The following is a 70893-nucleotide window of genomic DNA, read 5'->3' as shown; positions in this document are numbered from 1 at the left end:
TTACAAACCTCTTAATCACTCCAAAATCACTCTCTAATCACTCTAAAATTCCCAGCTTTGAGCAGAAGGTTTAGGTCATTCAAAGTGAGTTCTAGCTCACTTCTTCAACTCTTTTCTTCTTGTTTCTTCTTCTAAAACACTTGGATAACCTCTAGGAAGGTTTTCACATGTTTGCTTGGGCAAACTAAGATGAAACCTCACCATTTTTGAGGTCCAAAGTGCATATAAAATTCTGCTCATTTTTATTTCTTTTTAAGTTTATATTTTGATAGAAAACTTGGTGGAATCTTGTTCCCACCAAGCTCACAACTTAGTCTATGGTTGTGAGTTTGTGTTTAGGGGATTTCCATCAAAGTTTTGGATTCAAAAACCCCTTTTATTTCTGTTTATACATAACAAATCAATGATGAAAACAAGCACAAGACATCATCTTTTATATGATGAACTTGTGACTTGTGAAGTGTGAACAAATGGAAGCTTTGGCTTTCCAAACTAAGTTCCACTCCTTCATTTGAACATTTTATAACTTGTTAGATTAGATTTACTTTATTGTTATTCATGACCCTCCCACCATATTCATGATGGTGTGTGTAGTGGTGAATCTTATAATGAGGTTTTCTAGCCTCCATGCTTGACATACATGATGTTATATGACAATACTTGATTGGACTTAGTTTTAGGATGTATTATTACTATATAAACTATACATAATTATATAAAAACATGGTTGAGTTTGTGGTGTTAATCAAACCATGATTAGCCATCAAAAACCTAAGTTATCATATCAAAGATTCTAGAGTTCTTGTTATGATTCCAATGGGCAATTTGGGACCCATGAAACCACTAATTTTGGTGTCATAAGCAAACTCTTAGGGCTTAGATATTACTTTCATGTATACATACTTTTACTACTTTAGTTTCTAAATTCCGAATCTTACCACTCCCTACACATCATGTAACCCTACCATCAAATCCTCACTCACAAGCAAACTCGTCACTCTTGGATAATCGGAAAGCATGTGCAAATTTGTGAGTATACTCGTACTTTTCCCCTTTTACTTTTACCACTTTTGGGGTGTAACATGTTTACCTATTGAAACTTACACATGAACTTTTGTCTAAACACACGAACATTCCTATAACAATGCTTGTATATGTGATGGCTTGATACTTTAAATTTGGGTGATTCTTATGTGTTGAACTTATCATTAACTTCGTACGAGCCAAACCTTGACATATGTAGCGCTATAGGATTAACGACCCGCCTCTACTGAAACTTTGGTTATGTCATGAGCAAGTTGCGTTTTCTTGGTTTGATATGTTAGACACATGCCATATTTAATGTTTATCTTGAATCGCATGCTTGCTATGAGGAATTGTTCACACTTTTATCTTATGCTATGTATGTACCAAACTTGTATACTCGCCTTTGCTTTTGCATTGAACTTTATTTTAAACATGTTACAGGTTGAGGATGATGATGCTATGAAAAGAAGTAGCGTTGATGCCTAGATACACATATAGACGTTTAGGTTTAATATGTTGTATCAATTTTGATTATGTTGTTATGTATTTCCTTTGAACTTGTTGTTATTTGTATTTCTTGTATTGTTGACAATTTACTTATGAAATGAAACCGGTTTATTAAATATTGTCACAAATAGCGTTATGAAGTCTCTTGCAATCTTCACACTTCGTCTCATCCCGATGTTTCCGCCATTGGTTGGGGTGTGACAGATTGGTATCAGAGCCATAACTATAGGGAATTAGGAAAAGTAGGAATGCTTTCACCTAGTCTATAGTTTTAGAGCCTTATTCGTATGCTTTGCTTGGACTACTACATGATACCTTATTTGTTACTTATTTATGCTCTTTTAAGCATGTATGTTACTCATGTGTAATATTTGACATGTTATTCGTACGCATTAAAGCTTGTTCTATTATGTGATAACACTTGTTTTATCATTTCATTATTTAAGTACCATTCTTGATATGCTTTCTTATGTGTTTATACTTGCTTGTGTATTTCCTTCAACACACACTTCCCTCATACATTTTACTTGATTATTCTAAATCCGACAACACTCATATTGTACAAATGAGACGAATTCACCAAAATAGGCGTGAAACCCACAATTTAGTGAACGACTCTCAATCTATCTATTCTTCTTTTTACACGAGATATCGCCATTGAGCTAGGAGTGAAATCCACATCTAAATGGTAAATCTCAAATTTCAAATTCTAGTGGACCCTCGTCAACATGTCGAAATTTAAATTTTCACCCGACGAGTACCAACCACACTTAGGATACGAAATCGTCAAGATAGGGGTGAAACCCGCACCTTGTCGACTAGTTCCACTCCTTGATTTTTTCATAAATCCCGCCAAGTCTCGAAATTTCGATTTATTTGGGACATGTAGTAACCGGAAGGGTAAATACCGTTAACCGACTTGTCGGCGAGAGTATTTTACCTATTAGGCCAAAGCATGCTCCTCAAATTCAAAAGACTTTTCGACCACTTTGGTTAGTCAAAGTTCCGTTTGGAACACTCCAAACTTTGGTCAAACATGTTTTTCTATTGTTCATTTTATACGATGCAACCTTTCAACCTCGAGTTTACCTTTGATTTCTCTTTTCACACGCACAACATATCGAACCTTTTGATACACTTATATATGCATGATTTTCATATAATTTACATTCATATTCCTTGTAACAACTAGTGGAGATGTATCATCGAGATTGGAGTGACTTCCCTACCTTGACGATTGACTCCACCCCTCTTCCCTTAAAACGACCTCACCAACGAGTTAGGGGTGATTCCCTTACTTAGGTGACCGTTACCAAAACTCCTCTTTCAAAATATTTTATTATGCAAACCCGATCATGTTTTATACCTAAATCATTTATCATTATTCAAAATACCTACTTATACCGATTTCAAAATACATTGTTTTATCAAACGTACTCCTTATCCTACAACCTGTTTTCACTTAACTCTTATACACGATACTCTTAATCATGTCTTAAACGTTTTACTACACGAATTTCCAAAGCTTACGAAATGCTACCTATCAATTTAACCGGTCCAATGAATCTCTTGCCCACGAACTTCATATTCGACCTAATCACTAAAACGCACTCACGTTATATCATCATACTAGAGACTTCCATTCTTAATCGAAATCGAACCAACCTTCCTCAACTACTTATAAGAACTTATAGATGTTATATGATCGTTTTACCAAATACTCTTTTCAAACATCGACACATCATTTGTTAGAACTTTTAACAATCACTAAGTTCTTTGTAAAAAAAAATTCTTTTCGAAGGATCCTCGTTTTTCACAAGAACCTCTTAAATTCATGATTTCTCGTTTGATGAAATGAACTTACTTTTGATTGAAAACCTTTTTCCTACCCCAAGTTACAAAACACGTGGGCAAGAAGACTTCTTGGAGACCGACCATCCTTGGATTATGTAAACTATTTTAAAACAAAAGTAGCATTTCCATTCTTTACAAAATGCTTTCTGCTTAACCAATGAGTACCTTATATCCTTTTACATATGATGGAGAGGGTGAAACCCAAGCTATAAAGTGTCTATTTTGTGTGTTTCGTTCGGTTTTAAGTGATTAAACGTGTCGAATAAGATAACTATGAGAAATTGTGGTTTGTACAGGTTAATTGCTTAATTCGGGGAAGTTAACACGTTTAGAGTTGATGTGGAATGTCCGATGTTGGCGAATGTAGCGAACAGAAGGGTTCGGATGCGTTTTGGGTTGAATTGATGGTTTGGATATGCAAGCAATACGAAGAACTGAAGTTGAGGGGCCTTTGTGTCATTATCTGGAAGTTGAGTGTAGTGGAAATACAAAAGAAATGAAGAAGATTAAAAGTGAGGGGGTTGAAATGGCATTAGTTGAAAGTTGTAAAAGATGGAGAAATGGAGGCTTTGATTTGCGCTGGAGCTTACGGTTTTCGAACCGTGACTTACGGTTGTTGTGCATGGGTTCCACAAAAAGACACAGCAGGTAGCACTTAAAGCTTACGGAATGAACATGCAACTTACGGTTTCAGCAAGGTTGCACGTGAGTGTTTATGGGATGGATTTAAAGGATTATATTAAAAACCTAAGTGGAGAAGAGATCATATCCATCGACTTGTTTTTTGGCAGCCATCATCTCGACAAGAGGAGCAGCCATTTACAACAATTTTGGGCTTCTTGGACTCTCGATTATTGAAAGCCTTTAATTCATCATGAACTTCTCTATCATCGATCTTGGCAGCAGGAATACATAATTTTTGGAGGGCATTTAATTTGATATCATCATCATTACAAGAGAATGCTAATCATAAGCCAATATTCACGTGAAGAGGCAAAGTCAACAACATCATCATGGGGTGGACTTTATGTGCAGACTTGGGGGATTTCTTTTTAGCATGCATTAATTTATTAAAAAAAAATAATAAAAGAATAAAAGAGGTTGCACACTTGGGCCGATATATGGGAATTAATTTTGGGCTTCATCATCTCGACATGGGCAGCATCAAAAGACTATTTTTGGTGGGCTCTAATCACTCACGAAGAGGAAAAATATAACACAACTTTTAGCAGCCGGCCATACATCAGACTTTTGGGGGGGGGGGGGATCGATTGGAAGCACACAACAGAACTTTGGCTCTCAAAAACTCATCTCGATAACACATCATTCATCATCAAGTTCCGCGCGTACCAGTTCGATCATGTTTTCAACTTTCTACAAAGCTTTTGAAGATTGTATAAACATCATGAGTGGCTAGTCGTCCTGTGACCGTCTCCGGGAATAGGGTTAATGTTTGAATATTGGTTTGCTTATTGTTACGACTTTTCGGATTAGGATTCGATTAAACTTTCGGTTAGTCGTTCCTATTGTTTTTGTTTCGATTAAACACTATTTGATTATCGTAATCATTCTTGTTCATCAATTATTTGGTTTGTTCATCAACAATCGGGATTAAATTCTAGGATGTCATTGTTTTAAACCTTTAATCATTGAACTTGACTATGTTTATGAAATCTAAAATTGGTAATTAATTGGACTACTATTCATTTGCATCAATCTTTCGGTTTCGATCGTGGATCATTGCAATCAAATATATTGTCCGTTAATTATTTATCAAAACAAGTTTACAAATCATGTCTATGTGATTTCCAACTGGTCGTAACTAAGTAACCTGATCTTTTGCATAACCTGAAAACCTGGAGATTGGTCCACTTTCTCACAATTGTTTACAACTCTAATTTATATTTGTTTTCGCAATCATTCTCAAAACTGCAAAAAGCAATTAATTTAGACGTAGATGGTAATTAAAGCAACGAACTTTCATACTTTCCACTGATTCCCCGTGGATTCGACACCCTACTTGCCCTTTACTAGTAAAAGGTGAATAGGACACTTTTAACTTATATTTTTGACCGACCTTACGACATCGATCAAAATGGCGCCGTTGCCGGGGAATCGGTGCGCTTAGTTTAGTTAGTTGCTTTTTCTTAAAAAAAATCAAAAATATAAAAATTAGAAAAAAAAAACCAAAAAATCCAAAAATATTTCCTTTTGTTTGTTTCTCTTGTTTCGTTCCATATTACGCTTGGTTTCTTGTTTGTCTGTGTGCAGGTGATCCTCGTGTTGCATGCATACCAGGTTTTCAAAGAAATCATCACCGCTTTTGTTTGATTTAGAGATAGAAAAGACTGCTCGACAGAATCGCGTTCTTCTACGTTCAGCAGTGAAAGATAAAGCTCAGTCGTCAACAGTTGCTCAAGACCTTGAACAAGCAGCTAACGAGATGGCTGATCAAGAGCCACAAAACCAAGCCCAAAACGAACCAATTCCACCTATTCCAGATCCACCAATCCCTCAAAACCAAAACCAGCCCAATAACCAAAACCAGAATCAACCACCACCACAACCATTTCCACAATTCAACCCAGGCCCACAGAACCAACCAGGAAATCTGAATCTCCGACATGGGGAAATTATTCGTCTCAACCAACCACAGCATCAACACGGGTATGATGAGGGTTTTCAACACAGAGAAGGCAGTGTGCATACTTGGGAATCTGGTTGGGAAGAAGATGATTATCAGAATCAGTATGATGGGAGATATGCTGATTACAGATACGATGAGGGATACAATGTGAATCAAGGCTACCCAGTACAACAGGTCAATCAAAGAAATTACATCCCCCGCCCGATTCCACAAAATCTAGTTCAACATCGAGTCCCACGATTCAATGCGGGGAATCAACGAGCTATTAATCGGGTTGGGGGCGATCAGATACAGTTTGTGGATGGTGTCCCACAAGTCGTTCAAGGGGCACCCATTCAAGGCGTTGAAGGTCATTGTCGACCAGTTGTAGTACCGAACTCGTCAGCTATAGTTACACCAGTGGGAAATAATAACCGACCTTTTGAGGTGAGGCCTCAATACTTAGGCCATTTGCCAGAGTTTTATGGAAAACGGACCGAAGAACCATACTTGCACATTGCAAGTTTTGATTCAATTTGCCAAACAATTGGGGTTTCGGGGTTTACAAAGGATGAAGTTAAGTTGATGCTGTTTCAGTTCACCTTGAAAGACAAAGCTCGCCACTGGTTCGCCACATTACCTCCAGGTAGTATATACACTTGGCAAGAGATGCAGCTGGTGTTTTTGGAGGAATACTACACCATGAATAGAACCAGTGAAGCTCGGGATGCAATCAGAGCATTCCAGCAACATTCAGGGGAAGCGTTCCATGAGGCGTTCACAAGGTTTAAGGAGTTGCTTAGTAAATGCCCCCATCATAGCATTCAGACATGGGAATTGATTAAAGCGTTCTACGATGGGCTACTTCCTGATGATGTAAGAGATCTCATAGCCATCAGTAATGGGACGTTTCTCACGAATACAGAAGCTGCAGATTGGGCATATTTGGAGAGGCAGAGTGCTACTTCTAAGAGACAGGCACAGTCTAGCAGGAGAGCAAGATCAGCATCAGCGAGGTCAGTTGATTATGAAGCTGAAGAACGGGTTGAGAAATTAAAACAACAGAATTTGCTATTAGAGCGACAGGTAGCTCAGATGAAGTTGGGAAAGGGAGCTGAAGTTAGGGCAACTAATGCATTCGCCGTATGTACAGATTGTGGTGAGTTAGGACACCAGGTTGGAGAGTGTCTCGCAAGGATGGGTCCGAATGAAGAAGTGAACCAAGTATTCGGTGAACGAAAGCACTATGATATGAAATCGAATACATATCATCCAGGTTTGCGAAACCATCCCAATTTTAGTTACGGTAATTCTACTAATCAAATGAACCCTAATTTTCAGGTACCCATGCAAGGAGGCCAGCAGTATCAGAGTCGTCAAGGTAACTACTCGCAAGGTAATTACCAAACTCAGGGCCAATATAATCAGGGTAATCAGCAGGGGAACTCCTCAAGTGCTAGTGGTGGAACAAGTGATGACAAGTTGGATGCTATTATGAAGTTTATGAAGGACATCCAAAAGGATAATGAAGTTCGAGACAAAACTTCGGAAGCAATGGAGAAACAGTTGGGGCAGCTAGCAGAAGATCTAGCTCAGCTGAGAAGAGATCCAGGTAAGTTGCCAAGCACTACCACAGTTAATCCAGCACATCAGTCATCTAGCTCAAAGAATGGAAGAAATGTGCACATCAATGCGGTAAGTGTTCGTCCAACTTTTGAAACTGGCAACGTTGAGGTAGCTCCACCATCACAAGTAGTTGAGGAGGTGGTGGAGGATGTTGATACTGAATCAGATTCTCAACATGATCAGGAAAGCACTAAGTTGAAAAAATCTTTTTGTGAAAAGGAAATGTTTAGGGAAGTTGATGGTAAGAAAGTGAAGGTTCCATATCCTATGGCTTTATTAGAACCATCTGAAACATTTGTTTTGAGTAAACGGGGCCCACCAAGGGATAAAAGGTGGGAGAATTTTAAACAAGTTAAAATTAATCTACCCTTACTCGATGCGATTAAAGAGAATCCTGATCAGGTTGAGTGTTTGAAAGAGTTAAGTACCCAAAAACGACTTCACAAGTTTCCTAAAAAACTTGATTTGACTGCAAATGTGAATGCCGTTTTGTTGGGTACCCTTCCCCCAAAACTCCAAGATCCAGGAGCACCCATCATTTCAGTACAAGTGGGTGAATTTAAAATAGACAGGGCACTGTTGGATCTTGGAGCGTGTGTTAGTATCTTACCAGGGAGTCTGTATGACCAATATGATTTTGGTCCGCTACAAAAAGTCAACACCACCGTGGTGTTGGCTGATCAGACTCCCATGTGTCCGAGGGGGATTGTAAGGGACGTAATTGTGAAAATAGAAGAGTGTTACTACCCAGTTGACTTCTTAGTTCTTGATTGTGCCACAAGTTCAAAGAACACGCACCCTCCAGTCATTCTGGGTAGACCGTTCTTAGCGACTGCTCATGCAATTATAAACTGTGTTGATGGAACGGTAAGTATGAGGTTTGGTGACCGCGATTTGCGGTTAAATGTGTTTTCAAATGCTACTGATCCTCTTATTACAGGTGAACACTCAAAAGCTGAAAGTGGTGATAAGCAAGTCTCTCCTGCAAAGGAGATTCAAACCAAACATGAGTGTTTTATGATTGACAGGTTTGAAGTGGCAGGGAGCAAGGCAGTAAGGAAAAAGGAAAGTGTGGCTCATGAGGAGTTTAAAACGGACAAAGGGAAGCCACGAGGGAAGAAGAAGAAAAAGAAACCGCCTGAAGTTGATAATGCAAAACGGAGGTTAAATTTATTCGGTCCAATGTGGAATACAGTGGATGACTTACTAGAGCATTGGCGGGGTACCTACATAGAGACCATGGGATGCAAGCATCCCACTCGACCACCATGAGGGTATGTCAGGTACGGTCTGGCTGAAGACCTATAAACTTAGCGCTCTCGGGAGGCAGCCCGAGGATGTAGAGTAGTGTGTATTTGTTTTGTTTTTGTGTGAGTATGTTTTGCAGGTTACCAGGTTATGAATCTCTACGGATGCAATGGTCCAAGTGTGGGGATGTTTGGTGAAGTCCCGATACGTTCTAGTTGCAGTTGCGGACAATGCGCGGATTAGAGTTTAGTCAAAAACTGTCCATACTCAATCTCCATTTGGATGGGGATGATCTGAACACTAACTGTAGAGATTGACCTGAGTACTTGTTGGACACGACTGCGAATGAAATGCTATACGGTCGTGGTGGAACAGGGCACATGAGGATTCTACGCTTTAAACCAGGGGAGTCTGTTCCACTTTTATTATTGTATTTTTATTCGTGTCTTGGTGGTGTTAAACTATGTGGTGTTTAGGGAATGTGTTTTTGCTTATTGTGTTAGGGATTGGTCGCTCATGATGTTTGTTAGTTGGTATTCCCGGGTTTATTTTAAAAGCACGATACATTGGGGACAATGTCGCCCAAGTGTGGGGATATGGAAACCCGGGAAGGGAAGGTTTGGGACAAGAGTTTGAAAGAGGTTGAAAGTGATTGAAAATGATGAAAAGCGAAAAAATTGAAAATTTTAAAAAATTTTAAAGAATTTCATCGCCTTAAGTGAACTAAATGGATATGAAAACCGAACGTTTCAATCACTAATGGGTTCCTTGCCAGTTGTAATCTAGCATAGTCCATTGTCATGGTCGTTCCTTTAAGTTTCATGAAAGTAGGTCCGACAGGTGTTTTTAGTTAAAAGAATTGAAAAGAGATGTCTATTTAGGGGTAACATGCTTTAGATTGCATATGCTACGTGTCGGCAGCCTTTTATCCTTTTCTTCGGTGAGAATTTTGAGCCTGTAGACTGATAGAATGATTTACATATTGAATTCATTTGTTGAGAGCAGGCCGCGTGTTGTTCTGTGTTAGAACTTGTATGATTCGATACATGCTGAGATTGTGATTTGACATGTGCACGTAAATGATAAAGGCATTAGGATATACCCTACACCTGTTTATTTGTTTTGTGTTTACCAAACCATCACCCTTAGTAGCCCTGTTGAGCCTATTTACCCTTTCGTTTGTCCACCCAATGTGAATTGTTTGATACCGACCGTGAACGACAAATTATGAATAATTGAAAAAAAAAGAAAAAATAGAAAAAGGTAAAAGAAAAAAAAAGTTTCATGGATAATGTTATATTGTTTTGGGTAGAAACCAACCCAAAAGTGCTAGTCGTTATGTGTTTTGCAAATAAAGTTGTCACGGTTTGGTCGTTTGTTTGTTCGCCATGAAAAAGAAAAAAAATATAAGCCAAAAATTTTCCTACCTTTAGCCTAAGCCCAAAACCGAAAGTCCTTTTGATATGTGTCGTGTTATATGATACAGTGGAGGTGTGATTGTCATACAAGCCTATGATTACAGGATTTCATGTTTGGTTATGAGTGTTTTAAATGCTAGCACATTACACGCTAGTTCAGTTGTTAAACCGAGATGAGAGTTGATTGTGAGGGGCGTGTAGCATGTGTTATAATCCTAAGCATGTTAGTTCTAAATAAACAAGTCTTAAGTTTTATAAAGTGCATCAACTGCTTGTCGGACTGTCAATCTTGATTGTGTTAGTCTATGAAACGGGTATGACTTGGGACTTAAACTGTTGCATTGGTTTAGGGGTTCAGAGGTATTGTTACTATGGTGAGTAGTTCCATATTAGTTTGCTTGAGGACAATCAAAGGTAAGTGTGGGGATGTGATGGAGAGGGTGAAACCCAAGCTATAAAGTGTCTATTTTGTGTGTTTCGTTCGGTTTTAAGTGATTAAACGTGTCGAATAAGATAACTATGAGAAATTGTGGTTTGTACAGGTTAATTGCTTAATTCGGGGAAGTTAACACGTTTAGAGTTGATGTGGAATGTCCGATGTTGGCGAATGTAGCGAACAGAAGGGTTCGGATGCGTTTTGGGTTGAATTGATGGTTTGGATATGCAAGCAATACGAAGAACTGAAGTTGAGGGGCCTTTGTGTCATTATCTGGAAGTTGAGTGTAGTGGACATACAAAAGAAATGAAGAAGATTAAAAGTGAGGGGGTTGAAATGGCATTAGTTGAAAGTTGTAAAAGATGGAGAAATGGAGGCTTTGATTTGCGCTGGAGCTTACGGTTTTCGAACCGTGACTTACGGTTGTTGTGCATGGGTTCCACAAAAAGACACAGCAGGTAGCACTTAAAGCTTACGGAATGAACATGCAACTTACGGTTTCAGCAAGGTTGCACGTGAGTGTTTATGGGATGGATTTAAAGGATTATATTAAAAACCTAAGTGGAGAAGAGATCATATCCATCGACTTGTTTTTTGGCAGCCATCATCTCGACAAGAGGAGCAGCCATTTACAACAATTTTGGGCTTCTTGGACTCTCGATTATTGAAAGCCTTTAATTCATCATGAACTTCTCTATCATCGATCTTGGCAGCAAGAATACATAATTTTTGGAGGGCATTTAATTTGATATCATCATCATTACAAGAGAATGCTAATCATCAGCCAATATTCACGTGAAGAGGCAAAGTCAACAACATCATCATGGGGTGGACTTTATGTGCAGACTTGGGGGATTTCTTTTTAGCATGCATTAATTTATTAAAAAAAAATAATAAAAGAATAAAAGAGGTTGCACACTTGGGCCGATATATGGGAATTAATTTTGGGCTTCATCATCTCGACATGGGCAGCATCAAAAGACTATTTTTGGTGGGCTCTAATCACTCACGAAGAGGAAAAATATAACACAACTTTTAGCAGCCGGCCATACATCAGACTTTTGGGGGGGGATCGATTGGAAACACACAACAGAACTTTGGCTCTCAAAAACTCATCTCGATAACACATCATTCATCATCAAGTTCCGCGCGTACCAGTTCGATCATGTTTTCAACTTTCTACAAAGCTTTTGAAGATTGTATAAACATCATGAGCGGCTAGTCGTCCTGTGACCGTCTCCGGGAATAGGGTTAATGTTTGAATATTGGTTTGCTTATTGTTACGACTTTTCGGATTAGGATTCGATTAAACTTTCGGTTAGTCGTTCCTATTGTTTTTGTTTCGATTAAACACTATTTGATTATCGTAATCATTCTTGTTCATCAATTATTTGGTTTGTTCATCAACAATCGGGATTAAATTCTAGGATGTCATTGTTTTAAACCTTTAATCATTGAACTTGACTATGTTTATGAAATCTAAAATTGGTAATTAATTGGACTACTATTCATTTGCATCAATCTTTCGGTTTCGATCGTGGATCATTGCAATCAAATATATTGTCCGTTAATTATTTATCAAAACAAGTTTACAAATCATGTCTATGTGATTTCCAACTGGTCGTAACTAAGTAACCTGATCTTTTGCATAACCTGAAAACCTGGAGATTGGTCCACTTTCTCACAATTGTTTACAACTCTAATTTATATTTGTTTTACCAATCATTCTCAAAACTGCAAAAAGCAATTAATTTAGACGTAGATGGTAATTAAAGCAACGAACTTTCATACTTTCCACTGATTCCCCGTGGATTCGACACCCTACTTGCCCTTTACTAGTAAAAGGTGAATAGGACACTTTTAACTTATATTTTTGACCGACCTTACGACATCGATCAACTCAACGTTTCAAACCAAGCTCCATCTAACTTTGATATGATAAACTCAACGTTTCGTTTAAACAACTATACATGCATATCATCATACACATTTTAGTCGATATCCCGCGATAACATCATTTATATCGTTCGTATTTACATACTTAACCCTTTTAACGCTTTCATACACTTAAATCCGTGATGCTCCAACATACACTATATACGTAAATTTTATTATTCGTATCTACACTTATACGCATACGTTTAAGCTTATACTTATACCCATACTACTCGTACGTTTTATGCTTGTACTTATACGCATACTACTAATACGTTTTACGCTTCTACTTGTACATATACTACTTACACGTTTTATGTTTATGCTCATACATACATGCGTATTCATACTTAAACTTATGCTAATACTTTCATCCTTACTAATGATTCATACATTCGTACCTATACACGAGCGCAACCCGAGGGATTCGCTTGCGTGGGTCCCATACATACTTAAGCATGGACTTGCTTGTATACTATACTCTTATACGTACACATTCTTATTTTTAAATTATGTATACCCTGATTCATACTCAACTAGTACAAGCTATGCGGATCATGCGACAATCAATATAATCGCGGGTGCACACGGGATTATAGTGATAGGCGTATGAAAACCATAGAGCGTACTACTGCGTATGGTAAAAAAAAAACACGGAACGTAACATGACACCGAATACGAGACGGATGTAATATGGTCAAAACATGGTGGATACGCCGCTGGTACATCCTATATATAAGTGATTTCACCATGTTACCAAAATTTCGTAAAACGTGCCATGAGAAATTCGGTGTTTTGCAGACCTTTTAGACCTAATACAAACTTCAAACAACTCACAAACGCATTATATCCGATTATCCACGACGAGACTTCATTCTTAGCACGCTACTTTCATCTATCCAATACTTATGCCATTCTTATACTTGCATTCATTAAGAGTCACTCGTTCACTTCCATACTCTCATTATCCTCTATTATTCTTTTCTTCAATACGAACCTCAAGCCTGTTTAAACGTTCGAATCCTAACTTGACGCCTTAACTTTAAAATCGTCTTTCTATTCTTAACTCCTGTGTAAACGTACTAGTAGACCGTTATCACTTTATTTAAAGTACCAAACCTTCTCGTCCCTCTTAATAAAGAAAATTTTTACAAATATGCGATTTACTACTAGTCTTAAAATTTTCATACAAACTACCTCCCTATTCATTAAATACAACCGTCTCGTACAAAGATCTTTCTGAAAACGACACATTTTATATATACCTATCCGATTTGATTCAAAACTGTTTAGACTCACACATGTACTCGCTTTTTACCTCGATTCGCTTGGCCAAAACGCCCTTTTCTCCAAGGTTTTCCTCTTGAATAAATTTCGGGACGAAATTTCCTAAAGGAGTGGAGACTGTAACGCCCCGCTTTTCGTATCTTTTCTTATTTAGAAAGCTTGTAATATATTTCTATTTTCGAAAAAACTTATATTTCTTGTAATCATATTTTTTTTTTCATCCGAGACTTCGATCGTAGTAAAAAAAAAAATTAATTATTCCATACGAATTATGCTTCGTTTATCTTTTTCTTACATGCCTGAACATTTGATCCTTATACACATTTGATACATACTTGTACCCTCGTAACACATGCGTAACTTGCAACCAATATACGATTCTAGATATCCTATACGTACCAACGCTTGATTATACCTTTACAATACATGACCTATACTTTATTTTTCGCAAACTTACTTAATTCCATATTTTGCATAAATTAATTATTTATATATATACATATATATATATATGATTAATAAATTGGCTAATTATATTGATATACCATAACATATCTATACATATAATAAAGTAAACCTGTTTTGAACAGGTGTCACTCATTGAGAGGGTTCTTAGACTTTTTTCCCGCTCAATGCCTCCCTCTAATTGATCCCCGTGAGTTTTTTTTTTTTTTTTTTTTTGTGCCCGATTCCGATTAAAGAGATAGATCCGACCCGGTTTTCCCCTCTTGCCTTAACTGGATCCTCGCAAACCCTAACCAGTTTCTCTGCCTCTCTACCCTTATTCTCTTTCAAATCTCTGATAATCTCGTGGAAGATGAATCCGATAATCTCAACCGTCTTTCAAATCTCTGATAACATCTGCAGGTAAGTAAATCTCCACGATTTGTTTTATATACAGATTGTTTTTTTTTTAATATTCGTAATCAAATCGAGAGGTCAGGTTTAGGGTTTAAAGTAGTGATTTCATATGTGTTGTTGAGGAAGATGATGTCCTATTTAATTGTTGTATTGGTTCTAGCATTAAAATGACAATTAGTATTGCCAAGTGGACTTTCAAATGTTTAAGGATATAGTTTTCTAGCAAAGTGTTTGTTTCCTCCGGTAATATGTTAAATACCCTACTTTTATTATCATGTTTTGAAGGGGCTTTTTTTCTATGGTGCTCTAATGATATGAATACCAGAACCAGAGGCCCTTTTGGTACCATGAGGTAAAAAGCTGATATGAGCCACGGTGCCAACAATAGCCTTGAACATTGTTGCAAGGCTACTGGATCTTCTTAAAGAGCAGCCGTCCATCCGATCATTGCAAGGATTACGCGGATAAATCGATCAGATCCTTCTGTTGTTTGATTTATTTGGATCTTGTACTCACCCAAAATCCTAATCCTCATTGTAAACCATCATGATTTTGGTAGCCAACATCGCCATAGATTTTGTTGTTGAAATGATCTCTATCTCATCTCTTTCAAAATTTTCCTCCCAGAACATGATCATAGCATCATCAGCAACATAATCATGGTGGATGATCTCGAATCTCTGAAGACCGTAAGTTAATTGATTTAAAAGGTATGGTTTCTCGGCCGGTACCGGTAAGTCGCCGATATAAGGATTTCTTTTAATGTCATGCAAAATTTTCCACAAGGATGATCTACGAGAAGCAAATGACAAGTAGAATCGTTCAAATAGTGGACCAGGCATTTTGCTATTTGTAGCCATGATTTAAGGTTATAGGAACTTTTTAACCTGTATATGGTTTTTTAATGCAAATTAAAGTTCATACTTGTAAAAATGCAGAAGAAAAGTTTAAAACTTTGACAAATTGTAAATATATAAACATGGCATACTAAATTAAGTAAAAATAAATGATATTATAAAATCAAGAAATCCTTTTCATAGTCAACTAATACAAAATTGATGTTTTTTGGTATCAGTCAAAGCCAAGATTTTATTATTCGATGAAGGCGACTAGAGGGAGTTTAACATCCATTCTCTGGAATTTCAGATATGATTGAAGTAGGCTTTCTTTACTACAAGATTGTAAGTTTTTTATTCATTTTAGGATAAGTAAAATGCTAATCACTTGGCATTATGTGTATGATACTGTAACTTCAATAATTACTGATATGCTTCAACGAATCGATCATTTATTTATATGTGAAGTCAAACTTGAAGACTACTTTGGACTGGATGTGGGGTGCTTTATATTTACATTCATCAAGGAAGATGATACGGGCTACTTTTTTTCTAAATAGTGACAAGGTTTTCATATTCTAGAGCTAATTTTTTTTTTGCTTCACCGTCTTCATGTTCCCCTGTGTATATGTGTGGTTAAGGTTGGCAAAAAGGGGTGGCTCGAAATAGGTTTTTGGGTCAATACGGGTCTAAGCAAAATGGGTTCTTCATGTTAAAGTGTGGTTTTGTGTGCAGGCATGTTCAATAAGCTCGCAAGTCGAGGAATATGCCTTTTTACTAATGCAACTATACTTTAAAAAGTCATCACTTGCTTGAACCATCGTACAAGGTTTTTGTTTCAAATAAAGTATGAACATGCAAACAACTTCATTTTAAAAGAATCAGTGAATTTGACAGTTTTATTCATTTAAACTTTAACAACCACTTTACAAAAATGAGAATAGGTGTTCAAAATATTCAACTGTTACATTTAGCATGTTGTCATGAACTAAAGATTTCTTTTGCTATTGTTTTGGAAAGACTTCATGGTTTTGAGTGGATGCAGCAATACAGGAAGCTAAACTTTGGTCCTTGTGATAATTATAAAGTTAATGCGAAAAAATATCCATTCTAATAAGACACTATAAGTATACATTGGCTTACTTAGAATTAAGACATCCGTTTGTAATTCTATTATTGGTTCTTTAACAAAAAATGGATGAGTAGCTAAAGTTACGGTATGAATGAGTTAATTTGATTTTGTGTTCAATTTAATCATATAACAGCCAGCTTGAAAAGGAACAAGTCAAATGGAGAGTGGAGAGTCCGAACTATTCTAAACCCCGAAGTACAAAGGTCCATGGAAGCGAATGTTTATGGGTTATAATTTAAAGCTTTTTAGTATTTTCATTTGTTAAACCAATTTCAATTAATTGCAATTTAAAGCTTTATAATATTTTTATTTGTTAAACCGCGTGTACACGCGGGCTCTAACCTAGTATTATAATAATGATAATCAAACACAAATTTGCCAAAGTTAGAAAGACAATTTGCTGGCCACTTTCGGCCGATCACATCACAGCCTACATGGCTGAATTAACTTATTTTTTTTAATCATTATTACACTATTATTATTATGTTAAGAAAAAAAAAACAAGGATTCTTATATCATTATATCTAAAATAAAGAAATAAAAAAATGGACAAGGATTGGCCAATTTTTGTAGCTGGTCTCGCACTACACATTGGCTTAATGTTGGCCATTTCCTTTCCACTAATATTATTTCATTTTAATATACATTAATATGAAACATTGATGGCCAATTAAATAAAGCACATCAGCTGGTTATGTTCAAGAATTTCGGCCAGGTCTCGAGACATCAACCGTATTTAGATTTTTTTTCTTTTTTTATTGTTTTGAACCACACCTACTTGTATTAATTGCAATCAACTTAAACCCTAACCTTTCCCCTATATATACCCACTAATATCCAGCCCCTTTTTCACTTTACAAACCTCTTAATCACTCCAAAATCACTCTCTAATCACTCTAAAATTCCCAGCTTTGAGCAGAAGGTTTAGGTCATTCAAAGTGAGTTCTAGCTCACTTCTTCAACTCTTTTCTTCTTGTTTCTTCTTCTAAAACACTTGGATAACCTCTAGGAAGGTTTTCACATGTTTGCTTGGGCAAACTAAGATGAAACCTCACCATTTTTGAGGTCCAAAGTGCATATAAAATTCTGCTCATTTTTATTTCTTTTTAAGTTTATATTTTGATAGAAAACTTGGTGGAATCTTGTTCCCACCAAGCTCACAACTTAGTCTATGGTTGTGAGTTTGTGTTTAGGGGATTTCCATCAAAGTTTTGGATTCAAAAACCCCTTTTATTTCTGTTTATACATAACAAATCAATGATGAAAACAAGCACAAGACATCATCTTTTATATGATGAACTTGTGACTTGTGAAGTGTGAACAAATGGAAGCTTTGGCTTTCCAAACTAAGTTCCACTCCTTCATTTGAACATTTTATAACTTGTTAGATTAGATTTACTTTATTGTTATTCATGACCCTCCCACCATATTCATGATGGTGTGTGTAGCGGTGAATCTTATAATGAGGTTTTCTAGCCTCCATGCTTGACATACATGATGTTATATGACAATACTTGATTGGACTTAGTTTTAGGATGTATTATTACTATATAAACTATACATAATTATATAAAAACATGGTTGAGTTTGTGGTGTTAATCAAACCATGATTAGCCATCATAAACCTAAGTTATCATATCAAAGATTCTAGAGTTCTTGTTATGATTCCAATGGGCAATTTGGGACCCATGAAACCACTAATTTTGGTGTCATAAGCAAACTCTTAGGGCTTAGATATTACTTTCATGTATACATACTTTTACTACTTTAGTTTCTAAATTCCGAATCTTACCACTCCCTACACATCATGTAACCCTACCATCAAATCCTCACTCACAAGCAAACTCGTCACTCTTGGATAATCGGAAAGCATGTGCAAATTTGTGAGTATACTCGTACTTTTCCCCTTTTACTTTTACCACTTTTGGGGTGTAACATGTTTACCTATTGAAACTTACACATGAACTTTTGTCTAAACACACGAACATTCCTATAACAATGCTTGTATATGTGATGGCTTGATACTTTAAATTTGGGTGATTCTTATGTGTTGAACTTATCATTAACTTCGTACGAGCCAAACCTTGACATATGTAGCGCTATAGGATTAACGACCCGCCTCTACTGAAACTTTGGTTATGTCATGAGCAAGTTGCGTTTTCTTGGTTTGATATGTTAGACACATGCCATATTTAATGTTTATCTTGAATCGCATGCTTGCTATGAGGAATTGTTCACACTTTTATCTTATGCTATGTATGTACCAAACTTGTATACTCGCCTTTGCTTTTGCATTGAACTTTATTTTAAACATGTTACAGGTTGAGGATGATGATGCTATGAAAAGAAGTAGCGTTGATGCCTAGATACACATATAGACGTTTAGGTTTAATATGTTGTATCAATTTTGATTATGTTGTTATGTATTTCCTTTGAACTTGTTGTTATTTGTATTTCTTGTATTGTTGACAATTTACTTATGAAATGAAACCGGTTTATTAAATATTGTCACAAATAGCGTTATGAAGTCTCTTGCAATCTTCACACTTCGTCTCATCCCGATGTTTCCGCCATTGGTTGGGGTGTGACATCTGGTCATCTGGCGCGGTATGACACGTTTTCCCGCTGCACTAGTTACGAGGTCATCCGGGTTTAGGGGATGTGACTCTTTCCTGGACAAGTCACAGTCCTTAAACTATGTTTATGTCATGTTGATGTTTGTGTTTGTTGAACAATGTTTATGTCGTTAGGATGTGTTTCCGTTGAGACAATGTTGTTGTATTTGGTTTTTAAAACTTAATCCTATGGATGATCTTGCATGGTTTTATTTCATATAGCTTTGTTATGGTTAAGCTATGGTATTAAGAAGTCACACCAAAATAACCACGCTTCCGCAAAGCCAGGGTGTGACACATTGGGAACGAGCAAGACTCGAACCCGCCACCTCCGGGTTAGAATACGGGCTGGTGGCCATTGGGCTGACACCCAATGGTTAAGCCAATGTGAGGTAGCCTACTTGCTAGAGACACATGTCTCTTAAAGGGAGGTCTCATGTTCAAACCTGGATAAGGGGAAATAATTTAAAAATATTGATGTAAAGTAGTAAAAAAGTTCATTCGAGTAAACCCAATGACAAAAGACCGTCCGCAAAAACAGAGACAACCCTAATGAGTAATGACTTAGGGGTGAGCAAGTTTAGGTCCGGACCGAAAATAACCAAGAACCAAACCGAGAATTACCCAACCCAACCCGACCCGAACCTAAGTACCTAGGTATTTAGATCAGTTCCAATTTTTCATATAAAGTCAGGTCGGGTCGGGTCGGTTCTCGGTTCTTTTCATGATGAAACCCGACTTGGACCTATGGACCGGAACTGACCCTATATTTAAGGTAGTGAATCGGTTCTGTATTTTATGTTTGATCGGTTATCGGGTCAGGTCAGGTAATGCTCGGATAGGGTCGGGCTTTTCGTTTTGCTCACCCCTATAATGACTAATGACTTAGCCCCTATCATTGAAGTGAAAACCCACCACCCAAAGGTTTCTTGCAAAACAAAACAGGCTAAAATCTTCATTCCAGCTAAAGTCAGGGTCCTAAACGTAAAATCGGGTAGGGGTTTAGGGCAATAAAGAGGAAGTCGCCCACAAACAAAGATTAGGGTTTATTAGGGTTTATAGATCTTGCAAGAAAAGACACCGTTGGTAGCAATGGATTCCTTTTCATCGCCGTCGAGTTCATCGTCGTCATCGCAGATGTCTACTGAAGACTTCATGGATCAGCTTAAGGTTCAACTTGCTCAGGCTTACGCCGAGGAGTTCCTCGAGGTATACACTTCCATCTGCTTAGTTATATCTGCAGCCGATTATGATTATATATAGATACATCAGAGATTAATATATTGTTGTATTATTGATTATTATTTGCTATAATATATGAGTTTAGATTTAGTATTGTCAAAAAACTGCTCAATTTGGGGAGAATTTAAACCTAGATCTGTGTTGTGAATTCTTATGAGATTGACAATTTGACAGAGATGGATACATGCCACTAAGGTATACCTTGTTTAGATTAGATAGATGATTTTTGAATGTAATTTCAAGAATTAAAAATCACAATGTATTTGAGATGTTATGATTAGGGGTGTAAACAAGCCCAGAGGCTCGAGAGCTACTCGTTATTGGCTCGGTTAAAAGCTCGAACGAGCCGAGCTTTAACGAGCCCGAGCTCGAGCCTTGAATAGAGCTCGTTTTGTTATCGAGCCCGAGCTCGAGCCTGAAATACAAAGCTCGTTTACGCTCTCAAGCCTAAACGAGCCCCAAACAAAATTTATTTTTTTGTATATAATATAATAATAATGATGATAACATTGCCGATCCAAACTCGAGCCGAGCTTTGGCTCGTTTAAGGCATACTGAAACGAGCTCAAGTCGAGCTTTTAGCTTGTTTGATGTTGTTCTCAAAATAGCTCGAGCCGAGCCGAACTCGAGCTTTGGGTTTTACTCGCGAGCCGAGCTCGAGCTAAAATAAGTAAGCTCGAGCCGAGCTCGAGCTTCAGAAAAACATGACGAGTCGAGCTCGAGCTTGGCCCGGCTCGTTTACACCCCTAGTTATGATGATTAAATAAAAATCATTTTTTTTGTTGACACATAGCGATAAACACCAACTTATTTTTATGGACAAAACTCACAATGATAGGTTTTAAGTTTTAAATAAGGGGCTGATTGGCAACCTTGTGCTGAGCCATTAAGAGGCTTGACGGATTAAGAGGTAGCCTCTAAATTGGTCAGAATGTTTTAAAACACACCCGTTGAGAGGCTCCGTGAACCATTAACAGGTGTCTTTTAAGCGAACCGAACACAATCTACCTCTGACTGATTCATTAAGATTATAGAGGCTGCCAAACAGCCCCTAACTGATCTGCTTTCAGTATGCAGTCAAGAAATTGTTTCTGATTTATGTCAATTTAAAAAAAAATGGGTCTGCATATGAAAGAGATTAGCTACTGATGGTTGCAAAAGTCGCTAGGCGCTCCCTAGTTGGTCGATCGGGGAGTCGAGAGTACTCGGTTTAGGCGGAGAGTACTCGGGGAGTACTCGGACATGTTAAATTATAAAGAAATTACCTTTTTGGAGATTAAATATATGTCAAATAACATAAATTTACTAATATTTATAACAAAATACGTGAAAATGATATTCATTCTTTAATATGATAGACATAGAAATTATGTTATTTTATTATTCAAGTCAAACTAGGCCCGAGTTGACCTACTAGATCCCATTCTGGCCGAGGTTGACCGCGTTTGACCGACTCCGAGTAATTAGGTGGAGTCAAAGAAAGTCGCCTCGGCAGCCTACCTTGTAGCGACTACTCGGGGAGTACTCGGCCTTGGAAACCTTGTTTTACAACCATGCTATAAACATTAGGCTAATGGGCTTCGGGTCCTATATTTGGTCATTAGAGTCTGTCGTTTGTAGTAACTCAAGGCACCTTAGTCCATAAAACATTAATAAGATTCGTTTAATAACCGGCGAAGTATTGATACTATGATGTTGTTAGAAAACATAAAAAACAAACTACATACAGACATGTAGATATGCTATGTATGATTACCATTGCAAAGGTTTTCACAAAATTTGGGATTGTATTTAGTTATTTACGATTTAATTTTGGTTTGGAAACAGACAGTGAGGGGAAAGTGCTTTGACAAGTGTATCACTAAACCGGGCAGCAGTTTGAGTGGGGGAGAAAGTAGTTGCATCTCCAGGTGTGTGGATCGTTATATTGAGGCTACTGGTATCATTAGCAGAGCCCTTTTCAACCAACGGTAAAAATCTGAAAGCAGAGTATTTTTATTTGAAATGTTCATTTGTAACTTGCATAATGCTTTCTTATTAGGAAAGTGAGGACCATAAGCCATGTTTTTTTATAATTAAACTCGACGTTTTTGATTCAATTAAGTTTGAAACTTTCAGTCACGTATCTGAATGGTTTGCTTTCGTATCTCATATTTCTTGCTTTTTATTGTAGCCCTTTTGGCTCAAATGGTTGTTGACATGGTTATCTTATGGTTGTTTGTAAAATCTTGTAAATGGGCGTAAGACCCGTGACTCGAGCCAAATGGTTTTGGACCCGAATAGACGATTTAAACAAATTGCTTTTTATGTTGGTGACTGGTAGTTGGTTAAGGCTGAAAGGCGGTTGGGGCCATTGTCTGTATTGATTAGCTAGATGGATGAAGGCCAGTTCAAAGAATGGTTTGACTGCATATTAGTGGGTCTGAATCAGTTCAAAAGATTTTATTCTCAATTTGTGTGTTGGTCTGGTATTGAATCGGTCTTGCATAACATGACTTGGCCATTGGTTTTTTCTACTTTTATATTCATCTGTTCACCATGCAAATATCATTAATTGATCTTTAGTTTTTTTTTAAACGTACAACTATGCTACTCGGAAAATCTACACCTCTTTTCTCCAATGAGATTAAAACCATCGCCACTTTGCGAGGGGGACACTAATACAACATTATGATACCATTGAGCTACAAGCTCTTTAGTAATTGGTCTTTAGTTGCGCCCATTTTTTGTAATTAAAATTAAAGTATTATATATTTTAAAACGATTCTCTATGTAAACACTAACTATCAAATTTGATAAAATAAACATGTTTGGTTTGTAAATTTGTTAAAAAAACTTGCGTGATAGTGGTTGCCGTGGTGAGAAACGGAGGTTCAAATTTTTGGTTATTCGCTAGTTGAAAGTGAATCGAAGGAATTCACTTCAATTTCATTTATTTCTGTTCTCTGTCCAAAATTTTAGAACTAATAATATGTTGATAATACTACGTTGAAACTCTGAGATCTACTTTAATCATGTAATTTTTATTAAATCAATTGACTGGAATCCTTGTTGATTTCAATATGTTTGAAATTAAGTTTTAAAACATTTGGCATTAATAATAGTTTGTGTTACTACATATGCACATTGTTATACTTAAAAAAAATGAGAGATGAAATGAAATCAAAGAAAGAATGAGAAGATGAATATATTTCAGTTCGAACACATGTTATTGAAATATTTATGTGTATGGTTTGGGTAAACATGTATGTTTTAATTAACTGGGTCACATATCACTTACCCGTAAATTTTTTAAAACCATTCCAATACACGAATACTGGTCCTCTTTCCTACTTGTGTTAAAAGATGAGGAGCTAAACCTTAGACCACACGTAGTGGGTTTTTTTGGCGTTTTCCCCAAAAAATCGCCCAACAACGCACCTAGACCGCCCCCTGGGTGTTTTTTCAAAGAAAAAAAAAACTCTGGAGTGTCATTTTTTCCACGCCTTCTTCCTTATGCTTGGCCATTAGCATTGTTTTCTTTGTTTTTAGTTTTATTTTTTTTTATTAAATTCTATTAGATTATAATGCCTCATAAGTTTTCAACCCACACTACACCCCTTTTAAGATAATGCCACACAATGTCTACATGCTGACTGTACCGTTACATGACGCAAAACGCCCAAGACATTGGCGAAGCTTGAGATTTCCGACCGGGGGCTAGAAAACGTGTATACTCAAAAATTTATATAAAACTAAGGGTAAAAAACGTATATACCAAAAATTTCTATACAAAAACTACATACTTGTTCGGAGTCGGCCGACCCCTCCCACCCCTAGTATGCTGCACCATTGGCCAAGGGTATTCCCCTCCCACTACCCCTTACACATGTTCAATTGGCACCTTTTTAAATTTGGGGGTAAATGCATAACGTGTCATGAGTATAACACAAACTTGCAAATCTTCATCATCGTAATATCACAATCATCAAATCAAACACAGGGCAATAAAGTGAGTCGAAAGAGAGACGAATACACGGGCATAAAGCAGCAGAGCATTCATTATCTGTTCATGAAAGGGTCGTTTTCTCAAACCTAAAACAGAGCAAACGTCTTATGGAGATTCATATAATAACTGTAACTTTGATGAGACATGAAAAAACCCATCATCGATGGTACACCCACAAATAATTTACACACCAACGATCACAATTACAATTTGTTCCACGGATACAACGACTGTTTGAAGCTCTCTTTGCCTTTAATGATCTCATTTTGGTTCCCTTTTCTGCTTTTTCTCTCTACATTCGGCTTCAATCATGGTATTCAAGGTCTTTATTTTCTCCAATTTCATGTTTTCCCCCTTTTATTTCTGTTGTTGTATACTGCTATTTTGAAATACCCATTTGTTGATTTCAATCTCATCATGTATTACTATTTCATCAATCTTATTAACCCTAATTTCATCAACTTTTAGTTCTGTATGTGAGATGTTGTGTCAATGTTTCGTGATCATGTTAACTCTGTATGCATTTGTTTTCTAGGGTTTTTAATCTGTGGTTTTTAAGGATGATATTATTATTATTATTATTATTATTATAGGTTTTTGCCTTTTTCAAGTTGCATATTATTTAAATTTAGTGTTTGGGTACTTATGGGTCAAACAATTTAGGGGTCATTTTACACTATGTAGTTAATATTCCGATATATATCAGTGATATATCGGTTCTCGGTTCCCTGCCGAGATACTGGTGCAAAATATCGGACAGAATGTCAGTACTGATAATATCGGCGATATTGGACCGATAGGGTAGGGATAGTGTACATTAATTCAGAAGTGTGAGAAGTGTATTATAACATTATATATAACACTATATAACACCATATAAACACCGTATAACACTATGTAACACCATATAACACTATGTAACACTATATCATCATCATCATCATACTCAGTAAATCCCACCAATAGCAAAGCAAAGGTAGGGTCTGAGGAGGGTAAGATGTAGACAGCCTTACCTCTACCCCGTAGGAATAGAGAGGCTGCTTCCAGTGAGACCCCCGGCTCGATAGTAGTTTTGCATCAAGCCTTGGACGTAAGGCACATAACACTAAGCAATCGGGACAAAGACCGATTAGTGCATGTACACTTTTGTCTTTCAGCTGTCAACTCCACCACATGATGCATGATTAACCATCCTCATCTTTTAACGTTATTTTCACGAAATTAGTAAAATAACGTTAAATTAGTGCACTTTCACTTTTGCCCCCTGATGGCCCACACATATGTAACACTATATAACAATATATAACACTATACATCTATCATAGACATGCTATCAGATAAAATATAATGTTATATTTGTTATATAGTGTTATATGGTGTTATATGGTGTTACATAGTGTTATACGGTGTTTATATGGTGATATATAGTGTTATATATAGTGTTATAATACACTTCTCACACTTCTGGATTAATGTACAGGATCCTCTACCTAGACCGATATATCACTGATTTTCCCGATATCAGTACCTTTCTTATTAATTTTTACCGTTTGTCTTTCTTCTTATTGTTGCTATTAGTGTTTTAAGTCTTAATTGTTAGTTGTTAGTGTTAAATGTTGGTGTTTTAAGTCTTAGTCAGTTCCTACTTACTACAGTTGTTAGTGTTTTGCAAGTTGTAAAATTAATTTGTTAATGGTAGGAGAGCATACTGAATTGTTAGTGTTAAGTTGCTATATATATAAAATTTAGCATGATATTAAAATTACCGATATCTCACCGATATCCCACTGCGATAACCGATATCTCAATTATCGGTCCTTGACTGATATCTGATATTTTACCGCACTAGCTACTTAGCTTATGGGTCAAACAATTTAGGGGTCATTTTACATTGCAAATACTTAAATAATCAAAATTTGCCAAACACTAGAACTATGCAGTTAATATCGGTGATATATCGGTCATCTCGGTCCCTTAGTAAAATATCGGTGTCAAATATGGGTCAAAATATCAGTACCGATATTATCGGCGATATTGACCGATATTTGACGGATATAACCGATATGTCACTGATATTTGACCGATATAACCGATATTTGACCGATAAAACCGATATTTGACCGATATAAACGATATATCACTGATATATCACTGAATTATTGTTGTTAAATTGCTATATATATAAATTCTGCATTATTTTAAAATTACCGATATCCCACCGATATCTCACCGAGATAACCTAAATTTCAAATATCGGTACTTGACCGATATCCGATATTTTACCGCATTAACTGCATAGCACTAGAAGAACTTATTATCTGATTCTTGCAACTTGAAACAACAAAAACACATCCAAACACTATCTGATTATTTTGTTTTGATTATTTCATCTTGGGTTAATTGTTCAGGGAATGTAGATGCACATAATAGGAACTTTACTAATGCTACCACGAATCCGTATACCGAAGAACTAAGCCAAGATCGTACAGGTAGTTTGCTTTTAGAGTTCGACGTACCAGGGAAGTCAAAGTCAAAGTCAAACGATGTTGTATCTAATAACCATAGTTCTGTAGATACCGAAACGAACCAACTTCAGGGAACGAGTCCTGTCGAATCAGTAGTTTCAAAAGTTTTAGGTTACTCGACGTTAGTTTGTGAACGGGAATTTCAAGATAGTTTTATAGAAAAGAAAGAAGAGGAAGTGAAAACCGATAGGGCGAATCTAACGTATCCCGATGTTGATGAGTATGCGAACATTACAAAGCAAGAGTATGGGTCGAGTGGTGCGTCGGGCGGGTTACTTAACATAACACATAGGCTTGAGCCGGATGGTACGTACTATAACTACGCGTCGGCATCGAAAGGCGCGAAAGTTGTGGCTCATAATAAGGAAGCGAATGGAGCAAGTAACATATTGGGTTTGGATCATGACAAATATTTAAGAAACCCGTGTTCTGTTACGGATAAATATGTTGTTATCGAGCTTGCGGAGGAAACCCTAGTTGACGCTGTAAATATTGCGAATTTCGAACACCATTCTTCCAATTTTAAGCAGTTTTTATTGTCGGGAAATTTGGTTTTCCCGACTGGAACGTGGTACCCTCTCGGAACTTTTGTCGCTGAAAACGTTAAACACCGTCAATACTTTAAGTTACCTGAACCCAAATGGACCCGATACTTAAAACTGACTTTAGATAGTCATTACGGGTCAGAGTTTTACTGCACGTTAAACGTAATCGAAGTTTACGGTATAGACGCGATTGAACGAATGCTTGAAGATCTTATCGTGACGTCAGAAGAATCAACAAGCGTTAATACAACCGCATCTCCCGCTTCAACGAAAACTACAAGCTCAAATAACTTGAAACCGGACGGTGAATTTAAGAACGTGGGTGAAGCTGCTAGTCGGAAGATGGAAGGTGTTGAAGATGGTAAACGGGTTGATGATGACGTGGCGAAAAAGCCTGTCGGTGTGACGAAAATTCCCGAACTTGTATCGAAAGGTAATGGAAGAATACACGGTGATGCGGTTTTAAAGATTTTGATGCAAAAAGTTAGATTACTTGAAAAGAATTTATCGTTATTGGAGAATTGTATTAAAGAGTTGCATAAGAGACAAGGGGATGTTTTTCCGCAACTAGATATCGAGGTTGGGAAGTATTCGGAGCTTGTGGAGAATACGCGATTGCAAATTAAGGATCTTTTGTTATGGAAGGCAACTATGGTGCGTTTGTTTACTTTAAATGGTTAGTAAAGTAATGAACCGAGTAAAGTACACGGATGGTCCCTGTGATTTACCAAAGTTTTGGATTTGGCCCCTAACTTTCCAAAAGTACACGGATGCTCCCTGTGGTTTGCACTTTGTAAAGCATTTAGTCCCCAATAGGCCTGTAAACGAACCGAACATTCATGAACTTGTTCGGCGGGAAGTTCGTTTATGTTCGTTTATTTAATAAATGAACGAACACGAACAAAAAAATTTGTTCATTTAATTAAATGAACGAACATGAACACACCTTGTGTTCGTTCATTTATGTTCGTGAACATTCTTTTATGTTCGTTCATTTATGTTCGTGAACGTTCGTTTATGTTCGTTTAAATTTTAATAAATACATAAATAGTTATATTTATATAAATATTAGGTTTTCTAACTACTTATATAAATATAACTAATTAGTATATCTATGAACACTTATTTAGATGTGTTTTCGGATGAAATGTAATATATTAGACTTGTTTCTTTAATCATGTTATATTATGTTTATTCAAATACGTTCAGTTAATTTTTTTTTATGTTCGTTTGTGTTCGTTTATGTTCGTGAACTGCCCGTTTAGGCTTTAGACGAACGAACATAAACGAACACGAACATGCCCGATTTCTTAATGAACGAACACGAACAAAAAAATGTGTTCGATTATATGTTCGAGTTCGTGTTCGGGTTCGGTTAAAGTTAAATGAACGAACACGAACACGCCTATGTTCGTGTTCGTTCGGTTCGTTTACAGGCCTAGTCCCCAACGAACAAATCTAAAGGTTAAAACAGCTCCACGTTAGGGACTAAATGCGTTACAAAGTGCAAACCACTGGGGCCATCCATGTGACTTTTGGAAAAGTTGAGGACTAAACGCGTCACAAAGTGTAAACCACAGGGACCATCCGTGTACTTTTGAAAAGCTAGGGACCAAATCCAAAATTTTGGTAAACCATAGGGACCATTCGTGTACTTTACTCTAATGAACTTCATGATAAATTTACATAAATATTCACCAAAAATAATTCATATTTTTCAGGAAAAAGAAATTGCTGAGCTGGAGTCGTGGAAGGATTTTGTGTCGTCCCATCTGGAGTCGGTTGTCAAAGAAAACGCCAGTCTCAGGTTGTGTAAACTTGCATATTGTATACTCACGTATATAATGTAATAAAAATGCATCGTTGAAATGCGGATTTCTTTTCTTTTGACCGTTTGTTTCATCGCTTTTACGTGTTTATAAGGGAGCAATTTCGATATATATCCCTACAAACTTGTAAAATATCATATCTACCCTTGCAAAATTATAAATATCATATATACCCTTATAAAGTAGTTGAAATATCATATATACCCAATTCATTAAAGACAATTCAATAAATGACAATTTTACCCTTATCTTTTTAAAACTTTGAAATCTCGTATACGACCTTTAACTTCAAATATTATATTTACTCATTTCTAGCTTAATTTATTTTTTTAAATATTATATATAAAGAATACTATTGTTTATGAGAAAATAAAAATAAAACTAAAAATAAAAACGGTTAAAAATAAATTTAAGCACAAAATGTGTTATATAAAAGAGTAAATTATGATTTTGGCCCCTGTGGTTATATTACTTTTACCCTTTTAGCCCAAAAAGGAATCTTTTAACATCTGAGCCCCCAACGTCTTCTTTTCTAACCCTTTTAGCCCCTAAAAGTAAATGGATGGGGTTAGTGTTAGGGGCCAAAAGGGTTAGAAAAAAAGACGTTGGGGGCTCAGATGTTAAAAGATTTCTTTTTGGGCTAAAAAGGTAAAAGTGATATAACCACAAGGGCCAAAATCGTAATTTACTCTATATAAAAATATGAAGTTGAAAGATGAGCATATATGAAAATTTGAAGTTAAAAAAATTAGGTTAAAATGATTATTTATTAGGCCGTTTTTAATAAATTGGGTATATTTGATATTTTAACTATATTGTAAGGGCATATATGATATTTTTAGTTTTGGTTTTAACTATATGAAAATGAGTAAACTTCCGTTTTGCTCCCTGTGGTTTGGTCACTTTAACGGTTTTGCTCCAAACCTTTAAAAATAGCCATTTTACTCCCTGATGTTTCGGTTTTTTTGCCAGTTTGCTCCCCGCCTCTAACTCCATCCAAATTGTTTGTTTTTCCATTTTGCTCCCCGCAGGGAGCAAACTGGCAACAAAACCAAAACATCAGGGAATAAAATGGCTATTTTTAAAGGTTTGGGACAAAACCGTTAAAGTGACCAAACCACAGGGAGCAAAACGGAAGTTTACTCTATGAAAATTTTCAAGTTTGCAAGGGTATATGAAATGAATCCTTATAAGAGTATAACTACAACTTCTCAAAATGGGTTCGGCTAAAAACAAGTCACATTTTGGTATGTTTTTAGGTTTTTGTTCGACCCATTTACCTATCTAGCTATAAATGGGTTGAAATTACGACCTCTATGAAACAGCTCTTTTATTGTCTTTTATAAATTAATTTCAAGTTTTTATTTTATGTTTTGTTTTGCAGGCTAGCAATTGAGAAGATCGCGAGTGATCAAGAGAACCTTGACAAAGCTGAGTTGACTGTGCTGACTGTGAGTGTTTCCTTTGCGATTGCTGCCATTTTAAAGATTGTTTCCGATCGAATATTTAAATCGCCTTACAGCAAACCGCACAGAAACGAGACAAGTTGGAAATTGCTACTGGTTACCTGTGTAGTAACTGCAATTGTTGTTTTAAACTTGTGTTAACAATTTAACCAAAACTATATCTTTGCAGTTGAAGAAAATAGAAGCAAATAGTAACTTTTAGACGCGTTATACGCTTTATTGTAGTTCTTTTAGACGTTTACGTTTGATGTAAAGGCGAAATCAAACTTTATCTAGAAATAGATTTTCAACATATGTATTAAGCTAACAACTTCTAATTAAATATAGTATAAACTACTAACATTTTTTTTTTGAACAACAAAACATTACTTTCATTCATTCCACCAAGAAGTCAACATAGCAAGATGCTATGGAGACATGATTACATCCAAGATCTCCACTACACCAAGCAAAATACACAATGTCAAATTACAGGACGGTCCATGCTAAAACAAATTAAGTTTTACATTTGGATATTAAATCTTCTCCAATCGCTCCAAGACACCCGGACATTCTTTGATCTTTGCCTCATCCATTCGAAAGTTTCTTCCTTTATTTCTTCCACTAGTTTGTTCATGGATGTTGTTCTCTCGTGGAAAACTATGTTGTTTCTATTCTTCCATAAGTACCATAAAGTTGCAAGGAAGACTTCATGAATTATCTTCTGCTGCGCCTTCGATCTTCCTAACCCGTTTACACATAATAATCTGGCCTTGACCTCATCCATAATATTGCCGGCTGGAACGTTTAGCCACTGATCTACCTGAGTCCACACCAAGTCTGCATGTTGACATTGTATCAAGATGTGATCCGTCGTTTCCGTTCTCATTCCACACACTTTACACACTTTACACACTTGTGATGTTACATTTATTCCCCTTTTTCTTAATGCTTCAAATGTAGGTATCTTTCCTTCACTAGCTCTCCACGCAAATAGATTCGCCTTTGGTGTTGCAATACGGTTCCAATAAAAATTGTTTGCATCGATGTTTAGATCTAACTGTCCACCAAGGTCTCTTCTAACCGACCTTACCGAAAAACCCGTATCTTTTTCTTCTTTCCATCTCCACACATCATTACCCTCACCCATCTTTTGTTGAACTAATAGCGTATTTAAGCTTTGCATTTCTTCTTGTTCTTCCAAACTATTTGGTGCTCTAATCCATATCCAATCCCACAATCGTACTCCTTGAATCATTTTGTAATATTTTGCCACCATGTCTCTCTTGTTTTTTGCCAAATTATAACAAAGTGGGAAGGCATACTTTAACGGACAGTGAGTCGTCCACGTGTCTTGCCAAAATAACGTTTTCTCGCCATTACCCACAACACTATTGAGTCCTCTTTGTATGTCTATCCCTATCTTTTTGAAATCCTCCCCGATCCCCGCGATATTTTTCCATATACCCGTATTACCCATTTTTAATGGGATTTGTGAAACTTTTTTGGTGTTGCTATGAATGGATTCTACTACTTTCACCCATAACTGGTTCGGATTCTCTTTTAATCTCCACCACCATTTTAATAGCAGTGCTAGGTTTAGTTCCCGTATTCCCCCTACTCCCAAGCCCCCCATATTCTTTGCCCCGACAACTTTTTCCCATTTTACCCATCTTATCTTGTTTACTCCCCCACAACCCCCCATAGAAATCTTTGTCTGATTCCTTCCAATGTTCTTATTACGGCTTTTGGCGCCTTATATAGCGATAGAAAGTAGTTAGGGATGCTTCCCAAAACAGATTTTATAAGGGTTAGGCGACCTGCAAAAGATAATATTTTTGCCTTCCAATTAGATAATCTTTTATGTAGTTTATCGATCACTTCTTTCCAACTTGCAATTCTATTCATATTCGCTCCCACTTTCAGCCCCAAATATGTAAAGGGAAACGTACCTGGTTTTCAATTCAATACGCTCGCCATGTGTTCGACTTCAGATTCATCTTTTCCCACTCCATATATGAAACTTTTGTTTTGATTTACCTTCAATCCAGACCTTAGGTTGTTTTCATCCCATTCTCCAAAAAAAATAGAGTCGTCGGCAAAAAACAAGTATGTGATGCATGGCCCGTTATTTGGTAATTTTACACCGGTGTATATATTTCCCCGTAAAGCCTTTTGCATTAAGACGTGTAAAGCTTCCATTGCGACCGTAAATAAAAACGGCGATAATGGGTCGCCTTGCCTCAATCCTCTCTTGTATTGAAATTCCCCCGTCGGTGCTCCATTTACCAATACTGATGCTCGACCCGAAAATAAAATTCCCATGATCCAAGTTTTCCATTTAGTTGGAAAGCCCATATGTGTTAAGTTGGTGATTAGAAACTTCCAACAGAGTGTGTCATATGCTTTTTCGATGCCTGCTTTAAAAAGAAACAATTGTTTCTTTGACTTTTTTGCCCAGCTCACCAATTCGTTCACCACTAACGGTCCATCCACTATATTAATACACATATGCATTTAACTAAAAGCAACAAAGAAACGACAACTTTAATGCATATGTTTAAAAAACCGAACATTTTATACAAATAAAGGTATGTATCTTACCTAAAATTAACACATATATATATATTATATGCATTTTTTTGAACGTTCAACTTAAGTAACGCCAGGTACTCCATACGTGGCACCCATTGGCCGAAAGGTAGCACCATGGCAGCCCAACCTGCACGCACGGAGCTCCTAGCCCACCAAGCCACCAGTTCCGGGGAAAACCCGACCCTTCACCTGCCCGAGGGCACGACAATGAAGAACCGATAAAACCCGGAGGGATCAGGAATCGAACTCAAGACCAAAGGCCAAGAGTCTTTCCTCATTTCCCATGACCACTAAGCAATAAGCTGAGATTCTATATATATGCATTTACAAAATCCTTTAGGAACCTTTATTACACTTACATATATGCATTTACAAAGAAAGACTTTAATTTTAGGGAAGACACGTATATATTTCAACTTTAGAGAGCCATATACTAAATTTCTAAAAACTTGTATTGATCCAATATATATTTCTGGTATAGATTAAATGAACATATGACAATTATTTCAATATTTAGATCTTTATAATCGATTAGTTTATTAGCAACTACTATGTTATTAATACTAGCGTATAAACCCGTGTATCACACGGATTAAATATAAAAAAAACTTAGATTAAATAATATTTTAATTTATAAGTGTTACACACCCGTGTATAAAATATTAAAAAATGTAAATCATACTTCTTCCAGATCACATAATTTAAAAAGTGTAATAATAGTATAATCTAATTATTGTGTTTTTCCAATTAGTATTAAAGTAAGGATGGTTTAGTAAAAAAGATCTGATTATTGTATTTATCTTACGATAATATTTAATAAAATACATTGTATTTATCTGATAATATTTATTAAATAGTGCATCCTAATGTGGTTATTAACATATTTGAATTAAATTTATTATATTAGTAAGGATAAGGATTAAAAAATATTACAAAATATTGTAAGTCTAAATTGTAAGGTTTAAGGACAAAGTCACACGTGACAATAATCCTATATTAAAAATTAAATTAGATTTGATGCTTTGTTTGTAATTTTAACATTTGTATCAATAATTAATAGTTTAAATCATTTAATTTTAGAAATATATATGATAATCTTAATAAGGTGTTCTATTAACAAATAAGTTATTATAATAATGCAAAAATAATTAAAATGGGGATAATAATAATAATAATAATAATAATAATAATAATTGTTTTGTTATAGATAAAAATAAATAACGATTAAAAGGCTTTTGATAAAGGATATTCATATTAAATACAAACCTATTAAAAAAATATAATAACCCTTAATCGTATGTCATAGAGTCGAAGATAAGCTTGACCTCTAATATGTAAAATCAATATATTCAAGAGATAAATTAATTCTTATATTTTTTTTCTATATGATGTAGTATAATTTATTAACCCAAACATCATGATATATCAACTTCTTTTGAAAGAGATGGAGTTTATTTAGAATTATTTATTAATGTGGATAATGGTTCTTATATTTATTTATTATTATTTATTATGATTAGGTTAGGATAAGAAATTGCCACATGGCATTTTGGTGATAATATTGATGGAGAGAATGCCATATGGCATTAAATTGATTCTTTTATTAATATTAGATTAGATAAAACTAACAATTTTTTTAAACATGTAACATATATTTTATAATATAAAACTAAAAAAAAATTACAAAGATTGGTTCATAACTATATTGTCTGTCCAATCAATTCAATTATGTATACGCATATAAGCATAATAAGAAATTAAAATAAGTTGCAAAAGATATCAAAACCAAACAATATGTTTTCAATTGATTTGATTTAACATTAAGTATTAGTGTGTGAGGGCCGTCTTTGAGACGAGGAATCAGGTTCGTCGGGTTCATCCATGGTCGCAAAAGTCATTAGGTGCTCTCTAGTCGGATTTGAGAGTACTCGGGGAGTACCTAACCTAGATGAAGAGTACTCTCGGGCCTTGGCAACCTACCTTATAGCGAATACTGGGCATTCTAGACCTTGTTTTACAACCATAGGTTCATCTGGTACACAACCGTAATTCGATCTTGGTGTGAATCAGGATGGATTTTTTTTGCTGGTGAACCCGTATACGATACCAAAGAAACTCAAACAAGTGGGAAAAGAGTTAGAAGTTGGGTTTGGATTCATCGGGTCCAGTAGAAACACTCTCGCAATTGAATCGGATTCAATGAGTTGCAATTAGGGGTGTAAACAAGCCCAGAGGCTCAAGAGCTACTCGTGATCGACTCAGTTAACGCTCGAACGACCCGAGCCTTAACGAGCCCGAGCCCGAGCCTGAAATAGAGCTCGTTTTGTTATCGAGCCCGAGCCTGAAATACAAAGCTTGTTTAGGCTCGCGAGCCTAAACGAGCCCATACAACATTTTATTTTTTTATATATAATATATTAATAATGATGATAACATTGATGAGCCGAGCTTGAGTCGAGCTTTGGATCGTTTAAGCGATGTTGAAGTGAGCTCGAGCCAAGCTTTTAGCTCGTTTAAGGTTGTTCTCAAAATAGTTCGAGCCGAGCTCGAGCTTTGGGTTTTACTCGCGAGCCGAGCTCAAGCTCAAAGAAATAGGCTCGAACCGAGCCGAGCTCGAGCTTCATAAAAACCTAACCTGGTCGAGCTCGGGCTCGGCCCGGCTCGTTTACACCCCTAGTTGCAATAAGGTGTTAGTTAATCAAGGGTTAAGTTGATTTGGGTTCATCCAAGTAAATTGGGTTAGGCCCCTTCACCTAGGTAAATATATTTACTAACGGAACCCTTGACGGCATCCAAAATATAAACACAGCACCAGTACGAACCGGCGTTACTAATACTCTCGTCGTCGGTTAGACGTCTACCTCATCGATCCTCTCTCTCTAAATTCTCTCTCTAAAAACTCTTCATCCTCTTCCCTATGCCACCTGGACGTTAGGGTTTCCTCAAACGAAGATACACACACAGTGTGACATCACATCACATCATCATCGCTTTCTAACAACTTCTGTTTCACTCTAGGGTTTATGTTTACGTTTAAATTTCCAAAGTTTTCATGTCGTATGAATATCGTCAATGGAGATTTCATCTACGTTCTCCGGTAACGGCGATATCCCCTTCGTTTCCTTCTTCTTAGCCCTAATTGTTACCGTTTTCTGTTGTTTCTTCTCACTCTTCTTCCGATTGTTCAAATTTCAACAAACTGATAAAATTAGGTCGTGTAATTGTGCATGTGGTTCGAATTGTGACGGTTCTATGGCGGTTACGGCGACGGCAAGGGTGATGAACGGTGGTAGTGGTGGTGCTGGTGGTGGACAGGTGGCGGTGGTGGAGAGGGAGCGGCAGCAAGTGATTGGTGCGTCGATGATGGAGCAGTTGGTGCCGGAGATTACGACACATGCGTTGAGTTATTTGGATTATCCGAGTCTGTGTAGGTTGTCGATGACTAATAGTTCCATGAGGAGGGCTGCTAATGATGATAATGCTTGGAAGGCTCTTTATCATAAGGTTGTTGTTCTTCTCAGCTTTTTGTTATAACTGCTATATGTTCTTTTGATATGCTGTGTATTATGTTAATCACTATGAAACTGTATGCATCTTATCATGTGACATTTACTAGTTGAATTTGGATAAAAGAAAAGCTTGAGCTGGTTTTCTTGTATGGATTTTGTTTGGAATTTTGTTGATGTTATGTGGCTAGTTATGCCAAGATCAATATGAAGTTTATTAGGTTTTAGGTGTGATGTAAACTCTGTTTATTAAGAGTACAGACTGTACAGTTGACATACAAAACCAAATTTGTGTGTAGGTCTTGGTGTGGAAAATAACTTGAGATTCTTGTGTTGGTTAAAGCAGCTGTCAATCAAGTTTGATAAGTATGTGCGAATTGCTAGTTTTGTAAAATTATATATAAAATCTTTTAGGGTGTAGATATCTGGTGCTGAAAATAATCTATTCTGAGATCCTTATGTTGGGTAAATTAGCTGCCAATCGAGTTTGATAAGTATGTGTACGTTGCTAGTCTTGTATAACTCTATGAAAACTTATATTACCATAATACCATGTTTGTTAATTCTTGAATTTTAGTGTATCTACAACACCCTTTGGTGTTCTTTTGGTTTCAGTCAGTCAATTCACTAGAATTGTAGTTGTATAAAAAAGCCTCTCCGGCGCGGATAGTCAGTGTGGGGCGTTTTTGAAACTGCATATAGCTTAAGGTGAGGCTATCTCATAAAACACTGTGAGCTGCTCACACATCTGAGCCTCATCAGCGTGAGGCATGCGTTACACATCAATGGTTTTTGGTATAAATGTTTTCTTAGTGGAAAAGCAAATGGGCTAGTTTATGTGGCTTTAAGTAGGCTTATTAGTCAGTATCTGTGGGTATTTGGACTAAAGAAAAGGCTGATTAAAAGTAAAAGATCAAACATCCGTCTGGTTGTTGAAACTGGTTTCCGTTTTTATTCTCATCTCAAACGGTTGAATCATAATCCAAAGCGTTATATGATATAGGTAATGTGGCACTCGGAAGTTTAATTAATGCTCCATTTTTTTCTGACCGGCTACAAAGTAGGTTCTCTGTCATATAACCAAACATGTTTTCATTTGATTAGTGTTCTTTGTATATATTTCAATGATTCTTTATATTGAGTCTCTATGCAACCCTGTTATATAAATCAACATACACTCACTTTCTTCCTTCAAGTAAAAGTCAGTATACAATCATATTTCTTTTTTAATTATACCTGGTGCCTCATGTACATGATGCGAGCTCCTTTGCCTTGCTTTATTTTGTTCGGGACCTGAAGCATCTTGGAACTCCTTGTGCCTTTTAAAGCCAAGTTTGTAACCATTCAAAATAGCTGTGTAGAACTAACATTAATCAGTAAACACATAACAGGAAAGCAACTTGACACTAACCAAACCTTCTAATTAGCTTCTGTACCATTCACAATAACACAATTGTGTGAAAGAAAGAAAGTGACAATCTGGCGGCTGGAGTATTAGACACTTTACACCTCACAGTTATTACTCAGAGATAATGGACATATATTTTAGCAAGCGATTCTTGCTTCTTTTGTAGTCATTTTGCTAATTAAATGCACATCTTTTGGTGAAGCTTCTTTGTTTTTCAGAAATAAGCATTGTCTCATGCTAATTACGTAGGGAATACAATTTATGGCTTGAGTGCATCATGCAAACATATAAATATGTTAATAGGATTGTAGGTAACATTTTGTGTAGCCTAGTGGTATATGCGTATCTTTCCGATATATTTGTGAATTGTTTATATGTTTAAAACTCAAATATCATATGACTTTTTGTATTCACATGTCATACTGGTGTTAATGGAAGTATATTTTAGTGTCGACTTTTTGTTGTTGTTTTAACATTGTTTTAAATTTAGGACCCCACTTCTGCTTGTATGTTATAGCTTGTAAAGACTGGTTACTAGCTATTATTGCTTTTCTGGAACGCCTTTTCTTATTTGTCTTGTTTAATTCTTATATTTCATCTCACGGAAGCATTTTAGATCGAAGGGTTTTGGCTCATGTAAATTTTCTTTTTGTTGTTTTTGAATTCTGTATTTTACAGGATTTTACAATGGAACAAGATAGTATAACACCTGCAAATGGGTGGAAGGCCTACTATGCAGCTACTAGAGCAATTGTGAATATCAATCAACATTTTTTCGATATCATTAGAGACAGATCTCTTCCAGAAATGGGTCGGCTTTGGCTTAACGCAGATTATGTCAAATGTATTCATGCCTCAGGGGAGTTTTTTACCGGGTAAGCTTCCCACTTCTCATTACACTCTTTACTTCAGTTAGTGGTATTTTTTTTTGTTTTTTTTTATGGGGCAAACTGCATAAAATATAAATGGAAACACTTTTTTTTCTTGATTTTCGCAACCGGCTTTAGATTTGACACAAAATAGAAACCAATTTGCATTTGGGAAACCGTGGTATATTTTACTACCACTAGTAGCGACGAAAGGTTTGCTCAGCCAGGGTAGCAAGTAGGGGTGCAAACGAGCCTAGCCGAGCCAGGCTTGAGCTTACTAAATTAACTTATGAGAGCTCGAGCTTGGCTCGGTTTGAGCTTTGTTTTCAAAGTTCGAGCTTGGCTCGGCTTGCAACCAAGTTTATATAAACTCGGCTAGGCTTGTTTACTAGATAACCTTAAATAAGGGGTAAACGTTATTAAATAGGAACAAACACTATTATTACACTAAGGTACGATAAGGCTCAGCGAGCCTGACAAGCTTCACATGCTAGGCTCGAGCTTGGGATTAATAAATAAACGGGCTTTATTTTAGGGTCAAGCTCGGCTCCAGCTCGTTTTCGAGATTTTTTCCGAGCCGATTTCAAGTAGCTTGCGAGCGGCTCGGCTCGTGTGCACCCGTTGTAACAAGTCTTTCTGTTACCACTTGTGGATTTTTTTATAATATTATAAGTTGAATATTTTTTTGTAAAAAGATTGATTTTTCCAACATGTAAATATATATTTTTAAAATGTTTTATACAAGTATTTTGTGCATATGTAGCATCCGTAACAGCAGCACATAGAAAGTATCCAAGTAAAATTAGTTAAGATAATGTTTGTTGCTAAAATGAGTGATAAACTGTTAGTTTTTTCTCTTCTGCGCCTAATTTAAAGTCTGGTTGATTCAGGAACAAGTGTCAAAATTGTTTCGATTTAGGTGCTCTCTTTGATATATGTTTTAACCATACTCCTGCTGTTCTATTTTGATGTCCCATGAACTGATGTTCAAGTTTGATAACAAGTGGCAGGATTATTTGTTTATAATGATGATGCAGGTATAGCGGTGTTTTAGGTAGCTGGCAGCTGGCGTTGAACTGGGAGCCAGCGGTTAACTTCCAGGTTCGAGACGTAAGGTCAAGGGTGCTGCCAGGTGTGGCTTGGGTGACGATGAAAGCCTATGTTGGGATGGAGCACAACACACACCCTATGAGCATGACTAATGTGTTTGAGCTCCACAATGGTCAGTGGTTCATGGTTCATCATCATAGCTCTGTCATGCTTGCTGATGGTGAGGTGGCTGATCAACCACCTATGCTTGGGTGAACCAACTTATTTAGATGATGCTTTTCTTTTTTGAAGTAAAGAAAAAAGAAATTGGTACAGTTATTTTAACTAGGGATCTTGAATATTACTTTCATACGTTGGATATGATGATCGATGATCGTATATGAATCTTTGGTTTTTGCCTGTTGACATCCCTGAGGCTGCTGCATATGATGTTTATAAAAGCGTAGATTATGTTTGGTTTACACCCCCATTGGAGGGGGATTTGATACTATGATGAAATGAAAGCCTTTTGTACATGTATTAAGCTACTCTTAAACCGAACATTGTTATATTCACACCCGTAAAACTAAATCGTCAAACCAAACGTTAACATACCATTTTTAGTATCAAATGTAGCAGCTGTTGTGGAGGAGGTAGTAAACCCCTCTACATCATCCATACGCCCCGCCTCTTTCTATAACCGTCCATGACGGTATGTGGCCATGGACCGCTTCCTCCTATCAGTGTGTCCACCGCTTCCTCCTATCAGAGTGTGTTGTTTTTCACGTGTGTCGTTCGTAAACTATTGCATATATTCTGAAAACTAAATCACCAAAGCAGATATTATCTGGTCACTTTTCCCCTTTTAGTGAAATTTGTATATTTTGAATCAATAAGTGACAACACTAATTATTTTGATCACTTAGACGACTAAATACCCAAATTTGCGGCTACCAAGAGGCCAAAACAACTAGTTTCGTTTGTCCATTGACATGAGACAAAAAAGTGCTGCTAAATGATAAAAAATATGCAAATTAAAACTTTTATCATCTCTTTATAGTTAAAGTATTTCAAAAAGACATGGTGGCAACAAAACTGGAAAAAATAAAAATTAAATAGGTTATTTCAGATTGGCCCAGACTATCTACACACTTGGTGTATAGATAACCACCCCAAAAAGGTGGTTTTTGTCCTTATATGCACATCCTACAGTGTTGAACTGTGGCCAAAACGTGGCATTTTGGTCCGGTTAACCAGATAAAGACTAACAGGTGTCTGACGGGTCTGTTGACCGGACCAAAACGCCGAGCTTTGGCCGCGTTTTGGTCCTTCAACCAGACCAGGTGTCAGTCTTTTGTCTGGTTGACAGGACCAAAACGTCGAGCTTTGTCCGGTCAACAGACCCGTCAGAAACCATCAGTCTTTTTCTGGTTAACCGGACCAAAACGCCGCGTTTTGGCCACAGTTCGACACTGCAGGGTGTGCATATAAGGACAAAAAACACCTTTTAAGGTGTGTAGATAGGCAAATGGGTGTGCCAATAGGTATACCCTTCATATTTACTTTTTGCTTGTCTTGTCGGATTTACTAAACGTACCTCCCTTGTTAAATCAATCACATCATCACTCTGCTTTTTCTCATCATAGATAATACATTACATGCATGGATACGCTTAGCATCACTATATCAAATCGGTTTACTTAAATAGTCTTGGACATAAAAAATAGTGTAAAGTACACGGATGGTCTCTGTTGTTTACCAAAATTTTGGATTTGGTCTCTAACTTTTCAAAAGTACACAGATGATCTCTGTGGTTTGTACGTTTATACTTTGTAACACATTTAGTCTCTCTCCACTTTTTTTCCAAAAGTACATGGGATGGTCACTTTGTAATGCATTTTAGTTAGGGGTGTTAAAGTGGTCGTGTTAAACGGGTCGTGTTCACGGGTTGGCGGGTCCAACCCGAGCCCGAAAATTTTACACAAACCCGAACCCGAAAATCATAACAAATGAACCCGAACACGACCCAAAGTTTCGTGAGTTGACCCGAACACGACCCGTTCAACCCGAATTTTTATTTTTATTTTTTCTGAAATTAATATATTAAAATTAAAATTTACTTAAGAAACAAAAATGTATATAATAATATCATATTTAATTATAAAATCTATGTTAATTTCTCTTATTAAATAATAATCATGGCATAAAATACACACCCCATTTAATTTATGACATAAAATATACTGTAAAAAAAATTAATATAGTATAAATGTGTTAAGCGGGTCAACCCGCCAACCCGACTAGGTTGCCCCGAACCCGACCCGTTAACCTAAAGCGGTTCGCGGGTTCAACCTGAAACTGACCCGAACCCGTTTAGACTAAACCTAAACCCGCGAATTTCGTGCTAGGTTCGTGTCGGGTTTTTGGGTCGTGGTCAGAAATTCACACCCCTAATTTTAGTCCCTAACTTGGACATGCTTAAAACCTTTAGATTTGTTGGTTAGGGACTAAATGTGTTATAAAATGCAAACCAGGGGACCATCTATGTACTTTCAAAAAATTAGAAACCAAATCCAAAATTTTGATAAACCACATAGACTATCCATGTAATTTACTCTAAACAATACCTATGAGATTTTTTTTTTTTTTTTGAAGGGTGACTTTCAATATGTACATGGACCAATTGGTCACCGGGTCCCGGTCAAGGACGGTTACCCATCAGCCCAGCATTCTCAGACGCGATGTTCTATGACCTTCGCCCGGAAACCATACTGCCCTCACACGAGAGACTCGCTGGGGTAACAGCCGGGTAATACCGGGTCGCCCTCCGGATCGAACCATGCCTCGGTAGGAAACGATCCATCAGTGATTGGGACGACCCCCCAATACACCGCAGCCGGGAACCAACTGGGCTGGAAGGGGGTTTATACCTATGAGATTTTTTAGTGAAATAGTCTTGGACATAAAAAAAAGCCTATGAGATTTTTCAAATTAAAATTCTAAGAAAAAAACAGTTGGCTAAAGGAAATCGCTTGTTCTGAACCACTCATCAACAAGATACGGTTCCCTTCATCTCCACCTCAACCTCCAACTTTCACGGTGGAGTGTGGTGTTGCAACCCAAATGGCAGCAGCAGCAACAACCCTCTTCTCCACCCCAATATTACCCCATCACCACCCAATATCCACCCAATCCTTTTCCTCTACCAAATCATGGCAGCCGTTGCTCACCAAATCTCCACTCATCCTCCTCCGAGCTTCCTCCACAACTCCCACCGTAGATAAACAAGAAGAAGAAGAAGAAGACAACACCTCTTCCGACCAATCTCAACCCATCAACTCAATCCCCATTGGGTATTTAACTATTTCTCATCTATATCTCATTCATAGTTGTTAATAGCAATGTTTTTAAAACCGGTTCCTACCGGCCGGTTGAACCGGTTAAACCGGATGCCGGAAGCTTGGCCGGCACAAATCATAGTGGTAAGCTGAGGGAGCGGCAAAGAAGTTGTACCGCTGTTAAATTGGGTTACACCAGTTATACCGTTTTAAGGTTAAAATTTGGACTTTTAATTTTTTGTGGGTCAAAAAAGGTGACGATTTACCTTCTTAGTAAAACTTAGCGCCCAAAAAAGTAGTGAATTCTTGGATTATTTTTTATTATGGATTAACTTTTGTAATAATTTTAGTTATGAAATGATATAGTTTTGGATTATTTTTTTGAGTAAAAATTGTATTTTATGGATTTTTAAGGTTAATTAGTCAACCCGGTTGAACCGCTCGTTGCAGCCCGGTTCAACCGGTTGAACCACTTCTGAGTCTAACCTGGTAAGATTTAAAAAAAAACGGTTTTTAAAACGTTGGTTAACAACGATGATAGCAAATGTTTTAAAAATCGGTTCAAACCGGCCAGTTGTGCCGGTTGAACCGTCCGGTAGAACCGGTTAAACCGCGCGGCATACCTGCTTGAACCGCCAGGTATACCCGGTTAAATCGAATCTGAGCCAAATCCGGTACGGTGTAGAAACCGGATTTTAAAACGCTATAGCGAATAGCGTAGCGTAGCGCTGGATCATCACTATCTGATGTTTCGCGCTTAATAGCGTGAAATAGCGACAATAAGGGTTTTTTTTTTCTTTTTCCTTAAAAATAAATTATTAAAAACCGAATTTTTAGGGACTTTAATCAACCAAACGGCTGTAATCTTCACTAATTGCATAAAAGTACCTTAAATTTGTGAATAAAACCCTAATTTTTTATTAAAAAAAATTCTAATACGTTAGATATCGCTCGCCATCTCATCGCTATCACTACAAAGCGTTTATGTAGCTTGTCGTTATTTGCCGCTATTCGCTATTAACAACTATGAATTCTTATTTAACTTAGCTTTCAACTTTCATGTCATAACATAATAATTTTGGGTATTATTATTGTGATGCAGGGGTTGTCAGGGATGTGGGAAAGCAGAGATGGAGAGGGGATGCAACGGTGAAGGAAGAATTCAAGGCGGAATCGCAACCGTGCCGGGGTTCGGGTGGTGGCCCATTAAAGCTTACAGGCCTTGCCCTGGTTTTGTGGCCACTGGTGGTCGGTATCGCCGCCAAGGCCAGAGTATGGATGAGGTTGCTGGCTTTGGAAGTGTACCGAGAAAACCGGCTAATATGACCACCACCGCCACAGCCACCGTCAGTACTGAAACTCCATCAAGGTAGCCATGGATTTACATGTTATTGTCGGTTAAGCTAGAAAGCCCGTCTGTTACACAGGTTGAATAATGCGAATATTAAAAGGTTAGAAAAGAAGATTTAAGCATTATAAAACAAAATGATACTTTAAGATTATATATATTTAAATATAAGTTACATAATAAGAATGTGTAAAATAAGATAAATAGAAAAAAGAATCGACGTGACACAACTAGTTACTTTTTTTTTTTTTCCGAGATATAATACCAGCATATTGTTATATGCTTGTCCGAAATCTGTTAAATGGATCATATCAGTTTGAAGTGTAAAGGATTATATAATTTCAGTTGGTTTATGGTTTGTTTAACACCCTTGCAGTGAGAAGAAAGAAGGGCCTAGGAAATTCAAGAGATGAAAGAAGTTGAGTTAATAGAATGATAAAAAAACCTATATGATATTATGGGTTTCATACATGTTATCAATGGTTTCTTCTACAAATTCTTGTACAAATCATGTAGTAGATCTTATAATCAAATAAACAATTGTTATAAATCATTTAGGTTGATACTCGATTTTGTACCTTTTTTGTTTCTCGAGACCTCGAAGCTCAAGTTTGAGTACTTAATGTTTGTCTTAGTCGTTGTTCGTGGCGTCTTAGATGGATAAATAGAGAACAAGAGACATGTTGACTGTTGAGGTTTGTTTGTTGGATGCACACCAACTAACGGGGAATATGAGAGAGGGGCAACGTTTGTGTGGGTGCGTGTGGAGGGAGACAGTTGTTAAAACGCCTTTAATGCGCCGTTATTTCAAATGAACATAAATCTACGGCCTCTTTCTTGCACACTGCTAGTGGCTAGACCAAGGGCGGACCCATAAATTATTTGCTGGGGGTGCGGATGAGTGGTTAAAGCATATTTTCAGGGAGTGCGGTCAAGTTTTTTGCTTAAAAAATACACTAAATTTGTTTTTTCAAGGGGTGCGCCCGCCCACCCTGGAGTTAATGTAGGTCCGCCCATGGGCTAGACCAACAACTCTGCCTTCAATACGTTTTCTATTTTTTTTTTTTTAAAGGCGATATATTAAAACAAGTACATGAAAATGAGATAACATACTGAAAAAGATATTAAAACAAGTACATGAAAATGAGATAACATACTGGAAAAGAAAGCTGTAAAACATACTGACTCAATTACACTTTAGATACCCAGGGCACCTTGAACTCTTTCCATTCCTTCCGGTCCAGCTTAATTGATTCCACCCTTGAGTTAATCCATAAAATAAGATAGGGCCTTTATTTCACCTACTATTTCTGACAGTTGTGGAACTATTCCTTTGAATATTAGCTGGTTTCGTGCTAGCCAAATAGACCAGCAGGCTGTAGCCACAATAAGATACCCGCCCTTTTCATTTGACTCGTTAGCTGCAGATTATCAAGGTATTCAAGTGTCCAGGGGCGTAGCTTTCAAGGGGCCAGGAGGGGCGCCCGACCCCCCCCCCCCCCCGAACTTTTCGCTCAGTAGTGTTATGTATGTACGTTTCGTATATAACTTTTTAGGTATATACGTTTTCGACCCCCGGGTTTTATAAAAAAATATTTATATAGAATTTTTAGGTTCGGTGACTTCCGACCCCCTAGTGGAAAATTTCAAGCTCTGCCACCGCAAGTGTCTCAATAATGCTGAGCATGTACCTCGGTATCGGAACTTTTATCCATTGCGAAATAGCTACCCAAACCTGATGAGCGAAGTCGCACGAGATGAGTAGATGATCTGCCGACTCGACTGACCTGCTGCACATAACGCATCTGATGGATGATATCGGGACGTACCTTATGGCTAAGGCTTCCCGTGTTGGTATACCATTTAGTACCACTCTCCACAAAAAACAATTTTTTTTTTCGGTAACTAACTGATCAACTTTATTACTCTTATTTCAGGAATGGTAGGCATGTAATCAAGTTCCCTCCGTAGATCACAGACCCGAAATGACTCTGTAACTGTACCCGATTGCCACAACCATTTGTCTACCCCTTGCCCCATAATTTGATTTTGCAGTAGCAGTTCGCAGTCGTTCCATTCAATCATATGTCTGTTTTGCACCAGAGTTTTTGTGAAATTAACCAAAAATCGGGTAATAGATATTTTTTGTACCATTGATTAACCGAAATTTACTTAACCGAACCAAATCATTTAAATCTTCATATATTTTTAGCTTTTATACATCCATGTCATGTTTTATACTTCAATTTCATGTGTTGATACCTAACTCTATTTTATTTATTTATTTATACATCTAATTCTTGTATTTATATATATATTTCATGTATTTATACCTCCATTACATGTATTTTTAAACAACGATTTTAGCCAATGTTTGGTTTGTAGGAATGGCACTGGGCCGGGCTTGGGCCGGGTATTGGTAATCCCAGGCTCGTACCTGGTTGTAATTCTTTGTCCCATACCCGTCTAGTTACCCGTCGGGTATTGGGCATACCCGCGGGTATCAGGTATACCCGTTAATTTTATAAAAATACCCGTTGGGATAAATGTTCAATTTTTTACTTCGATGCTTATATAATTTATTATTTTAATGACTAACAAATGAAAATATGATTAATAACTTACATATGATATTCAGACCACATATACCAAACTAAATCAAAACAATTACTTAATTAAGTAATTGTATCATGACCACCAAATTGGATAAACAACCACATAATAAAGAGTGATAGCTTCCATATCCAATATGCATGCTCAAAAATAAGTTATTTGTTCGCTAAACACCTACCAAATACATATCCACATATGACTATAGAGAATGTAACAAGTACATCTACTAAGTTTATATATATGGAAATATATAATATGATACATTCGGGTATTATTCGGGTAAATGGGCCGGGTATCACTAAATCCCATACCCGTACCCGTACTCGATTTTTTTCTTTTTTAAGCCCGTACCCGGCTCATACCCATTGGGCTTCGAGTATACCCGGCCCTTATGTTTCGGGTATACCCGTCGGGCTTGGGCTTTTTTGCCATATCTCTATAATGGTTTGGTTATTAACCGAACCGAAAACCAACAAATTAACCAAATAAACGAACTGATTAACCAATAACTTCGGTTAAAATTACAGATAATGTTAATAACTAAACCGAACCAAACCATGCACAACCCTATCTAATATTATATTATTCAGACAACAATTTATATACTCTTCCTGACACAAAAGATACCCTTGGGCTAGTCTACAAGTCCAGTTTCCAAACATAACCAAAATGTTATAAATTCAAACTTCAATTTCACACACTTTCCCCAAATACCTTCTGCAAATTTACCCAATTCGTGCAAGAAGACGACAGCCATATCGATTCCTTCACACACACCAAAAACAACAAAGTATAAGCATGGATTCCGCCTTAGCAAAGGAAATAGAGGAAGCAGTTCTACAAGTATTAAACAATTCCGACATGGATTCCACAACAGAATATCAAGTCCGTAAACTAGCATCCGAGCAGATCGGAATCGATTTATCGGAACCTTCACGGAAGAAACTCGTACGGAGTATCGTCCAAACGTACCTTGAGGAACAACAGGCTAAAGCAGAGGCTGAGGAAAAAGTCACTGAAGAAGGTGAACCAGTGGAAGAAGAAGAAGAAGAAGACAGTGAGGATGATAAGAAGAAGCGTAAAGGTGATAAGGAGTATGATGATGAAGGAGATCTCATTGTTTGCAGAGTAAGTTTGTTCTGAAACTTTTGAAACCCTAATTTGGTGTTTTGTCAAATGGCGGAAGGTTTTGAAACCCTAATTTGGCTAATAGTTGTGTAAAGTTGTTGTGGATTGAAGATGTGTTCAATTGAGTGTGTATAAGCTGAGAAAAGAATACATGTTTTGTTTAATTATGCCTCTGAAGTCTTAATTATGCTCTTTTTGTATTGCTTATTGTTGTTGCAGCTTTCTGATAAAAGAAGAGTGACTCTTACTGAGTTCAGAGGGAAAAGTTTGGTGTCTATAAGGGAGTATTACAAAAGAGATGGCAAAGAGCTTCCAAGTTCTAAAGGTATGAATGTGTTTGGAATTTGAATGTTAAGTTGGTAAAGCTCTTAGATATGTCAATTGATTGATGTTTGGTTTTATAAGTAGATGTTGCTTATGGTGGTAATTTCGTGAAAATAACGTTAAAAAGAGAGGGACGGTTAATCATGCATCATGTGGTGGCGTTGATAGCCGAAAAACAAGGGTACATGCACTAATCGGCCTTTGTCCCAGTTCCTGAGTGTTATGTGTCTTATGTCCAAAGCTTGATGCAAAACCTATGCAGTTAAAGCGGTCCAAAATCGAATAGCGGTCAAGGTCCGCTATATGATATATAGGTTATAGCGGTGATATAGCAGTGATATAGCGGTAATTTTTATACCATGCACAATTTATGTATTTATATATATATATAAATATATCTTGGAAAAATATTAATAGTAATATCAAAATTCATAGTGATATCATTCCATTATCAAAAACTCGTTGCAAATCAAATACTAATAGTAACTTTAAAGTATTTAATTTAAGAATTAACACAATCAAACACCGTTACTGCTATAACCGCTATAGCGGTATTTAGCGCCGCTAATAGCGGAACCGCTATAGGCCACCGCTATTTGGACCGCTACACACCCTGAGGTCCGCTAACCGCTATAGCACCGCTATTGACTGCTTAGTGCAAAACTATTATCGAGCCGGGGATCTCACTGGAAGCAGCCTCTCTATTCGTATGGGGTAGAGGTAAGGTTGTCTACATCTTACCCTCCTCAGACCCTACCTTAGCTTTGCTATTGGTGGGATTTACTAAGTATGATGACAATGATGATGTTGTTGCTTATGGTAGTAATAAGGTTAGTTTTGGTACAAAAATAATGTTCAGTTGGTGTGAGTGCCAGTGGCTTTCGGTTTACATTATTTACCTTAAAGTGAAGGATAAGGAAAGAGATTTAGGGTTCCTGAACTTCTCTGAGAGGTTGATATTCATAATTAGAATTGGATTAGGTTGTGTGACTTGTGTCTCAAGATTGTTTCTGTGTTTCCAAGATTTCCATGTCTGTATCGGTATTGAAGCACCTTTAATAGTGGCAACAACGCTGTAAGTGGACTAGCTAGGGTATGACAGGAGTCTTAGGGTACCTAAGTTATTATAGCCTTATAGAAGGTTAACGTTGATCAGCTATAGTTATCAGTGAGTAAATATTAATTTGGAAACGTCAGCATTTTCTTTTTGCAGTTTTAGAACATTTAATCCGTCTATAGTAGGATAGCCAATGGTAAAGTCATATCCATTCTAGCTGAAGCCCAGTGCTGTTAGGGTGGTTCATAAACCGTTGAAACAGGCGGATTAACCGAAGCAAATCCGCTGGTTTGATGTTTATATGGTTCATGTTTTGGAAGACCTGGTTTAACTGTTCAGTTCATGATTTGGAACTTAATCTGTGTGTAAACTGTAAACCGAACCTGCCGTTTACCTTTATTAGTTACTAGGTTAGTTCCCCGTGTGTTACACGGGTTAAACAATTTAAACTCGTTAATAAATATTTCTTGTAAATACAAACTAAAGAGGGAGACATTTATATACCAATTGACATAAATAAGTTAATACAAAGATGATGCATATTAGTATTATAAAATATATAATAAAATAAAATAAAGAATTTCAAATAATGTCATGTGACACCCTCTTCTTTAATCTTACAATTTTAATTTATATAGTATTTTATTTTAATATAATTTTTAATTACTAATACGTGTTTTATATTCATAAATCTATTGTTTTTCATCAATTGGTTGTTCGATAAATGAATATGTTTTTTTTTCGTTTTGGTGCTAATATTTTTGTTATAATAATCTAAATATATTAGTAGTAGATTACGTTTGAAGTTGATAAGGTATTAACCATTTGAAGTTGATTATGTTTTTAAAGTGATTTTTCTACTTTGAAATTATAAACTTATCTTTACTATAAAATATATAATTTATAATCATTTGCTTTTATATGTTTTTTAAACGGATAAATAATAATAAAATTAAATTGATATGTGAAGGGACATCAGATTTCAGGATTATTATTATTATTATTATTATTATTATTATTATTATTATTATTTTGAATTTAGGATTAACTATGAAACTAAAGGGATTATATTTATTATTATTATTATTTTGAATTTAGGATTAACTATAAAACTAAAGGGATTATATTTTAGGAGGGAAAATAGATTTTTAGATAGTCTCATTGATTGCCATGTGTCTCAAATTAGTTTACTTTATTATATGTATAGATTTGTCATTTTTTTCATTTTTGAAGTACGCGGCTAAATACAAACTAAAAATTTGAATTAAAAAATATTGCTCAAACCGCCAAACCGAACCATATTGAAACCTTAGTTGGTGGCGCGACCCATAGTTTCATAAAAACTGGCCCAAACCAGACCTCGAATTTTCGTCAAAACTGAATTTAACGGTTCCGCTCGAAACGGTACGGGTCGAAATGGTTCGCGTCGAAACGGTTCAGCTCGAAACGGTTCGGGTCGAAACGGTACGGGTCGAAACGGTTCGCGTCGAAACGGTTCAGCTCGAAACGGTTCGGGTCGAAACGGTACGGGTCGAAACGGTACGGGTCGAAACGGTTCGGGTCGAAACGGTACGGGTCGAAACGGTTCAGCTCGAAACGGTTCGGGTTCGAAACGGTTCGCGCCGAAACGGATTTTTTGGAGTTTTTAGAATTTTTTAGAATCTTTGTGATTTTTTAGAATTTTTATGATTTTTTAGAATTTTTTTGATTTTTTGGAATTGGATCAAAATGGCAATTGAAAACATTTAAAATGAAAATCCCCAAAATACCCCTGGTTAAAGATTCAGTTTTTGGATGGAGTTAGTGTATGTGATCAAAATGGCAACAAAAGGGAAAAGTCAGAGACCCAGAGGCAAAAAAAAAAAAAAACTATTTGGACTAAAATGGCAAATTTGGACAAAACTCAGGGACTAAAATGGCAATTTACTCTATTCTTTTTGTAATTTGGTTTCGATCATGCATTTGTTGATTATCATGAGAGCTTCTGTTTGGCTTGTGTCTATAGGTATCAGTTTGACTGCTGAGCAGTGGTCAGTCTTCAGCAAGAATGTACCTGCAATAGAGAAGGCCATAAAGAAATTGGATGGAAGGTATTGATCATTAGCCGGCAACTTGAAGCTCCTTGGCATCCTCGTCTTTTCAATCAAACCTTATCTGTAACTCCTAGATTTCTTATATTAATGCACATGTTTTGTGCGTTTTTGAACGGTCTCATGATTCTCGTCCATTGTTGGAAACATGTTAAGAACCGACAAGCAGGTTATATGGCAGACGCATATTTGATAGCGAGTGTGGATGCAAACCTTCCCCTCTTACCAACATCTTAATGTAGACTGTGTTTTTTGGAATTCTAATGGTGGAGAATTGGAGATGTTCATTTTGCAGCATGCATTTTGCTGCAAAATCAGTTGGAATACTTGCATACATTTTGATGATTTTTTACTATTTTTTCAAATATTAAATAATATACCAACCAATCATTTTACTAAGAGTTAAATGCCATTTTAGTACCTGTGGTTTGAGCCATTTTGCTAGTTTAGTCCAAAGGTTTTATTTTTCTACTATGGGTCCAAAAAGGTTCCACCGTTGCCATTTTAGTCCATTGGGTTAACTTCATCCATTTTTTCTGTTAACGAGAAGGGCAATTTGGTCATTTTATATATAATTTTGTTAACTAGAAGGGCATTTCAGCCATATAAAATGACCAAATTGCCCTTCTCGTTAATAAAATAATAGATGAAGTTAACCCAGTGGACTAAAATGACAACGTTGAAACCTTTTCGGATTCACAGGCGAAAAATGAAACCTTTGGACTAAACTTGCAAAGTGGCCTAAACCACTGGGACTAAAATGACATTTAACTCTTTTACTAAAGTACAGTGATTAGCACCGAAGGTCCGAAACACAAGGGATGGTGTTTCAATCAGGGCACAAGTGCCACCTTGGATTTCGCTGTGGTACCGAAACCAAATTTGCCGAATACTGTTGGTCGAACTGACTCGGGTTGAACCAAATAGGAAGCCGTTGCAACTCGACCTATTCCAGAGTTTAAGACGAAATTCAAACTTAGAACCTGTTTATAAGCTAAAAATCATTACTTTATTGCTAATTGAGATCCATGATAAAGTTCTTCACGGATTTTTTTTAAATATATTTTCATTTTTGTGTGTATATATTTTTGAAAGGCCCTCAGCAATGGCCTAAAAAATTACTAAGGCCGACCTTGAGAGTTATGCAAGTTACTATTAGTATAGTAACAACCGGCTAAAACTATGGTAAATGAGTTGGTTAACAGGTAAAGACGAACGATATTATTTTTACAACATTTCGAATTAGATTTAACATAATTGGCAACTTTTAAATGGGTAAAATGTCAGAACCATTAAGTGCTGAACCAGTAGAGGTTAGAACTCTGAACCATTAAGATCCAGTATAATACTTAACCGTTCAGATGCAAATGTCTGACCAATTCAGATAAGAGGTCTTAACCATTCAGAATCAGTATAATGCTTAACCATTCAGACATCTGCTCGCGAAACAAACAGTCTGAATCACTAAATGTTGAACAACTTTGAGGTATGAACCATTAAGAGCTGAAAGAAACAACCCAATACACTTTTGGACTATTTTCGGTATCGTTAAAACAAGCCATATGTTAAAACTAAAATATAATTCAAACCAACTAATTGACCCAAACATGGGACTAATACAAGAGTATATTGATATTACAACAAACTGGAATAAGGAGTTCCATTCCATATTGCTATAGAACTATAGAAACTATTCAGGCTTTTGCAACTTCAACATTGGAGTAACAGACCTTGGTGATGAAATATCCTCAATCACCGGTTTATTCATTGCATTGCAAAATATTGGCTTCAATTTCACTCTCCAATTACTCTGGCTCCGCCGCGGCACCACCTTCATCGAGCTAGTTGCCGCCACACGCATCTGCTCAATCAACGCCTCGGTGTTCACTTCCTCGGACAATATCTCCTCCAACTGTTTTGTATTAATCACTAGTTTCACCTTCCATACCCCCTTTCTAGGCGGCGGTAACACTTCAAACCCTGACCCGTCCGATAAATTCTTTGTCACAAGTTGCAACGCCACAGCACTTGTCGACATTCTCATGGGCTCGACTTCAGTTACACCCGATACTCTAACGGGCTCATGTTCACTCGTTTCCTCTAACGCTAGAGGAAAGAGATAGTACACTTGGCCGCCGAGAAGTAGCTCTTGGGGGTCTAACGGCGATAATAACTGATCTTTTTTGAAAAGCCCGTGTTTTGGGAACTCGTCGATGACTTCTGACACGAGTTTCGGGGAGTTGAACTCCAATACATGACCCGAGGGGGTCATGACCCGAATCGGGTCAAGACATGCATCAAATCCTTTGAAAGCACAAGTGCCCATGTATATGATATATCATAAGCATGTAATGAGGGTTATGTGTGTCTATATATATAACGTGTTAAAAGTTGGATGAAAATAGAAACAAAACATAAACAACCAAATTTTTTTTTTTTTTTTTTAATTTGAATTAGTCATGCAATTATGAGACAATGCCGTTGGGAACGCATCAAACTTAAGTGATCCAAGACAAAGAATAAATGATTAAAAAAGGACGGTAACATGTTCAATTTAATTAAGGTTCCAGATGGGTAATAAAATACAATTAATGTTTTAAATGATATCAACAATGTTTTAAAAACCGGTTTTTTATTTATACCGGGTTAGACTCTGAAATGGTTCAACCGATTGAACCGGATTGTACCGGGCGGTTCAACCGGGTCAATAGCCAACACTATAATTCCATAAAATGCAAATTAATCTAAACAACAGTCCAACCTCAATTAAGATTTATATAACTGATTATGGTTTTATCCAAAAACAATTATTTTCTTGTAAAATGTTATGCATTTTTAAGAGTAATTTTTATTACTTATAAACGATATTACATTGGATGATGTGAGTAACAGTTTCAATAGCGGTTCTAGGTTAATTACCAACAATGGAACATCAATATTACCTTAATATCGCATTTTTTTATAATTTAAAAAATCAAATTTTAAGATAATGCAAACCGGTTCAATGGTTTGAACCGGTAAAACCGGATTTACCGGCGGTACATAAGACATACCGTATTTGGGTTTTACCGGCCTTTATCGTACCGGGCATGTGTCCGATATCCGGTTTAACCGGTATAACCGGCCGGTTCATACCGGTATTTAAAACATTGGATATCAACCATATGGGACACGGTAAGAAAAAAAAATATTTTTATTTCTTTTCTGAATTTTGATATTTATTTTAGTCTTATAGTGAAATAAATATATAGAATTATTTAAAAAAAATTTAAATAATAATATGCATGAATGTGGCCACATTCATATATTTTATATAGGATTAGAGAAGGTGCAGCCTAGTTTATTTTGGGTTTTAAAAAGAAATTTTATTTTGGATGGTTTAATAATACAATTTACTGAAATAATCATTCCCTTATCCAAGTAAAAGTTAGAGAAATAAATATTAAATAAAATTGATTCTACCAAAGGGTATGTAACACAACGATATCAAGGTGTTGAAATGACAGCTGTTTCAAAATGGTGAGGTTTCAAGATTAGTTGTAGGAATGTGTAAAATTTTTCGTTTAAATTTTGTAGAAAATATATAAAATTTTAATATCATTTAATGCCTCTACTTCTCCTCTCCACTGAGTGTGGCTAGTATTTTAGATAAGATTAGAGAGAGGAGGTTGAGATGGTTTGGACATGATCAGAGGAGACAAGTGACAGATACAATTAGATCAGTAGAAACTCTTATTGTGGAGGGGAGGAGGAGTAGAGGCATGCCGAAAATGACTTGGGAAGAGTGAGTTAGAAAGGATTTGTTAGACTTACACCTCTTTGAGGACATGGTCGAGGATAGAGGTTCATAGAGATGCAAGATTAAGGTTAATGACTTTTAGGAGGATGACACAATTTTGTATTAGTTTCTCGTGTTAGGAGCTTAGCTTCTTTTGTCCATTTTGGTGGCCTAGGAATATTATTACAATTAACATGTGTGTCTATTTGAAGTGCTATTTGTTCTTATTATATGTTTTCATATATATTGTGGTAGCTTAGTAAGAATATTTTGGTACTATTTATGTAGTTACATGTCTTTTTCTGTTTTTATTTTGATTTTTTTGCGTAGATATGATTTCATGTGATCATATGTGTTTTTCTACGCCCCGCTTGCGGTATGCGCATATAATGTATATATGTGTGGGCCATCGGAAGGGGGAGTGAAAGTGCACTAATTTTGACGTTATTTTACTAATTTCGTGAAAATAACGTTAAAAGCTGAGGGGGTTAATCATGCATCATCTGGTGGCGTTGATAGTTAGAAGACAAAAAGGCACATGCACAAATCGGCCTTTGTCCCGATTGCTGAGTGTTATGTGCCTTATGTCCAATGCTTGATGCAAAAGTACTATCGAACGGGGGTCTTATTGGAAGCAGACTCTCTATGCCTACGGAGTAGAGGTAAGGGTGTCTACATCTTACCATCCTCATACTCTACCTTTGCTTTGCTATTACTGAATATGATGGTCATGATAATGATGAATGTATTTAGAAAATTTTATCTTTTAAATATGTATAACCCTTTTAAAAAATTTAGATTCTTAAAACTAAATCTAGATTATCAATTAAAGTATTACGTTTCAATAACTATTTTAGAAATGAATAGAACTAGTATTTCGTGCCGCGCGTTGCGGCGGAGGTGTAATATTGTATCACTGTAAAGTTAACTTTTTTATCGGCTAAACTTGCACACTATCAGAATTGAACTCATAATTTTCTGCTATCCAAAACTCAATCTAGCTCATAACACCATTGGGCTATTCCCAAATGAATGTAAAATAACTAACTTAAGCAATTCTTATATCTGTTGTTTGGGAGACAAACGAAAGTGGACATCGCGAAGGGTTTGGAACGTAATTACAGCGGGGTGTTAGTGTTAAAAATTGTGTAACCCATGCGCTGCGGCGAGCGTTAAAATTTGTACAAATAGATTTTGATGAATTGTAAAGTAGTGTAGGTTGCAACACGCAATGGTAGTGTGTAGTGTAATCACTTAAACCTGTTTTAAGTTAGAAGGATTTATAATAGTAAGCAATTTCAATCGGTGCGAACTTCTAGTAAATCTGAATATGGAACTAGTAAGGCTATAGGGTGTGGTCATGACCCTCCACGTCAGTGCTATGTAACCCACCTCTAATCCACCATTCAAAACCACTACCCTGAGGGTCTGGTCATGACCAAAACCACTAGCCTTTTATTTATTTTAATTTATCTTTGTCTAAAGAAAAAGGAAATGATTTGTTGAAAAATGGAAAGGAGGACCATGGTTGTCATGGTTTAATCCATGCAAACCATGGTGGATCAAGCAAGGGGTGGTGTAGCCTTCCATACATGTTCCTAGGTGGCAAATCATGTCTCAACCATGACTCCCACATCCTTTATCCTTTAGCCTAATTTAATAATTTCTAGTAAGTAAGTTATAAATTGGAATGAAATGAAATAGAAAAAAGTAAAACACATATGTAAAAAGAAAATTCGTCAATAAAGAAAAAGAAAAGGAAGAAAAAAGATTTGTACAAAGTGCATTGAAACTTTGAAGTAACTAAAAGGTGTAATTTGCAAATTATAAAAGTGAAGTGGCAGAATGTGAGAAGACCTAAACAACACTGGCGTATACATGTGTTATAATTTGATATATACAATAATTTTCTGTTTCGAGTATTTTTATCAATGTTTTAGCGCGATGTAGTTTTACACTACACTAGGTTATGGGCTTGTTGAGACAATTCCTAACGGGGGGGGGGGGGGGGGGGGGGGCTCGGTGGTGGCGGAGGTAGAGGTAGCTATGGTGCCACATAAGCAGCCAAGTCATCTTCCATGTCACATAAGGGTCCATATCATCCGCCACATCAGCAAAAAACTAACTGGGTTATAACCCAGTTAGAATAGGATCGATGAGTGCTAAAATCTTACAAGTTGGGATTGTCAGAAAAAAAAAATTAAAGTTAGGATTATTATCGGCCATCTGATGAAACTTTGGATTATTAAAATCCAATAACCCAAATTTTTATGTAGGAAAATAAATAAAAAGAATTGTAAATGATATAGAAAACTAACTAGGAACAATGTTACCCATGGCTTTATAGCCTAGTGGTATCTTGGGGGTGGGATAAGACTTTGTGACCAATAGGTCATGAGTTCGATTCCCACAATAGGGGTTTTCCCATATTTATTGGGTTTCCTCCTAAATTGGTGTATAGGCATTATGCCTAGTGGAGATGGATATAATCGGGTGATTCCGCTGGTGGCACGATGATACTCCAGTGGTCCGTCAGTGATCCAAAAATTTGCCGTTCAAAAAAAACTAGGAACAATGTTTAAACAAACAGACAGTTTAACATAGTTAAAGGCTATTTTAATAAACTGACCAAGACCAATTAGGATTTAGGATAATAATTACTTTACTTGCGTTCCAAGTCAACTCGTGCTTGCAACATTCCTCTCTACAAATATACTCAAACATTTCACGTAACCAACGTTGCTAAGAACGCCATCGGCCTCTCTACTCCATCGCTAACCATTTTTTTTTTAATTATTGTATCGTATTTATATTATGTGATAACTTTACCCGATCAGATCTGAACCGTCAAACTGACCCGAAATTTTTACGTCCGGTCATATAATTCCTGCTAAAAAAATATCTTGGATCCGCCATTAATCGTCTAATCATGCAAATATTTATTCTCACATACAAATATTTATGGGATCCCAATATTCATTCTTTGGTCACAAATTAACCTCTTTGTGTTTTTTAAGTGTTCGACCATTCGAGTTTCTAGTATCTTCTCACCTTATTGAGCTATTTAATTAAGGGTTTCTCTCTCTCTTTTAAACGGTAACTTCATGTATAAGATTATTACTTTCTAAATCGGAGAGCCCTAAATTGCCCTACTCTGGTCAGGCTATATTGTCTTAACCGGACTCATGCTAGCTTTAGAGTCAGGCTTTGTTTAGGCGTTCCCCCGGAAAACCATACCGTTGGCTGCCACTTGACAGTCGTTGTCAGTGTTGAAGTAATCGCTAGTCGGGCGGTGGGATTGGGAGTAGCGATTAATCGGGATTAATCTGCGCCTAGTCGGGATTTTTACAACCATGGTCGTTGTACCATCACATAAGCAGAACTCTCTGACGTAACATACGGTGGGATGAAAACCCAGGTAAGCTCGGGAATCGAACTGAAAACGATGAACTATCATATTACATTTAACCTAACTTTGAACTTTGCACCTAACTTTCAAACACTACAAATGACAAAACAAAAATTGTAAAGCACAAAATAAAACCACCACGGTGTCACCTTACAATCCACAACCAAACCGATCCGAATATTAGACCACGACACATACACTCAAAACACACACACCACAACTTACAAGTCAATTCCCATGCATCCATACCACAAAACCCAAAGGATAAACCCTCACTCACCTTAGCCACAAAAATACATCTATAATAATAATATCACATATCTTCTTAACCCACAACCCTCAAACACTCTATTCTAACCATGGGTTGTGTCTCATCCAAACATGTCAAAGCCGGAACCCTCGATGTCTACCGTCCGGCCGCCACCAGTTTCGCTGTATTCGACATCAACTCCATCACCGAACCATGGCTACCGGCGAAAGAACAACAAGATGACGAGAAAGAAAAAACGCCATCCCACTTGCCGGTTCCAAAAGAAAAACTCGATGATGACGATGATGATGATGTTGTTCCACGACCGTGGGAAGAAGTCAGAAAAGATTTGGAAGAACTTAAACCAACCTTAAACTCCCCGACACCTCGTCAACCCACCGCCGACACGCCGCCGGACACATCACCGGTACCGGAGAAAAAGATGAAACGCAAGAGCTTTTCTTTCCACACACTTGAAGAACTCGAAAATAATACAAAGGCGGGTAAGAATAATAATAATAAACCGGGTCCCGGGTTGAAAAAAACCGAGTCGTGTAACGAGTTGAGCAATATCCGGTTGAAACGAACCGACCCGGGTACGAAATCCGGGTCGATACCCCCTCCGGTTATAGAGGGGTACAAGTCATTAAAAGATAACCCGTTTTTGTTGCGGGATAAAGAGGAGAGAGAAAAACAAGGGTTACCTCCGCTTTTTATGAAGCGGGACCCACTTGAGGATTACCCGGAAATCTGCCCGCCGGGCGGGTCAGATAAAGTGGTTATCTACTTGACGTCGTTGGGTGGGATCCGGAGGACGTATGAAGATTGTAACCGGGTTAGGTCTATTATGGAGCTCCATGGGTTTTTGTATGAAGAGCGAGATATATCGTTACATGGTGAGTTTCGGACTCAGTTGAGAGAGTTGCTTGGTGACTCGGCAAGCGTGCCAAGGATGTTTGTGAAGGGTAGGTATATTGGGGGAGTGGATGAGATTGTGGGGTTAAATGAGACGGGTCGGCTCAGGAGGATATTGAGTCGGGTTGGGATTGAAAAAGAGGTTGGGAGACAAGCGTGTGAAGGGTGTGGTGGTGCGAGGTTTGTTCCGTGTTTGGAGTGTGGTGGGAGTTGTAAGATCGCGGTGGACGGTAAGAAAGAGAAAGAAAGATGTCCTGAATGTAATGAGAACGGGTTAATGTATTGTCCTATGTGTTCATGATACGATCAGACACTCATCGACCTTGTAGAGGGCCGATTCATGATTGTAATGTTGTTTAAACCTTTGTTGATTTGGTTTCGTTTGATTTTTAATATAGAAAAATAATAAGATATACGTTTGTAAATGAAACAGTTCTTTAAATTTGTACCATTAAGAAATGATTGTATGACATCCAAAAAAAACTATTATGTTGTTTAACAAACTAATGTAAAATAGTCTTCAACATCACATGTGCAAAGTAGGCAAATGTCTTTTTTCACATTGGTTAGATCATGATCTAGACTTGAAACTATGAGTGACTACAAGTCTACACGTTTCATATGTGTCCGCTTGTCTTTTTTTTTTTAACAGCCAACGAAAGAAGAAATTTATTAGAAAACTATATAAAAGACGCCTAACCAGCAGCTAGGCCACCCATACAAACCCCAAAAGGCAAGATGTGCGAATTAAGGTTTTCGCCCATCTTATTCATTAGATTTGCTAAAGGATTAAAGTGGCAATTCTTGTCAAACCAAATTTAAAAAAAAAAAAAATTCTCGTTGTTAGACCCACTGTTATGGGGCGGTATAAGCCAAACATGGCGCCCTGTGCGCCTGGAACACCGAAACAGTAGGTTTTACTACCTTATCTTATATTAGTTTATCATACGTATGTAGTATATTATATATGATATCAAGCAAGGTAACATTGTAAAACCGGTTATTTGACACATGGTTTGTATGATTAACAGTTTGATAATTATGGATTAATTGTATAAGTATTTAATATTTAATACTTAATTTTATTAATCATGTATCTGTATCAAATTTATATTTATTAAAGTAAAACCAGAGTAGTGAAAAAATAAAAGGACATAATTAATGTTAAATAAATTTTATAACACAGAATAAAGACAAAAACTTATAACGAAAGATAAGAAAAAAATTTATTAATGTGACACATGTGGAATAAAAGCTCAAAGAAGTTAAGAGGTCCCTCATGAAGAAATGAAAGGAGTTCTGCCGGACAGCCTGGCCAGTGGCCACAATAAGCACAAGAATCATCATCATCATTCTTAGTATGTCTGAGGAAGGTAAGATGTATACAGTCTTATCTCTATCTCGTAGGAATAGAGAGGCTGCTTCCGATGAAACTCCCGGCTCGTATGTTAACACGTAGGGTAAGATGTAAGCACAAGAATATCGTATGCTAACACGTAAGAATGTCCATCTTATCTTAAAATAATTATTGTAGAAACTAGAAAGACTTCTTAAATTTCTACTTTCACGCAACAGCCATGTATTGAATTTGTTTTTTCTTTTATTTGATAGATAATTAAATTTCAAACTATCTGATACGTATGTAAAACTACATATTACTAGAGGTGTAAATGTGCAAGTTTAGTCTCGGCTAGTCTAACACTAAGTTCAATTCGCTTTGACCTATTATGTTTAAATCACGAATTCAGCTTACAAGTAATTTTTTTTTTAATCTTGTGTCCAGCTAACTCCTTGAGCTTAGTGTGCTTCGAGATTTTAACAAACCAATCCTGAGTAGTCCATGAGTGACTCGACTCATTAATACCCTTGTTTTAACTACCATAAAACTTACTATTCTTTTCATGTAACATAAAGCTTGGCAAAAATCTTTCAATGCTACTTGAATGCAAAGAAGCTCGTTTGTTCTTCTAACACAAACCATTCGTTCTTGACATTTGTTCTTCTAACACAAACCATCGCTTCCAAGAATCCGTTACCCACCCCCCCCCCCCCCGGGTAAGGGGTATTTTCGTCAATTCGGCTCGATCAAGGACAAAAACTATTTTTTTGAAGCTGGTGGGATTCGAACCCGGGTTCCTTATATCACCACAATATATTCTAATGATGTTGATGCATACTCATATACAATAAAAGACATTTCAAAACTTGTGCTCTCACACTTATGCAAGTTTAATGCAATCTCTTTAATGTTTTAATACTAATCCTACTCTTATATATCCTTGACCCACCGTTCACAAAAGAGGGTTGCCAACTACCACTCCAGACCAATGAACATGCAAATCACAAATACTTTAGGAGTCACGAAAAATGACCAAAACTTCATGTAACAACACCAATGAACATGCAAAAATGAGTTACCAACTACCACTTCAGAAACATTAGCATTCTCAAAACTTCAAACTGGTTGTTTCATTCGTTGAGAAAAAAAACCCAACTGCGTTCATCGAATACGAACAAATCTTCTTCGTTCGTTTGTCAGAATCATCTTTCGTTCGGTCATTCAGGATTTTCATCAAACAAGTGGTGGGTAGTTTATAACGTTTGGTAAATGGTAATGGCAAGCATTGCAACCACTTGTAATTCCGCTTTGTTTTTTAAGAGTAAAGATTCAGGAAACAATGGAGTTTCTTTGCTTCAGTGTAACCGTTCCAAAGGTTAGTTATCTATGTAGTTAATATCCCGGTATATTATCACTGATGTATCAGTGCTATATCGGTTATCGGTCCCCTACGAGATTACGGTGCGAAATATCGGTACCGAGAATATCGGTACCGAGAATATCGGCGATATTGACCAATACAAGGGCCTAGGTTAGTAGGTGCCCGGGGGTGCACCCGCTCCCTCCAATGTTTCAGTTAGAAGTGTATAATTTCCAATTTTTCGTCCAAAATTTTTAAAATTATATAGGATCATCCCTCCAATTATTTTGCGTAAATATTTATGCAATACATAAATCAAAATAAAGTTTGTTACCCCTTTAAATCTTAAAGGTCATCGGGCTAAGTTGAAATTCTTCATCCAGGTTTCATTTATCTCGTACCATTATATATATATATATATATATATATATATATATATATATATATATAGAGAGAGAAAGTATAATGTACAAAACGCCTTAACCTACGTTAACGTACGCGACCAGATATATAACATGCGTTATTATTTTTTTTGACCATCTCAACGTGTGTGATTATACTTCCATGCGGATTATCACTTCTTACGCGTGATTATCACCAAAAATCTGATCCCATGCGTTATTTTGTGTCCCATGCGTGATTATTGCCTAATCCGACGGTTTACAGCGCCGCGTACGTGAAGTACGCTAACGCGTAATGTATGTTAACCGCACTCTATATATATATATATATATATATATATATATATATTGGTGTTTTGTTTGTTAAACAATATTTAGTTTTTTTTTATGTAACAATGGGTCCTTTGAATGAATGAAATTTTTTTAGTTTTATTTGGAACTATTATTATTTGACCCGACCCAAATCGAATAGCCGGCCCGACCTGAAACATAACGATAGGAAAAAAAATTTGGGCCCCATGACTTTACGCCCCCTCGAAACTTTTGGTCGAGCTCCGCCACTTGACCAATATACCACCGATTTTCCCGATATCGGTTTCTTCTTATTTCTACCATTCGTCTTTCTTCTTATTGCTGCTATTAGTGTTTTAAGTCTTAATTCTTAGTTGTTACGTTAAATGTTAGTGTTTTAAGTCTTAGGGGCTGTTTGGTAGCCTCTTAATGACCATTCAGATGCTACCTCTTAATGGTTTAAAATCTCTGAATGAATAAGAGGTAACCTCAAGTCTGAATGGTTAAGAGGTAACCTCTGAATGGTAAATCATCACATGTCACATTCTTCTACCTTCTCATTGCTAAAATTCTTAATGGTTCCTTTAAGAGATAGCCTCTTATTGACCATTCAGAGGCTACCAAACAGCCCCTTAGTAAGTTCCTACTTGCTACAATTGTTAATGTCTTGCAAGTTACAAAAGGTTAATTTGTTAGCATGATATTAAAATTTCCGATATTCTACCGCAGTGGCGAAGCTTGACGTTTTCGACGGGTGGTCGGAAAACGTATATACCCAAAATTTCTATAGAATCGGGAGATCGAAAACGTATATACCCAAAAATTTCTATACGAAAACTACATGTATAACACTACTAAGTGAAAAGGTCGGGGGGTCGGGCACCCCTCCCGGCCTCTTAAAAGCTTCGCCAATGTTCTACCGCGATAACCGGTATCTCAGATATCAGTCCTTGACCGATATCCGCATTAACTACTTATAAAACATGAGTGTTTTTGGAACATTACTTTCTTATACACTGTTTCACATTCTCAGCTTCAAAATCTTTACCAATCAAAGCCATGGCTGCACTAAACATTTCACCGCCTAAACGAGAAACAGACCCGAAAAAGAGGGTAGTCATTACAGGAATGGGAGTTGTATCAGTGTTTGGTAACGATGTGAATACATTTTATGAGAAACTTCTAGAGGGACAAAGTGGAATCACACTGATAGACAAATTTGATGCTTCCAGTTTCACTGTTCGTTTCGCTGGTCAAATTCGCAATTTTTCGTCAGCAGGTTACATCGACGGAAAGAGTGACCGCCGTCTTGATGACTGCTGGCGGTATTGTTTGGTTGCCGGTAGAAAAGCCCTCGATGATGCCAATCTTGGACCTCAAGTTCTTGAAACCGTAAGTCGTATAATAATATAATTAGATTTTTCTCTAATAACTTCTGCTCGTTAACTTTTTTTTAAAGTCTAATATAATTTTATTGAAAATTGAGTCGTATGTGACAGATTGATTTGATTTTTCTCTAATAACTTCTGTTTGTTAGTTTTTTAAAAAAGTGTGATATAATTTTATTGAAAATTGAGTTGTATGTAACAGATTGATCGAACGAGGATCGGGGTTCTAGTGGGATCGGGAATGGGTGGTCTAACAACGTTTAGTAACGGTGTGGAAGCGCTTATTCAAAAGGGGTTCAAGAAAATCACACCTTTTTTCATACCTTACTCGATTACCAACATGGGGTCCGCTTTGTTGGCGATAGATAGGGGCTTAATGGGGCCTAACTACTCGATTTCAACTGCTTGTGCGACTGCAAATTATTGTTTTTACGCAGCTGCAAACCACATTAGAAGAGGAGAAGCAAATATCATGGTAGTTGGTGGGACTGAGGCTGCAGTTAATCCTACCGGGGTTGGCGGGTTTATAGCTTGTAGGGCCTTGTCCCAAAGAAACGATGAGCCCCATAAGGCGTCTCGCCCTTGGGACCAAGATCGCGATGGTTTTGTTATCGGTGAAGGTGCGGGGGTCCTGGTATGCAACTCCTAAACCTCCTAAGAAGAAATTATATTAAAAGAAAAATGTATGTGATGGTAGGGTAGGGATCCTGTACATTAATCCAGAAGTGTGAGAAGTGTATTATTCTATATAACACCATATAAACACCGTATAACACTATGTAACACCATATAACACTATATAACACTATGTAACACTATATGACACTATATAACAATATATAACACTATACATCTATCATAGACATTCGACCAGACAAACTATAGTGTTATATTTGTTATATAGTGTTATATAGTGTTACATAGTGTTAAACGGTGTTATATGGTGTTACATATTGTTATACGGTGTTTATATGGTGTTATATAGTATTATAATACACTTCTCACACTTCTGAATTAATGTACAGAATCCTCTATCAGTGATGGTAATCAAGTTTTTCAAGTGTCAAATATTTAAATTAAAGTAACAAAATCTCTTGTTCCACTAAAACAACTATTGGGCCGGCCCATTTAACCAGTTATGTGGGAATTGGTTGAGTTATAAAAGTCCAAGCCCAGAATCCAGCCCATACTTTTGTACATGTTATAAGGATTGTGACATGAAATAAACTTGGATTGTTAACAGATAATGGAAAGTTTGGAGCATGCAACTAAAAGAGGGGCAAATATTATCGCCGAGTATTTGGGAGGTGCGATCACATGTGACGCGCATCACATGACCGATCCTCGCAAAGATGGGCTTGGGATTTCGTCTTGCATAACCAAATGTTTAGAACATGCTGGTGTTTCTCCGGAAGAGGTTACACTTGTACAATTTAATTACTCGTTGTTACAACACCTTTCGGTTTCTGATAATCCAAACTTTATAAATTTGAAGGTGAATTATGTGAATTGTCATGCAACATCAACCCTTGCTGGAGATTTGGCTGAAGTTATTGCCATCAAAAAGATCTTCAAGAATACATATGAAATGAAGATGAATGGGACCAAGGCAAGAAATATTTAAATTCAATAAATATAGGTGTATATATATATATAGGTGAAGTTCATTAGAGAACAATAAGTTATTACAACAAAAAAATCTTTATTTTTTTTGTCAATAGTTCATATTTTTAGTTTTTTTACTTTTACATATAAAGACCAATAAACTAATCTATCTATATATTTTTAAATGTTAATATACACATGTGTATATTATGTGTAGAGAATATAACCTACAGATGACTTGTACATGTGCGGGTTCTATAGATAAACGTTTTATTTTTTCTTTTTTTCCAACTTTCAAGAAAGATAAATAATAATTGTGTTTCAACTATTTTTTTAGATTTTAAAATTGAAAATTAAATGATTTATCTTCTTTTTCCTGATCTCGTAAAAAAATGTGTTCTGCTTAAAACCCTCCTTCGTGTTATGTACTAAGTAATGAAATTATGTTTTTGGTGCATGTTTAAAGTCGATGATCGGACATGGTCTTGGAGCTGCTGGTGGGTTGGAAGCAATTGCGTGCATAAAAGCTATCACTACCGGTTGGCTACACCCGACGATTAATCAAGATGTACCACTTCAAACTTTTCAACTATATATGTATGGATACATGCATTTGGGTTCATATTGATTATCAATCATTTTGTTCTTGTAGAACTTGGAGCCTGAAGTTGACATTGATACTGTCCCAAATGTGAAGAAACAACATGAAGTCAATGTTGGTATGTGTTCAATGGTCATTTTCCCTATGGACAAACTATTTTGTTGATGTACTTTAACTAACTTTTTGATATCTTAATGCAGCCATCTCTAACTCCTTTGGATTTGGAGGACACAATTCTGTGGTTGCATTTGCTCCTTATAAGCCGTAAACGCGCTTTTTAACTTTTATAACCACTTCCACCCGCATAAAGTTCTGATTTTTTACGCGCAACTTCACAAATGTATTCTATATGAGTTCAAGAACTATAAATATATATTTAATAACGCTCTTTGCCTTTTGTAATCATCCTTTTATCTCCACCCATCATCATGTCGTTAGATAATATATTAGGGGACGATAAGTTTGCTCTTTTTGAACGTCATTTGTATTGTCACACACAACATTTCAAATTAAATTATTTTCTTTTTATTTAAAAAGAGGGAGATAGAGATCCACTTGTAAATTGATTAATCTTTTAGTATCATTCAAAGCTGGAAGTGGATTATTAAAGTTGTTGCTTTCATAAGAACTTCTGTTTTTAGTGAATGTAATATCAAGATTAAGGTCTTAATCTCAACCATTAAGAAAGAAATACCATAAACCAAGATAAGATCATTAATCTTGTCACCTTTCTTTTCTTTAATTAGGACACATTAGTGTCAAATGTAAACCATCAAATAATGTTTTCAATCTTCCCTTTTTATGTCTATTTCACTTCATTAATCACAATTGTTTTGTCCTTTTATCCTTTACATGATCACATTCTAGAATAATCAAAATACAATACTCTTTCACGATAGATCGATTCTGAAGAGATTAATCTTGAATTAAGGAGATAAGGATCCTGACAGGTTATAGATCATTCTTGTTAAACTATTTATTGAGTCTTATAAATTTAATTTAGGGATCACTGTTAGTTTGAATTAATATGGTTTATCTAGGAGTTTGTTTATTTATATAAATAGAGTTTGTGTCAGGTTAGAACTAGAATGAGTTTTAGCATAAATAGAGGGTTAGGATTATTGTATTGGTGTCCTCTCATTGTTAAAGATTAAAAAGAGTCGAGCAATTCGTTCAAATATCGTGTTCGTTTAAGAGCCTGATTTTCAACAGATTCAAGATTAGCGAGGAGCCAAGGAACTTCCTAGAATTCTTTGAGACTGTTTTAATACTCTCTCTATAGTCATCCTATTCTTTAATTTAACCAAGTGAGTTCTAATTTTCTTTGTAAATATATCTTTAGATATGCTTTAGATACATAATCATTTTGCTAAAAGAAAGTTTAAAGTTAACATTTATAGGTAGAGATATTGTTAGTCCTGAGAAATTGGTCTAGTGGTCAATTGGTCTGTTCTTCTTAGTGGAGACGCATATTCGATTCCCGCTTGAGTCATTTTCAAGAGACATCATGGCCGGTCGATGAGTCGACTTTGGACATAACCCCAAGCAGTATGGGTTTACACGTGAGATTTTTTGTCCTTAAAAAAAAGGATAGATAGGTTGTTTATATTAATAATTTTCAATTAAGGAATAAAGGACAAGGATGCTTGCACTTTTGATTGATGCCGTAATTGACCTAATCTGCCACACTAATAACATCACTAATAGGTTTTTGGTCAACAAATGAATGAACTGTAATGTGCCTCGCTGACTTTTCTTTTAATTAGTGGTCTTCATTTGATTGTACTCTTTGACCTATCTTATGGATCTCAATTCTAACATTCCACCATTTTGCATTTTTAATCATTTTATTTGTCCTTTAAAAGAAAAAGTATAATTATTTTGGTTTTTTATGTACTAATAATATTAACAAAATATGGTGTCTGTAATAAAGTTTAGAACTAATTTTCATTATGTATTTATAATAAAAAACCTTGGTTTAACGGTTGGCCGACTAATTTAATATTGTTATTGTACGAGTGAAGAACTGTAGATGGATAACAAAAGCAAATAATACTTTAAACATATATTAATAAAAAAAGATATTTGTTGTGTAAACTTTTACCATGTTTTTATATTATAAAAAAAATATGATATGAACCGAAGTATATTTATAAGAAGAGGTATTTAAGTTAATTCAGTTTTACAAGAGATTGAAAGAATTAGCAAAATACTATAGTTCTCACATTTCCTTGTAAAATAACCAACTGGGATAGCCCAGTTGGCCAGTCCCACCCTTTCTCTTCCAAGAGACCCGGGTTCGACTCCAGTGATGGTCACAAGCCACACACCTCTTTCCAGAGGAAACGGAATCAACTCAGGGCCAAGGGTATTCACCGCCAGGCAGTATTGGGACGGTACTAGCTTGTGGAGTGGGATCACTCCAACGACCGGGAGGTCCGTGCAATAACCCCCCCCCCCCCACACACACACACACACCATTTCCTTGTAAAATAAAAAAACGAAATTAAGTGATTAATTAAGTTATCATATATTAACTAAAGTCTAAGAGCATTCACATTCAACCCATTAAAATATGTGAGTGGAGTTTTTATAATATAAAGAGTATAAAAAGTGGTTGTGAGTGGAGGAGAGAGAAAATGTTACTGTTCATCTGTATATTTGAGGGGACACTTTTCACCCCCTATAATTTTTTAATATATTTTGAAAGTGATTGTGAGTGGAGGAGAGAGAAAATGTAATGATAAAGGTATAAAAGAATATTATTTAATTAAAAAGGAGAGAGAAGATGTAGTGTTTTTTAGTGTAATTTAGGGTGAAAATTTGATGGAATGGATGTGAATGCTCTAAAACCGTTCAAAAAAAAAGGAAAAATAAAGTCCAAGACATTAAAACATAGATATCATGTATAAAAAAAGGTATGTGTGTGTTCTTTTCCTATTCAAGGGGGGGGGGGGGGGGGGGTTGTAAATTTATTATTTATTTGATCTCACAAAGTTAAAATTAAGTTAATTCAATTATGTTTGGGCAAAAACATAAACTAAACTGATTAAAGCCACGTGCTATATTTTTTTTCCTTTTTTGTAAATAGAAAGAAAGGGGTTGGATAGATCCATAATCCGTGGGCTAAGACCGTATCCATTATGCCAACATCAAGGGTTCAGCAGTTCAGAAAGGACATGGGCCAGGTCAAAAGCTGGTCACTGGTCAGACCTTCAGCTATTTCTTTTGGGACCAAACTCTCCCCTTCCTTTTTTCTTCTTCTTTCTT

The 70893-nt window shown here is 36.5% G+C and overlaps 8 protein-coding genes across 11 annotated transcripts; 7 read left to right on the top strand and 1 right to left on the bottom strand.

The window, feature by feature from the left end:
• The first annotated feature begins 20390 nt into the window (after positions 1-20390).
• Positions 20391-22795, top strand: LOC110922338 (mitochondrial import inner membrane translocase subunit Tim13). The gene is made up of 2 exons (XM_022166659.2): positions 20391-20616; positions 22477-22795. Exons 1-2 carry the CDS (start codon positions 20500-20502, stop codon positions 22621-22623), a joined length of 264 nt encoding a protein of 87 aa, XP_022022351.1. The 5' UTR covers positions 20391-20499; the 3' UTR covers positions 22624-22795.
• Positions 22796-24518: 1723 nt separating this feature from the next.
• Positions 24519-31292, top strand: LOC110921903 (SUN domain-containing protein 5). 3 transcript variants are annotated; one of them, XR_002582716.2, is made up of 4 exons: positions 24519-24959; positions 27046-28383; positions 29429-29514; positions 30921-31292. XR_002582716.2 is itself a non-coding variant. In XM_022166230.2 (4 exons), exons 1-4 carry the CDS (start codon positions 24782-24784, stop codon positions 31141-31143), a joined length of 1794 nt encoding a protein of 597 aa, XP_022021922.1. In that variant the 5' UTR covers positions 24522-24781; the 3' UTR covers positions 31144-31292. The 3 variants fall into 3 exon arrangements, 2 of the variants coding, with proteins under 2 accessions (XP_022021922.1, XP_022021921.1); XM_022166230.2 differs by having other exon boundaries at positions 24522-24950; positions 27046-28361; XM_022166229.2 differs by having other exon boundaries at positions 24523-24959; positions 27046-28361.
• Positions 31293-36393: 5101 nt separating this feature from the next.
• LOC110920889 (F-box protein SKIP8) lies at positions 36394-40870 on the top strand. 2 transcript variants are annotated; one of them, XM_022165111.2, is made up of 4 exons: positions 36394-36673; positions 36789-37080; positions 39169-39365; positions 40397-40859. In XM_022165111.2, the coding sequence occupies exons 1-4, from the start codon at positions 36600-36602 to the stop codon at positions 40662-40664; spliced, it is 831 nt and encodes a 276-aa protein (XP_022020803.1). In that variant the 5' UTR covers positions 36394-36599; the 3' UTR covers positions 40665-40859. The 2 variants fall into 2 exon arrangements, with proteins under 2 accessions (XP_022020803.1, XP_022020802.1); XM_022165110.2 differs by having other exon boundaries at positions 36394-37080; positions 40397-40870.
• Positions 40871-43338: 2468 nt separating this feature from the next.
• Positions 43339-45692, top strand: LOC110921748. The gene is made up of 3 exons (XM_022166096.2): positions 43339-43741; positions 44829-45095; positions 45451-45692. Exons 1-3 carry the CDS (start codon positions 43512-43514, stop codon positions 45485-45487), a joined length of 534 nt encoding a protein of 177 aa, XP_022021788.1. The 5' UTR covers positions 43339-43511; the 3' UTR covers positions 45488-45692.
• Positions 45693-48322: 2630 nt separating this feature from the next.
• Positions 48323-52612, top strand: LOC110921663 (RNA polymerase II transcriptional coactivator KELP). Its single transcript, XM_022166010.2, has 3 exons — positions 48323-48815; positions 49035-49140; positions 52202-52612. The coding sequence occupies exons 1-3, from the start codon at positions 48486-48488 to the stop codon at positions 52291-52293; spliced, it is 528 nt and encodes a 175-aa protein (XP_022021702.1). The 5' UTR covers positions 48323-48485; the 3' UTR covers positions 52294-52612.
• A 1217-nt stretch (positions 52613-53829) lies between these two features.
• LOC110923510 lies at positions 53830-54637 on the bottom strand. The gene has a single exon (XM_022167592.2). The coding sequence runs from the start codon at positions 54610-54612 to the stop codon at positions 53977-53979; it is 636 nt and encodes a 211-aa protein (XP_022023284.1). The 5' UTR covers positions 54613-54637; the 3' UTR covers positions 53830-53976.
• Positions 54638-59723: 5086 nt separating this feature from the next.
• On the top strand, positions 59724-61089 carry LOC110921434 (uncharacterized protein At3g28850). The gene has a single exon (XM_022165757.2). It carries the CDS (start codon positions 59833-59835, stop codon positions 60937-60939), a length of 1107 nt encoding a protein of 368 aa, XP_022021449.1. The 5' UTR covers positions 59724-59832; the 3' UTR covers positions 60940-61089.
• Positions 61090-62947: 1858 nt separating this feature from the next.
• LOC110923177 (3-oxoacyl-[acyl-carrier-protein] synthase I, chloroplastic) lies at positions 62948-68042 on the top strand. The gene is made up of 8 exons (XM_022167350.2): positions 62948-63352; positions 65063-65421; positions 65620-66051; positions 66661-66834; positions 66913-67026; positions 67489-67590; positions 67675-67741; positions 67824-68042. Exons 1-8 carry the CDS (start codon positions 63247-63249, stop codon positions 67889-67891), a joined length of 1422 nt encoding a protein of 473 aa, XP_022023042.1. The 5' UTR covers positions 62948-63246; the 3' UTR covers positions 67892-68042.
• The last annotated feature ends 2851 nt before the right edge of the window (positions 68043-70893 follow it).

This window comes from Helianthus annuus, chromosome 17 (genome assembly GCF_002127325.2).
Source record: "Helianthus annuus cultivar XRQ/B chromosome 17, HanXRQr2.0-SUNRISE, whole genome shotgun sequence".
NCBI lineage: Eukaryota > Viridiplantae > Streptophyta > Magnoliopsida > Asterales > Asteraceae > Helianthus > Helianthus annuus.
The sequence above is the reverse complement of the archived record's forward strand: the minus strand, read 5'-3'. Positions and strand labels throughout refer to the sequence as shown.

What these genes read in the sequence shown, in the direction of transcription:
- LOC110921903 (XM_022166229.2), top strand. Translation starts at nt 24,782, where the DNA reads ATGAAAAAACCCATCATCGATGGTACACCCACAAATAATTTACACACC. An exon ending in CTTCAATCATGGTATTCAAG is followed by an intron (nt 24,960 to 27,045) that starts GTCTTTATTTTC and finishes TTAATTGTTCAG; the next exon opens with GGAATGTAGATGCACATAAT. An exon ending in TGTTATGGAAGGCAACTATG is followed by an intron (nt 28,362 to 29,428) that starts GTGCGTTTGTTT and finishes CATATTTTTCAG; the next exon opens with GAAAAAGAAATTGCTGAGCT.
- LOC110921663 (XM_022166010.2), top strand. Translation starts at nt 48,486, where the DNA reads ATGGATTCCGCCTTAGCAAAGGAAATAGAGGAAGCAGTTCTACAAGTA. An exon ending in GAGATCTCATTGTTTGCAGA is followed by an intron (nt 48,816 to 49,034) that starts GTAAGTTTGTTC and finishes TTGTTGTTGCAG; the next exon opens with CTTTCTGATAAAAGAAGAGT. An exon ending in AGAGCTTCCAAGTTCTAAAG is followed by an intron (nt 49,141 to 52,201) that starts GTATGAATGTGT and finishes TTGTGTCTATAG; the next exon opens with GTATCAGTTTGACTGCTGAG.
- LOC110921434 (XM_022165757.2), top strand. Translation starts at nt 59,833, where the DNA reads ATGGGTTGTGTCTCATCCAAACATGTCAAAGCCGGAACCCTCGATGTC.
- LOC110920889 (XM_022165110.2), top strand. Translation starts at nt 36,649, where the DNA reads ATGGAGATTTCATCTACGTTCTCCGGTAACGGCGATATCCCCTTCGTT. An exon ending in GGAAGGCTCTTTATCATAAG is followed by an intron (nt 37,081 to 39,168) that starts GTTGTTGTTCTT and finishes TGTATTTTACAG; the next exon opens with GATTTTACAATGGAACAAGA. An exon ending in TCAGGGGAGTTTTTTACCGG is followed by an intron (nt 39,366 to 40,396) that starts GTAAGCTTCCCA and finishes ATGATGATGCAG; the next exon opens with GTATAGCGGTGTTTTAGGTA.
- LOC110923177 (XM_022167350.2), top strand. Translation starts at nt 63,247, where the DNA reads ATGGTAATGGCAAGCATTGCAACCACTTGTAATTCCGCTTTGTTTTTT. An exon ending in CTGGTGTTTCTCCGGAAGAG is followed by an intron (nt 66,835 to 66,912) that starts GTTACACTTGTA and finishes ATAAATTTGAAG; the next exon opens with GTGAATTATGTGAATTGTCA. An exon ending in ACCCGACGATTAATCAAGAT is followed by an intron (nt 67,591 to 67,674) that starts GTACCACTTCAA and finishes TTGTTCTTGTAG; the next exon opens with AACTTGGAGCCTGAAGTTGA.
- LOC110922338 (XM_022166659.2), top strand. Translation starts at nt 20,500, where the DNA reads ATGGATTCCTTTTCATCGCCGTCGAGTTCATCGTCGTCATCGCAGATG. An exon ending in ACGCCGAGGAGTTCCTCGAG is followed by an intron (nt 20,617 to 22,476) that starts GTATACACTTCC and finishes GTTTGGAAACAG; the next exon opens with ACAGTGAGGGGAAAGTGCTT.
- LOC110923510 (XM_022167592.2), bottom strand. Translation starts at nt 54,612, where the DNA reads ATGGGCACTTGTGCTTTCAAAGGATTTGATGCATGTCTTGACCCGATT.
- LOC110921748 (XM_022166096.2), top strand. Translation starts at nt 43,512, where the DNA reads ATGGCAGCAGCAGCAACAACCCTCTTCTCCACCCCAATATTACCCCAT. An exon ending in ATCAACTCAATCCCCATTGG is followed by an intron (nt 43,742 to 44,828) that starts GTATTTAACTAT and finishes ATTGTGATGCAG; the next exon opens with GGGTTGTCAGGGATGTGGGA. An exon ending in AGTACTGAAACTCCATCAAG is followed by an intron (nt 45,096 to 45,450) that starts GTAGCCATGGAT and finishes ACACCCTTGCAG; the next exon opens with TGAGAAGAAAGAAGGGCCTA.